The 70,928-nt window shown below is 46.4% G+C and overlaps 2 protein-coding genes and 1 long non-coding RNA gene across 7 annotated transcripts; all 3 read left to right on the top strand.

The window, feature by feature from the left end:
• Positions 1 to 15,540: 15,540 nt before the first annotated feature.
• On the top strand, positions 15,541 to 19,584 carry LOC145535909 (uncharacterized protein CXorf49 homolog). 3 transcript variants are annotated; one of them, XM_081564252.1, is made up of 6 exons: positions 15,594 to 16,984; positions 17,609 to 17,765; positions 18,303 to 18,379; positions 18,662 to 18,707; positions 19,270 to 19,315; positions 19,416 to 19,584. In XM_081564252.1, the coding sequence occupies exons 1-5, from the start codon at positions 15,695 to 15,697 to the stop codon at positions 19,308 to 19,310; spliced, it is 1,611 nt and encodes a 536-aa protein (XP_081420378.1). In that variant the 5' UTR covers positions 15,594 to 15,694; the 3' UTR covers positions 19,311 to 19,315; positions 19,416 to 19,584. The 3 variants fall into 3 exon arrangements, with proteins under 3 accessions (XP_081420376.1, XP_081420377.1, XP_081420378.1); XM_081564250.1 differs by lacking the exon at positions 19,270 to 19,315 and having other exon boundaries at positions 15,541 to 16,984; XM_081564251.1 differs by lacking the exons at positions 18,303 to 18,379; positions 18,662 to 18,707; positions 19,270 to 19,315 and having other exon boundaries at positions 15,541 to 16,984.
• A 20,305-nt stretch (positions 19,585 to 39,889) lies between these two features.
• Positions 39,890 to 43,939, top strand: LOC145535923 (uncharacterized protein CXorf49 homolog). 3 transcript variants are annotated; one of them, XM_081564265.1, is made up of 6 exons: positions 39,890 to 41,339; positions 41,964 to 42,120; positions 42,658 to 42,734; positions 43,017 to 43,062; positions 43,446 to 43,516; positions 43,625 to 43,939. In XM_081564265.1, exons 1-5 carry the CDS (start codon positions 40,050 to 40,052, stop codon positions 43,481 to 43,483), a joined length of 1,608 nt encoding a protein of 535 aa, XP_081420391.1. In that variant the 5' UTR covers positions 39,890 to 40,049; the 3' UTR covers positions 43,484 to 43,516; positions 43,625 to 43,939. The 3 variants fall into 3 exon arrangements, with proteins under 3 accessions (XP_081420391.1, XP_081420392.1, XP_081420390.1); XM_081564266.1 differs by lacking the exon at positions 43,446 to 43,516 and having other exon boundaries at positions 43,771 to 43,939; XM_081564264.1 differs by lacking the exon at positions 43,446 to 43,516.
• Positions 43,940 to 64,417: 20,478 nt separating this feature from the next.
• LOC145535968 (uncharacterized) lies at positions 64,418 to 70,488 on the top strand. The gene is made up of 3 exons (XR_014075556.1): positions 64,418 to 64,657; positions 64,976 to 65,012; positions 69,847 to 70,488. It is a non-coding gene; the product is annotated as an uncharacterized LOC145535968 (long non-coding RNA).
• The last annotated feature ends 440 nt before the right edge of the window (positions 70,489 to 70,928 follow it).

Raw genomic sequence — 70,928 nt, 5'->3', positions numbered from 1 at the left:
GCAGGTCAGGTGTGAGAAAAGAAACAGGATAACTGGCCAAACGGAAACAAAGAACCAAAAGGACTGCCCTGTATAAGTGACTTAACTGCCTCTCACTGCACTCCTCCTCATTAGGACAGATGCCCACACCCTGTCTCTCCAACTGTGTATCATTGCCTTCTCTGTCTTAACTAAACAAGCTGTTTCTCTGTGTGCTCTCCTACTTGTTGTGCTGTGTCTCTAACAATAAACTCTGTACCTCTTTTTACAGATTTTGCCTCCTTGAGAAATGCATTTTTCAAAGGGGCAAACTTAAAGCCACAGCTCACTGCTGCCTCTCTGAGATCACTTGGATTGGAAGAATCAATATTGGCAGAACGACTATACAACCCAGTGCAACCTACTGATGCTGAATCCCTATCAAATTACCGATGGTATTTTTCACAGAACTAGAACAAAAATTCTCAAAGTTTGTATGGAGACACAAAGGAATGTGAATAGCCAGAGCAATCCTGAGAGAGAAAAATGGAGCTGGAGGAATCAGGCTCCTGGGCTTCAGACTATACTACAAAGGTACAGTCATCAAAACAGTATGGTACTGGCACAAAAACAGAAATATTGATCAAAGGAACAGGATAGAAAGCCCAGAAATAAACCCATGCGCCTACGGTCAATTAATCTCTGACAACGGAGGCAAGAATATACAAAGGAGAAAAGACAGTCTCTGCAATAAGTGGTGCTGGGAGAACAGCTGCACAGAAAAGAATGAAATTAGAACATTCTCTAACATCATACACGAAAATAAATTCAAAATGGATTGAAACCTAAATGTAACACAAGACACTATGTAATTCTTAGAGGAAAACATATGCAGAACACTCTTTGACATAAATCACAGCAATATGATTTTGCATCCACCTCCTAGAGTAATGAAAATAAAAACGAAAATAAACAAGTGGGATGCAATTAAACTTAAAAGCTTTTGGACAGCAAAGGTGGCGGGGGGGTGGGGGGTGGGGCGGGGACTATAAACAAGACGTAAAGACAACCCTCAGAATGGGAGAATATATTTGAAAATGATGTGACAGACAGGGGATTACCTTCCAATATACAAGCACTTCATGAAGCTCATCATACATACATACGTATATATATATAAAATCTGCCCATTATGTTTTATAAAAAGGGGCAGAAATTGTGTTTCTCCAAGAAGACATACAGATGGCCAAAAAGCACGTGAAAAGATGCTCAACATCATTAATTATCAGATAAATGCAAATCAGAACTACAATGAGGTATCACCTCACACCTATCAGAATGGCCATCATCATAAATGTACAAACGGTAAATGCTGGAGAAAGTGTGGAGAAAAGAGAATCCTCCTTCACTGTTGATGGGAACATAAATTGGTACAACCACTATGGAGAAGAGTATGAAGTTTCCCTAAAAACTGAAAATAGAACTACCGTAAGATCCAGCAATCCCACTCCTGGGCATATATCTGGAGAAAACCATAATTTGAAAAGATGCATGCACTCAAATGTTGATTGCAGCACTCTTTACAACAGCCAAGACACGGTAGCTACCTAAATATCCAACGACGGAGAAATGGATAAGGAATATGTGGTACATATATACAATGGAATATTACTTAACCATACAAAGAATGAAATAATGCCACTTGCCGCAACATGGATGGATGTGGTGATTGTCACACTGAGTGAGGAAAGTCAGAAAGAGAAAGACAAGTGTCCCTTAGGGGTGGAACCTAAAAAACTGTACAAAGGAACTTATTTACCAAACAGAAACAGACTTTGAAAACTTATGATTACCAAAAGGGAAAGGCAGCGGTAGGGGAGGGATAAATTAGAAGTTCGGGATTAACAGATACAGCCTACTATATGTGAAATAGATAATCAACAAGGGCCTTCTCTATAGCACAGGGAACTCTACTCAACATTGTGTAATAATTTTTATGGATAAAGAATCAGAAAAGAAATGGATATATGTAGATGTATAACTGAATCACTCTGCTGTACACCTGAACCTAACACAACATTGTAAATCAACTACACGCCAGTTAAAAATAAACATTAAATTAAAAGAAATGTTTTTAAAAGTACATTATGAATAGATATTGGCACTACTTACTTTTTCTGAACATGGTTTTCTCCCATAGTCTGATGAGCTGGAATGATATATCACCTCAAATTAAATCAAGTTTGTATTCCTGGGGTGAATCTGTGTGCTGTGCTGTGCTTAGTTGCTCAGTCCTGCCCGGCACTTTGCGACCCCATGGAGGGGGGAGCCCAGCGGCTCTTCTGTCTATGGGGATTCTCCAGGCAAGAATACTGGAGTGGGTTGCCATGCCCTCCTCCCGGGGAACTTCCCCACCCAGGGATCGAACCCAGGTCTCCCGCATTGCAGGTAGGTTCTTTACCATCTGAGCCACCAGGGAAGCCCCGGGATGAACCTACTCATGGCATATGATGTATTTCCCTTTTGCATATCCTGTAGGATTCACCTTGCTAAGATTCCGTTTCTGGTTCTTGCTTTTATGCGCTGAGTGTGTGATTGACCTGTGCGTTTCCTTTCTCAAACTGTCCTTGACAGGATTTAATATCAAGGTTATTTCATTCTCAGGGAAATGAGTTTGGGAGTATCCCACCTTTTCTATTTTTCCTAAGGTTTTGTGTGAAATTGAAAATATTTATGCCTAGGATGTTTGTCAGCATTCAGTGGGGGAAGCCTGGAGGATTTCTGTGAAAGTTGCTTTGACTACTGGTGTATTTCATTATGGTTACCTGGAGCAACTCAGGGTGGCTATTCTTTCTGGAGTCAGTGTTGGTAAGTTATTTCTTTTTTTTTTTCTAAAAATTGGTCATCTTTTCCTAAGTTTTCAAACGGATTGGAATAAAGTGGCCCGTGATGTCCTCTTTGCCCCCAAATTTTATTTTCGGAAATATCTCTCTTACATGTAGCTGTTGTTGTTGTTCAAGTCACTAAGTCGTGTCCAACTCTTTGCGACCCCATGGACTGCAACACACCAGGCTGCCCTGTCCTCCCCTATCTCCTGGAGTTTGCTCAAACTCGTGTCCATTGAGTCGGTGATGGCATCCAACCATCTCCTCCTGTGTACCCCATCCCCACCCCACCTTATCCTCCTGCCCTCACTCTCTCCCAGCATCAGGGTCTTTTCCACTGAGTCCTAACCACTGGACCCCCAGGGTATTCCTTCTACAGATAGCAGTTGCAAGAAAACAGCACAGAACACCCAAAGATCCTTCACCTGGACTGACCCACTATTAATATTTTGCCACATTTGCCATAGTCTTTGTCTGTCTCTCTCTCTGTTTTGTTGAATCACTGGAGTTCCTTTAAGACGTTGTGGTGTATCTTCTCTCAATATTCCAGTATGGATCTCTAAAGAAAAAGATTAGTCTGCCTCGAAATCTTAATGCAATTATCATACTCAGGAAATTTAATTTTGAGACAATACAGTTACCTACTATATGATCCTCACTCAAAATGTCTGATCGTCCCAATATGGTTTTTCTACCTGATTTCTAAAATAAGTTTGCTTCCAAATAAAGGCCACGTGATGCATTTGGTTGTCAAGCGTCTTCAGTGTCCTGTAAACTATAACATTTCCCTAGATTTTTTTGGTCTTGCACGATAGTGACATTTTTAAAGATCCAATCCAGGTGGTTTTTAGAAATCTTCTCCAGTTGAATTTGTCTCATTGCTGCTTCCTGATTCCACTCAGGTTAAATGTTTTGGCAGGAATACCACAAAGTTGATGTCCTGTCCGTCTCCGTGCATGGCATCAGGATATTCTTTAGATTCTTCCAATTCTATTCAGATATATTTGACATACAGCACTGTATAAATTTAAAGTGTACAGCATCATGGTTTGACTTATATACATCATGAAATGAAATGATTATCACAACAAGTTTAGTGAACGCTCATCTTCTCATATAGATACAAAATTAAAGAAAAAGACAATTTTTCTTGTGAGAAGAACTCTTAGGATTTGCTCTCTTAACAACTTTCATATATAACATATGGCAGTGTCGATTGTATTTACCATGTTGTACGTTACATCCCTCGTACTTATTTATCTAATAACCGGAAGTCTGCCCCTTTTGCCCACATTTGTCCAATTCCCCTCCCCCACACCTACCCTTTGGTAAGTGCAAATCTGATCTCTTTTCCTCCGCATCTTTGTTTGTTTCCTTGTTTGTCTGTTTGCAAGCGTAATTGACCTACAACACCATGTTAGTTCCTGGGATACAACATCGTGATTTATTATTTCTATACATTTCAAAATGGTCAGCACTGTAATTCTAGTTATGATATGCCACCATACAAGGGCAGTGCGTAGTTATTGACTATATTCCGTACACTGTGCCTGTCTCTTTTTCTATCTGATTATTTTAAGTTGCTGGCCTCTTAAGTTTAAATGCATATTAACTACCCCCCATCTTTACTCCTCTCCTCACGTTTACTGTTTCTGACATCATATTTTCCATCTTTTTCTTCTGTGTATCCCTTAACTAAGGGGCTTCCCAGGTGGCTCAGCGGTAAAGCATTTGCCCGCCAATGCAGGAGTCGTGCGTTCGACCTGTGGGTCGGGAAGGTCCCCTGGAGAAAGAAATGGCAACCGAATCCAATATCCTTGCCTGGAGAATCCCATGGACAGGGGAGTCTGGCGGGCTAGGTCCATGGGGCTTCAAAGACTCGAACATGACTTAGCAACTAAACAACAGCAACACTCCCGTACCTACTCATTGCGGATACAGATGCTTTTTACTACTTTAGTTCTTTATCCTATCCACTAGCTTTGTAAGTCATTGATGTACTACCTTTACTGTATATTCGCCTTTATCAGTGAGCTTTCTCCTTTCATCATTTTCATGTTTCTAGTTGTGTCTTTTCTTTTTTGCTTGGAGAAGTCCGTTTGACATTTCCTGTAAAGCTGGTTTGGTGATGCTGAACTCTTTTAGCTTTTGCCTGTCTGTAAAACTTTTGATCTCTCCTTCAGATCGGAGTGACAGTCTTTCCAGTAGTGTCTTCTTGGTTGGAGGTTTTTCTCTTTATCGTTTTAAATATGTCGTGCCACTCCCTTCTGGCCTGCAGAGTTTCTGCCAAAAAGTCCCTTGTGTGTAACTTGTTGCTTTTCCCTTGCTGCTTTTAACATCCCCTCTTTAGCTTTATTTTTTGCCATTCTAACTACAATGTGTCTTGCTGTGGTCTTCTTTCTGTTTAGGGCTCTCTGTGTTCAGTACCTGGATGCCCATTTCTTTTGCCAGGTTAGCAAAGTGTTCAGCTGGTATGTCTTCACATATGCTCTCTGCCCCTTTCTCTCTTTCTTCTCCTGCTGGGACCCCTAGAATTCAAATGTTTCTATGCTTGACCTGGTCCCAGAGGTCTCTGAAACTGTCCTCATCTATGTTTATTCCTTCTTTTTTCCTGTTCAGCTTCAGTGATTTCCACTCTCCTGTCTTCCAGCTTCTTGATCTGTTCCTCCGTATCATCTCACCTACCGTTGAAGTATATTTTTTATTTCACGGATTGTACTCTTCATCTCTGTTTGGTTCTCCTTTAGATGTTTTATTCTTGCTACTTTTTTTAAACTTTTTTAAATTGATTTATTTTTAAATGGAGGATAATTCCTTTAAAATATTATGTTGGCTTCGGACGAACATCAACTTGAATCATCCATAGGTATACATATATCCCCTCCCTCTTGAACCTCCTTCCCAGCTCCCACCCCACCCCACCCATCTAGGTTGCCCCAGAGCACCAGGCTTGAGTCCCCTGCATCATACAGCAAATTCCCAATGGCTATCTGTTTTACATATGGTAAGGTATGTGTTTCAAAGCTACTCTCTCTATTCGTCCCACCGGCTCCTTCCCTCACTGTGTTCGCAAGACTGTTCTCTGTGTCTGCCAATAGGTTCATCAGTACCATCTATCTAGATTCCATATATATGCGTTAATATATGATAATTGTTTCTCACTTTCTGACTTACTTCACTCTGTATAATAGGCTCTAGGTTCATCCACCTCAATAGAACTGACTCAAATGTGTTCCTTTTTATGGCTGAGTAATGTTCCACTGTATATATGTACCACCACTTCTTTATCCATTCATCTGTCCATGGACATCTAAGTGGCTTCCATTTCCTAGCTGTTTCAAATAGTGCTGCAGTGAACATTGGCATACATGGGTCTTTTTGCATTATGGTATCGTCAGGGTACATGCCCAGTAGTGGGATTGTCGGGTCTTATGGTCGTTTTATTCCCAGGTTTTGTTTCAAGGACTCTCCTTACTGTTCTCCAGAGTAGCTATATCATTTACATTGCCACCAACAGTGCCAGAGGGTTTGCTTTTCTCCACATCAGTTCTAGTGTGTGTTGTTTGTAGCTATTCTGATGATGGCCATCCTGACCTGTGTGAGGTGATACCTCGTTATAGTTTTGATTTACGTTTTCTAATAATGAGTGTGGGGAGAAATGGCAATAACCTCAGATACACAGACGACACCACCCTTACGGCAGACAGTGAAGACGAACTAAAGAGCCTCTTGATGAAGGTGAAAGAGAAGAGTGAAAAAACTGGCTTAAAACTCAACATTCAAGAAACGAAGATCATGGCATCCGGTCCCATCACTTCACGGCAAATAGATGAGGAAACAACGGAACCAGTGACAGACTTTATTTTCTTGGGCTCCAAAATCACTGTCAACGGTGACCGCAGCCACAAAATTAAAAGACGCTTGCTCCTTGGAAGAAAAGCAATGACAAACCTAGACAGCGTATGAAAAAGCAGAGACGTTACTTTGCCTACAAAAGTCCTTGTACTCAAAGCTATGGCTTTTCCAGCAGTCACGTAGGGATGTGAGAGCTGGACAAGAAAAAAGGCTGAGCGCCGAAGAATTGACGCCTTTGAAGTGAAGTGCTGGAGAAGACTCTTGAGAGTCCCTTGGACAGCAAGGTCAAACCAGTCAACCCAAAAGGAAACCAATCCTGCTCATTCATTGGAAGCCCTGATGCTGAAGCTGAAGCTCCAATACTTTGGCCACCTGATGCGAAGAGCCGACTCATTGGAAAAGACCCTGATGCTGGGAAAGGCTGAAGGCAGGAGGAGAAGGGGACGACAGAGGATCAGATGTTTGGATGGCATCACTGACGCAGTGGACATGAGTTTGAGCAACCTCTGGGAGATAGTGAAGGACAGGGAAGCCTGGCGTGCTGCAGTCCATGGGTGGCAAAGAGTGGGACACGACTGAGCTACTAAACAACAATAAATTCTTTTGCATATAATCCTGCAAGCCTAAAACATACTTCTCTCCCCACTATGAATCAATATCAAACGAATACGCATAGCCTTCAGCTGACATAGGTAGGGCTAGCACCTACATTGCTGGCTATGGGGTCCTAGGTGTCCCAAAGTTCGTCTTGTCCTGCTGGTGAGTGTGGCTGTTTCTGGGGGCAGCTGGCTGACATGCCAAGGTATCTTCAGGCTGGTTTGTCCTGCCGTTGACTGGGTTTGGGGTCCAGGGTGTCCTGGGGCTAGCGCCAGCTCACTGGTGGGTGGAACTCTGTTTCTGTTCCTGGGTCTCTAACTGCAGGGCCCTGGGGGTCTCAGAGCTGGTCTCAGTTCACTCTTCGGTGGGGCCCGTTCCTGATATTGCTGGCTGTGGAATCCTGGATATTGCATAGGGGGTTTCCACACACTGCAGTGTGGGGCCAGATTCCAGAGCTGCTGGCTGAGAGCTCCAAAGTGTCCCAGACCTGGTGTCTACTTGCTGGTACACTGTGCTGGGGCTCAGTGGCTCTTGGGACTGGTGTGGGCCTGCTGGTGGGTGACCTATTTCCTGCTGTGGCAGGCTGCAGGGCTGGTTGCTGTTGTCTGCCTGCTAGTGGATGGAGCTGGTTCCTGGGTTCTCTGACTTCAGGGCTCTGGAGGAGTCCAGAGGTTGGTGTTTTGGGCCATTGGTGGATGGGTCTGGGTACAAGGAATACTAGGGCTGGTGCCTACCCACTGATGGGTAAAACTGGTCCTGGGGCTAGTGATGACCTGCTGTGGGCAGGGACTAGGTCCCACGGCCTCTGACTGCAGGACCCTGGAGTCCTGGCTTAGTGCCTTCTCACTGGTATAGGGCCAGTGTGGTGTGTCGGGGCCTCTGATTGACAGGTCCAGCTCCAGGGAGTCTTAAGACAGCAGGCTTGCTTGTGGGTGGGGCTGCGTCTCTGCCTGGCTAGTAGCTTGGCCTCTCCTAGTATTCCTGCCTACAGGCTGATGGGCAGGTCTAAGCACTGGTGCTAGTAAGCTAGAGGGAGGAGTCCAAAATGGCACTTGCTAGCACCAGTGACCACGGGGTAGAAGGAGCTCCGCAAAATGACTGCTTCCAGTGTCTATGTCCCCAGGGTGAGTCCAGTTGCCTCTTGCCTCTCTGGGAGGCTCTCCAAGATAAGTAGCTGGGTCTGACCCAGGCTCCTTTCAAACTATTGCTTCAGCCCTGGGTCCTGGAACGTGTGAGATTTTGTATGCCCCCGTTAAGAGTGGAGTCTATTTCCCACGACCCCTTGGCTCTCCTGAAATTAAGCCCTGCCGGCTTCAAATCCAGAAGTCCTGGGAGATCCTCTTCATGCGAATAAATACAATTTCATCAGCAAAATTATACAGACTACCACTACACAGAATAGGCATGAATCTTACAAACTTAACATTGATTGAAAAACCAGGAAGCAACACAGATATATTTAACAATTCCATTCGTACAGCTGTAAGTAGCTGTCAACACTAACTCATAACATTATATGTGTGTGCGTGTGTGTGTGTGTGTGTGTGTGTACTATAAAATTTTTGAGGAAAACGGAAGAAAGGATGGCACATAAGTAAGAGTGGGCCTATTCTCCTTGAAGAAGGAACGGGGCTAAGATAAGACAGGGAAACTTCAGGAGTGTTGGGGAAAGCCGACACTATCCGCTTCTATGACTTGGGGGTATACACTTGATAATCAATTATTAAACTCCACATATATATTGTGACTTTTTCTCTATCTATGTTACGTTTCAGTATAATTGGAGAAAAATATAATGCTTAGGGAAATAACATCCCAGTATAAGCATATTGTAATTATGTTCTAACCAGAAGTAGAACCAAAGTTACTTTCTTTGTTGATAACATATCTAATTGAGCTTAGTAATCTTATTTGATCTACATTAATAACTATAGTTTTGAGAACTCATACCTTTTTAACTAAAATTAATCAAGTGATGCTTACTTAATTATAATATCAATCTCAATTTTTATATATATTCCATATTTGGGTAGTACATTCTCATTCAGAATTTAATTGTAAACTTGTGCTGAAACTCAAAGAAGTCATGTATTTGGATACAATTTCTCAGAGACGTCTCCCCTCCCCATCCACTTCCTCTCAGAGGTGGAGCACCAAGAACCTGAGAAAAAGAAATGAAGGCCAAAAGTCCAGAGCAATGTGCCTGCGCTATAGTACACCTATCTGACCAGCCGAGGACAGTATTGCTTAAGGCTGTTTGTTGGGAAGGGCCAGATGCCATGCCTTTGGAGTTCCTCCTGTTCTTTGTGATTCGTCTATTAACCCCTGAGACTGAGGAGCTTATTTGTGCCAGTATGGTGGCGGTGGTGATGGTGCTGGTGGTTGGATGGGCTGCATCTCCCTTGCCCGTTTGACACTGCTGTCTTAACACCAACCTTCACCCCTGCTCCCCGCAGCAGCAGCTCTTTTCTTCCTCTTTCTCCTCAGACAGAAACTGAGATCATCGATGTGCTAGACTGGGTGTGCTCCCACCTTCCACTGACACAGAAGCAGTAGGTGGGTGTGCACAACCCTTCAAGCCCTTCCCTTGTCCTTTGTAAGGAGCAAAGTGGAAAGAATTTTCCTTGAATGTCAGCCTCCACCCCGCAGTGAGTGCCCCTACTTTTGTTTCTAGTCTTGTGGCCCAAGTGAAGGCTCCACACTGGTTTGTGGCATCGATAGGGTCGATAGGAAGAATGTCATGTTTTTTAAAAGCTCACTGATTGATGAAATGAAACAGGAGTCATTTTCTGGGGCCACCCCGCTGCCTAAAGAAAACAAAACTTTTCCCATTATAAATACGGATCCATCTTCTAATCTTGTTGTTCAGAATTCCAGCTGTTATAATGCACCTCCCTTTTAAAGGATGGACCCGAAACAGAAATTGAGGAAACATTTCTCTTGAGACTTTACCTTAAATGACTGAGCATGTAAGGGTCTTCTCGTGCTTATTAGGGATTTTTCATCTCTTTAAACTACATGTGCTTTATTGCTAATTCTTTGACACCATCAGAAGACATTTTGGAAAAAAATTGTTTTGCCCATGATTCTAGGACCCAAATGCCTCAACTGAGTTTGCCCGCATGGTTCCTGCCCCAGAATCACAGACGTACAGAATATTAGAGCTAGATAATCTCACGTAGAAATCTAACAGTTCTACTCCTGAGGGGTGTACAAATGGGGAATCTGAGAGTAGAGGGACAGTGCCATGTCAAGGCCAGCAGACAGCTCAACTATACCTCTTCAGTCCCCACTTTGCTGTTTGTTAGGACAGAAGCACCTCCATCGCCTCACACTCAGAACCCTTGTGGATGGGTGTTGAAGTTGGTACAGCTTCTTCCCAACCTCCTGACTAACTGGAAACAATGAAATCTGTCCCATTTACTGTCAGTTATAGCTAGAGCCTTGTTCACTCACTTGAGCATCCCGGGTGAAGCACTCTCCTTCACTGCATCCACAGAATCTCTAGTGTTTTGGGGTCACCGTGGATTGCTGACCTGACAGGCCTAACGCAAGGTGGAGTAAGGTAGGGCAAGCACTTGATGAGCAATCAGGAGACCTGTCTCTCGCCTAACCTGCTGAAAAGCACTTCCCCTTTCTGAACCTCTTGTTTCTCCATCTGGGAAAAGAGGAAGGTGACCTAGAACAGTGGCTCTCAACCTGGGTTCCAAGAACTTCCTGAAATTGTGTGCAAAGACTTCTTGGGAGGGTGTATGGAGCTTTCAATAGATTCTCAAAGGAGTCCTATTATGGGCTGAGTTGTGTTGCCCCTAAATTCCTATCTTCAAACCTTAATGCTCAAAGTGACTGAATTTGGAGATGGAGCCTTTAGAGAGGTAATTAGGGTTGATTGAGGGAGCTGGTAAAGAATCTGCCTGCAATACAGGTTTGATTCCTGTGTTGGGAAGTACCCCTGGAGAAGGGATACGCTACCCACTCTAGTATTCTTGGGCTTCTCTGGTGGCTAGATGGTAACGAATCCACCTGCAGTGTGGCACACCTGAGTTCCATCCCTGTGTTGGGAAGATCCCCTGGAGGAGGGCATGGCAACCCACCCCAGTATTCTTGCCTGGAAAATTCCCATGGACAGAGGAGCCTGGTGTGCCACAGTTCATGGGGTCACCAAGAGTCTGACACGACTGAGTGACCAAGCACAACACACACAGAGGTTATAAGAGTGGGGCCCTAATCCCATAGGATCTGATATCCTTAAAAGAGGAGGAGTTACCATGTCTCTCGCACTCTCTCTCTCTGTCTCCATCCACACACAGAGGAAATGTCATGTGAGGAAACAGAGAGAAGGTGGCCAACTGCAATACAAGAGGAGTGCCTACACCAGGAATTGAACTTGCTGGCACCTTGATCTTGGACTTCTAGTATCCCGGACTATGAGAAACTAAATGTCTTTTGTTTAAGCCATCCGGCCTGTGGTATTTGGTTTTGGCAACTCGAACAGACTAACGCAGGGCCCATAACCAAAAAAAAGGTTCAGAGCCATTGGACCCACTGGTTGCCAGAAACCCATCCTGGACATTCATGTTTCAATACAACGATTTTAGGCACTTGCAGATTTCTTGAGTTCTTGCTTCGAACAGTGCAGGATATCATTTATTGCAACATACTTCCTCTGCTAATAGTTGCGTAACACAGATTTGTATCTATATAAACCCAAAGGCCAGAGTTTAAATCCTGATTCCACCATCTACTAGATGTTTGACTTTGGACAAGTTATCGCATGTTTGTGCCTCGAATATAAAGTAGGGATAACATTAGTGTCTCCCTCACATGGCTGTTGTGAGAATTAAATGACATAATGCATGTAGAGGGCCTAGCACATAATCAAGTTTCAACAGATATTAATAGCTTTTGTGATGAAAATGTAAGTAGCAGTCAGGGTTTTTTGCCCTTATAAACAACACTGTTGTGAGCAAACCTCTTTATACACAGAGAATTGTTTTTAAGTCCTTAGCTGGATTAACTAAGAGGAAAAGACTAAAGTAACTGAAATCATAAATAAAAGAGGGGATATTACAACCAACGTGACAATAATAAACAGGATTTTACAAGAATATCATGACCAATTGTGGCAATAAATTGGACAACCTAGAAGAAATGGATAAATTCCTAGGAACACACAATCTACCAGAACTGAATCAAGGAGAAACAGAAAACACAATAGACCAATAATGAGATTGAATCGGTAATGACAACCCCCCAACACACACACACACAAAATCAGGATCTGATATCTTCACTGGAGAATTCCACCAAACATTTAAAGAATTAATGCCAATCTTTCTCAAATGCTTCCAAAAAATCGAAGAAGAGGGAACACTTCCAAACTCATTTTATGAGGCCAGCGTTATCCTGATATCAAAGGCACCAAAAGAAAAGAATACTAGAGGCCACATTCCCGGACGAATGCAGATGCAAAAATCCTCGACAAAATACTAGCAAAGCAATTCAACAGCACATTAGAAGGACTATGTGCCACGGTCAAAAGGGATTTATCCCTTGGTGCAAGGATAGCTTAACATACAAAAATCAATCAATGCAATAAAACACATTAACTAAATGAAGGACAAAAATCACACGATCTTCTCTATAGATGCACAAAAAATTCAACACTCCTTCATGAGAAAACACAGTCAAAGAACTAGGAGTTGAAAGAAATTACCTCGACATAATAAAGGCCACAACTAACATCATACTCAGTGGTGAAAGTCTGAAATCGCTTCTTCTAAGGTAAGGAACAAGGCAAGGAAGCCCGCTCTCACCATTATGTTAGTATTCAACAACTGGAAGTCATAGCCAGAGCTGTTAGGAAAGCAAAAGAAATAAAAGGCATCCAAGTCAGAAAGAAGTAAAATTATCTCTGTTGAAGATAGCATGCTTTTTTTACATGCAAAACTCAAAAGATAACACACACCCATACACACACACATGCACACAACTGGTAGAACTAATAAACAAATTCAAAAAAGTTGTAGGACACAAAATCCAAAACGAAAATTCAGTTGCATTACTATACACTAACAAAGAACAATTTGAAAAGGAAATTAAGAAAACAATTCCATTGACATTAGCAGCAAAAAAAGAATAAAATACTGAGGAATAAACTCAAGCAAGGAGTCAAAAGACGTGTACACAGCAAACTACAAAACATTGCTGAAAGAAACTAAGAAAGACACAAATAAATGGAAAGGCATCTGTCTGCACAGACCGGATTATAAATATTGTTAGGAAGTCCATACTATCTGAGGTGGTTAATTTTATGTGTCAGCTTGACTGGTCCACAGAGTGCGTAGGTATTAATCAAACATTATTCTGGGTGTTTGTGTAGGGTGCTTTTTCATGAGATTAACATTTAAATCAGTCAACTGGATAAAACAGATTTCCTCCTGATAATGTGGGTGGGCTTTACCTAATCAGTTGATAGTCTGAATAAAACGAAAAGGCAGCCTTTCCTCATGTAAGAGAATTCCTCCTGCGTGAAAGCCTTTGGACCTGGGACACCAGCTTCTTTTCCTGCCTTTGGACTCAAACTGAAATATCAGCTCTACTGGTTTGGTTCTTAGGCCTTCTAACCTGGGCTAGAGCTAGACCACTGGCTCTTCTGGGTCTCCAGCTAGCCAACTCACCCTCTAGATCTTGGGACTTACCAGCCTCTACAGTCAAATGAGTCAATTCTTTTACACACACACACACACACACACACACACACACACACACACACACACACACACTCCACTGAATCTGTTCTTGTAACACACTACCCAGAGTGATCTACAGATCCAATGCAAACCCTATCAAAATCCCAATAGCATGTTTTACAGAAATAGAAAAACTCGTCCTAAAATTTAAATAGAATCTAAAAAGAGATCCTAAATAGGGAAAACAATTTGGAAAAAGAAAAAGTAGAGAACTCACACTTCCTGATTTCAAAACTTTACAAAGCTACAGTAATGAAAACTGTATGTTACTGCCATATTAACAAATAGATCGGTGGAGTAAACTAGAGATCTTAGAAATAAACCCTCACTTTTAGAAGGTGAGCCAGGCCGTGGACTTCCTGATAGAGGAAAAAAATGGCTTTCCTCTCTTTTTTTTTTTTTAAGGTTGAAGATCTTTGGATCAAAGCAAGGACTCTGAAGTCAGATTGCTTGGTTTCAATTCTACCACTGATCCCCATGGGCCAAATGACCTTGGGCCAGTGGCTGAACCTCTCAGTACCTGTTTCCTCACCTGTAAGAGGCTGGTAATCATTAGTACTATAGTCCTAGGAGGGTCACAAGGAAGCATTACTATTTATGTACAGCACTTAGAAGAGTGCCGGGCACAGGGTCCCTGCTCTATAAGTTGCTTTTCATAGATTCAGCCAAATTACCTCCCAAATGGATTTCTTGCACCACCGCCACAGAGGTTTGCTCCTCAACTCACCCACTCTCGGAATGGTTAAGCACTTGGAAGCTTGTCGTCCTAGTGCGGGAAGCCCGATTCGTGGTTTTAGTTTACATCTCCAGGGTCAGCGGTGGTGAGCATCTTTGAAGGGGGGACTGGACAGTGAGACTCTCTCTTCTTTGAATTGCCTCAGAGTGGGGAAAGAGCTGGGGGAGTGAGGTCAACCCCAGACTGTCCCCCAAATCTGCCTGCCAAGAACGTTTGATGGAGCAGTTGAGGCAGAGATGTTACAGAAGAAAACGACAATCCCTTTGTCCTCTGGCCACTTAGGGAGAAGTACGCCGACCACTCATCACTGAGCGCGGGATTCCTCTGCCCATTCTCCCATTGGGTCATAAGACTTGTGGTGGAAGGGAGGCTGGCAAATGCTTTCAGCACGTGCTAGGCGCCCAGCGCCTCCATCCTGACGTTTCATCCTCACCTCCCAGGAGACCAGCGCCCTCAGTACCTTCCTGCCTCCTGCTCCACACACTTTGTACACAGTCAGGGCTCAGGGCTGTGACTCTAACCGGAAAGGGGAGGTGGGACAGGAGGAGGTGGGACGAGAGGCTTGACAGAGGTATACACGCAGCATCACTTTCAGCCACCAACTCGCCATCTGCCGCGATGGCCTTTGGGCTTGGCAGCAAACCACAGGAGGCCCTCGACCCCATTGGTTACACCTCGAGGGGGCGGGCAAAGAAGGCGCGTGCTGGTTGGCAGGAACCGGACCAATGAGGAGGCGCAGCGCTGGCATGCTGAAAGCTTCGCGAGATTTGCTGCGATCGCCTGCGCGTGCTGCTTTATGGCGCGCTCCAGACGCCGCCCGCCTCGCATGCCCTGACCGTTACCGCCGCCGCCCCCTCGACCTGGTTGATAAATCGTCGCCGCCCCAGGTCCGCGGCCACCCAGGTCGCCACATGAGCTCCTCAGATGATGAGGCGGCTGTTAGGGGAGTGGGTTTCAGCTCAGAGTGCGGGGAGCACACAAGCGGCCTTGAGGTCCGCTCCACAGCTCTGCAGGGACCCAGCCCCGGCCCTGAGCCGGGGGCAGCGCGAAACGGCGAGGGTGAGGGTGGGGATGGCTTCCTAGATCCTGAGTGCTTTGAGTCAGAGCGGGAGGTAACGGAAGCGGGAGGGCAGGTGCTGTGTGGCCGCGAAGGCCGGCCTGGTTCCCCGGCCAACGACCAGGGGGACGTCCTGCAGCTGGCTGACGAGTCAGTGGCGGCCATCCTGCAGCAGCTGGCCAACCTGGACTTGCTGGGCATCCGCAGATGCCTGTCTCCGGAGAGCTACGTGGTCGGCGAAGGGTCTCCCTTGTGGGCCCTCGAGGAGCGACCCGGCAGTCGAGGCGTGGCCGCCCAGAGGGTTGGGGAAGAGGCACAGGCTGAGGCCAGCCCTCTCGAGGTTGGCAGGCTCGAGGCGGGCCGGGCTGGGGGAAACCCTAAGAGAGGCAGTAAGAGTAGGTTGAAGGTGGCTGTGGATCGCCAGCGGCCCCCCTCAGAAAGCCCAGCCGGGCTGCTGTCCGACTCCGAGTCCTCTGATGAGTTCAGTGAGATAGAGCTGATGAGGGTGAGCATTTATGGCAAAGACGGAGGACAGGCCAAGCTCAACAGCCCCAAGGGCCCCGGGGACACACCCAAACACTCAAAAGTCCAAGGCAGGGAGAATCTCCTTAACGTGCCAGGCACTTGCCAGTCCTCGGCTCTGCGAGGATTAATCTCGGTTGTGGAAAGGCAGGTCAGGCAGGGCGATGCAGAGCAGGGGGACATCTCTCCCTCTAAGAAATTGCAGAGCATGCTCAAGGAGAAGGGGGGCAGCCTGCCCAGGTACCCGAGAGTGGCAGTAGCATCAGCTACTGCAGCTGCCACTACTGGCAGCCTACCGCGGCCCAATCCTAGGAGGAAGGGGGTCCAGGAGAAGAAATCCCTCAGGGGCGTCTCCAAACCTGCCCCGGGGAGAACCTTCCCTTCCTGGGAGCAGGGAATCTCGGCCACTCCCCTGGATCCGGTCACCTTCCCCCCAGTCTCCGGCATCCCGCTGCTTGAGAGGTCCAAGAAGTATGCCTTGGTCCCTTTGGGAGCCAAAGAATCCAAGCAAACCGGCGCTCGGAAGAAATCCATGGCTAGGCGGGCACGGGAGTTGGTGGCAACGATGGCGGTGTCCGGAGAAGACAACGACCCAAATAGAGACCCATTCCCAAAGGGCCGAGTGAGTAGGCCAGGCCCCTCCTCGCTCCCCCCTCTTCCCCCTGCCATCCTCCCCAGGACACAGGTCTTCACCCGTGCTCCCTCTGTCCATCCCTCAGGGGTGGTCATTGGGTGGCCCTCGGTCACTGGGTCATTAGGATGCCAGATTGGGGTCTTTTACTAGGGACAGACGTTAAGGTAGCACTTTGGGTGTGCTGGGCTGGGTTCTCCACCCTTGGCCTGTTTCCAGCCAGGCTGGGGCTGGAGTGGAAGGGAGAGCTGGTAGCTGAATTGATTTGAGGGGCCCCTTAAAAGCTTCACAGAGCTTCGGTGTTTAGACACATCACTTTCCTGAATCCTACTTCCTAGCTGATCCCCAAACCTTCCTTGCAGGGGCCCCAGGCTTTCTCAGTGCCACACTGTTGTCCCCAGCTCAGCTCTGCCTGCTGGCCTGGGGCTGACTTAGAGGGAATGTGCTGAAGAGATCAGCCTTTCAGTTTCCTTTCCAGTTCCCTGCCTCAGCTCGGTCTTGAATCACACGAGGTCTCACACACACAGACATAGACATATAAATGCACTGGTACGCACAGGTGCACGCACACACACACATCCTTACTCCAGGTCAGTGAGAAATCTTTGTTCTTAGCTGACCACTGACAGGGCACCGGCGTCTTGTCCACGGGTGCGTCAAGGAGGACCCAGCAGCACCAACGTCAACATCAGAGGCGGGCAGGATTCAGGAAACTCAGAGCCCGTGGCCATGAACAAGGGAGAAGTCATGCCCAGAGGGCCTGGCCCCTCAGGTGAGTGCCCTGGGTTTTGATATGGGGGCAGGGAACCAGGGGTGAGGGCAGAAACCTCTGTCTGTCTCTCTCTCTTTTCTGGGGCCTCAGCCTTGCTCTCAGGCTGCCTCTTCCATGGGAAACAGGTGTCAGCAGGGCTAGCCCTGGCCCCATCACCTTCTGTGTGGGATTTGTTTGGCAGGGGTGATCGGTGGCAGTGCCCCAACAGCTACTCTGGGCGTAGACCTGCAGGCTAATAGCATTTTCTGTGAAGTGCTGTTCGCCCACATTGCTCTCCCAGGTGCTGGCCGTGGCTGCCGCTCTGGGAGGCTCGAACCCAGAACCACAGTCTTTCGGGACCATGGTGGTAAAATGGCTGCCCCTGAGGAATAGGAGGGGCAGGCCCAGAGAGAAGGTTTGGGCTGCCTGCCGGGCAGAGCCGGGGAGGCTTGATGCTAGCAGAGGGTGGTACTACCTCACCTCACGTTAGACCCTGCTTGGCCCTTTCCACCTCACTGGGAGCCTGGGAAGCTGGATTGTGTGTCCTTTCCCTGTCAGGTGACCACGAACCAACTGACCATCCCCCAAGACCGAAAAGGCGGCAGCAGCCACCTGCAAGGCAGGGCTGTCCTCGGGTAATGCTTCTTCTGGCTCCTGGAAATGCACACCCAAACCCCATGGTGGGATCTGGGTCCAAGTTCAACTGACATGTGTGGGCACCCCCCCCGCCCCCCACCCCGTCACCATCCCACACCCCAGGGAGGGAGCCCACCTCCTTTCCTCTGAGGAAAGTCTTTCCCTTGCCAGTCTAGACACCTGGCTTTGGGATGGAGGGCCCGGGGGGAGAGGAGAGGAGGAGGAGAGGGGAGGCGGGTGTATACTAACCATTTCTCTTCCTGCTGTGTCTGCTGGCCTAGTGTCTGGTGCTACAGAGAGAAATAGACGACCTTAAGGAGCAACTTGGTATGAGGAACCAGGGACAGAGAGCAGTGGGTTCTTAGTGCAGAAGTGGGGTGGGCCCTTGGGGTGGGTGGGCTGCCGGTGCAGGAGGCCTCGTAGGGACCAGCATTCCTGTGGGGAGGAGAACCTATCACGCCTGACCCTGGAGCGGGCGGTGCATGTTCAGCTGGGCGTGTGGACAAGGAGCAAAGTGCTGTGTGGACTGCGTGCACACTCTGCCAGCCAGGCGAGTCCTAGAGAGCTCCTTCTGATAGGACTTGTAGAGATGCCTTGTTGATCTGGTGTGGCCTCGGAGGTTCTTGTTGGATTCTTTGTGAGACAATTTTTGAATGGTCTGGGCGTGGCCCCGACCTTGAGAGCTGCTGGCACATTTTGTTTCCTTTTAGGAAATGGCTCCACATTTAATTCCGGTAGTGGGGAGTGACGAGGCCCAGAGCTCTTTGCATCGGGGCTGGGGGTATGTGGGTTTCAGGTTGCAGGGCTAGGTGGTTCCCCACGGGGACAGGGGGACAGGCTTCTATGTCCGTCTGTCTAGAGCACCTGTTTATGCCTCTCCCTGTTGCAGCCTCCATGCAGTACCAGGTTGACAAGTTCCGGATCCTTTGAAATGAGTGTTACACACCCCACACCCCTTCCCACAGTCCTGGCTGCTGAGCAGGGCCGTGGGCTGGCCCTGGCTTGAGGCTCTTCCCTGACTCTGCTGTTTCACAGGTTGAGCCCAGTATCTTCCGGCAAGAGGAGCAGTTGTTACCTCCGGGGCCGGCGAGCTGTGGCCAAGCTTGTTGCCTCCTGTTCTGCCTCCACCAGGGCATCCTCTGCCCCTTGTTTTGCCCCCTGTCTGCCCCAGTTTCACAGCAGTTTTTGATTAAAAGGCTTCTCATATTCTGTGTTCTGTCCTCTCTCTGGGGGGTAGGGGTTGGGGGAATGGGGCAAGGTCTGGTGGGGAGCCACTCCGTATCAGAGCCTGTTCCACAACAGTACCTCTGGCATCCTGTGGGGGGCACTCTGGGTCAGCCTGTGCTACCATCCAGGCCGTCAGGCCAGCGGAGCGCCCCTAGTGTGTGTTCTGTGTGGGCTCTGTCTGGCCACCTTGGCACGTCCCTCCTTTTCCCTGAAGGCCCTCTTCTAGTTCTCTAAACACCCTCCTCTGGGGTTTAGGAGTTTCCATTCATTGCTGCCATTCTGCCTCCCTGTCAGAAGGAAGTCATGACCCCCTTACAGAGCTCCAGTCTTTCACCCTTCCCTCACTGCACTCATTGTCCTACTTACCCCGACCACTCTGCTTTCCTGTCAGAGCACCCTCGATCTCTCCCCTGGCTTGCCATCGATGACCTTGCCTGCATGTTTACTTAAGCAGGTGGTAACAGGCACAGGTTTGCTCATCTTCCCCCTTCCCCTGCCCTACCCTCTCAGTGGAGTCCCTACCCCACCCCACCCCCGGAGCCACCTTGCAAGCAGGAACCTGCGTACTCTCCCCGCTCTCTTCAGCACTCACCCCTGAGACTCAGGCACCAAAACTTTGGCTTCCCCTTCCTTGGGTTCAGTAAAGGGCATGAGGATGAATCTTGGACCCGCTGAACTGGGGAGCAGGATCGAAGCTCAGGGGAACACAGGGGAACACAGGAGAAAAGCTCAGGTTAGTTGCTGAGCTGGAGGTCAGGAGAGGCGTCTGGTGCCAGTCTGGGGCAGAGTGCACCCTGACAGCTAGAGATGGATGGTCCGGTCCTTGGAGCTTTCATATCCTCCCTGCCCTAACCAACTGACCAGCCTACACTCCTGCAGCCTGGATGTCTCTCTGCCCTTGAGTGGAAACGGGCCCATCAGGCTCTATGACAAGTATGGTTGGTAAGTCTGTGTTCTTACAGGGTCTCCATCAAATACCGTTCCACCAGCCCCATGACATAGATTTTCCTGCAAATGATACTTCCCGGAGTGTCCCAGCTCAGTCTCCCAGACTACTTGTTAGGGCACACAAGACTGAGTCTGAAATCCATGTTCAATTCCCGTCCCTCCCTCCCGCCCTGAAGTTTGGGGAGGACTTCCTTCTCTCAGCCAAGACCCCAGGGCTGTGCCAGCCTGAGACTCAGAGGGACACATTTGTATTGGAGTGAAATGAGGGTAGGTTCTGCCTGACTCCCTTCCTGAAAGACCACGGTTTTATTTCACAAAAGAGGGTATGATGGTAGGTAGCACATTCAAAGTTGGTGCCTGGGCATCTCTCTGGGTGAATTAAAGTCATCAGGGATAATGCCCCTTGAGGCAGAAAGGTGTGATTCGGGGAGTAATGGAAATAGAGCCTGGTCCAGATTCTGTAAGGCACTGAGTGAGCCGAAGCAAGGGTCGGATCTCCTTTATTCAAGGGGTGTTGTCACGTTCCCAAAACATAGAAGGGGGAGGATGCAGTTCACCAAACCTCAGGACAGGACATCCCAAAATGTTGGAGTCGATGGAGGAGGCACTGGATCCTACCTTGCGATTCTGTGATGTCTGCCAACTGCTGAGGGTGTGGATGAGTGAAAATGGGAAGGGTGGCTCCGGAGACTACCTGGGACGTGGCTGCCCATCTTAGAAACAGGAGATCCCCCCCCACCTGGATTACTTGTGGGGAGTTAGGGGTGACTGCACCTGAGCAATGGGGAGCCCTCGGGCCCGCCCTTCCCCCACATTTTGACCTTGACTTCCTTCCGGGGCTCATGGCATGAGGTCAGGTGGACAGAGCACGAGGGTTGGGCCAGTCACAGACCTCAAGGGTCAGCAAAGAACATGCGTGGGACTTACTCCTTCCACTCAGACCCCTCCCTGGAGCAGGAGGGCCTGATCACTTAGTTTACAGCTGATCCGGTGGTTATTGCCTGGTGGTGTAGCACATCTCGCTGTTGTCCGAGTGAGTAGATTTGGCAGAGACCTTCCCGCTGAGGTTTCTGCCCACCGAGACACGTAGGTAAGTTGTGCCTGGGGAGAAGTCAAGCACCAGCTTCAGCACCACCCTTGGGCAGAGTGGGGCACGGGACTGTGGTCACCAGGGTGAGGAAGTTGGAGAAGCTCATGGAAGTGGAGGTGCGAGGGCGTGAACACAACCCCTCGCTCACTTTTCACCAGGCTCCCTTCCCTCCTCTGGGCACACAGTTCAGACCAACTACCTCACTATAATGTTGCTGGAAACATATACATCACAGGCCTTGGCTCAGCCCCAAGCCTTCCACTTCCAGCGGGAAATCTGAGGCATAGGTTAAAGAAATACATCTGCGCCCCAGAGGGTAGGAGGAAGGCCGAAGCCCAGCCTCATTCGGTGCACCCCTGTTGCCTTTCCCCCTCATGCCCCTTCTCCAGCCTGGGAGACAGTGACAGCTGCTTTGGAGAGCCCTAGGCCCCATCCTGCCTGTCCAACACCTGGGAAGAGGCTCCCTCCCCATTACACCCCCACCCCACCAGCCCCAGCCCCAGCCCCAGCCCCAGGCCTACCTCTCTCTCTGGACTCTTGAGGGAGATTGGCACAAACAAAGAAGGTAGAGGAGGTGAGTCCTGAAGAGGGAGCCTGGGGTGGTGAGCACAGTAAACTTGCCCAAAGATGTCCAAGTCCTAATCCCTGCAGTTGGCTTGTATTTTCCTTTGCGTGATAACAGTGGGTTGTGCTTGCAGATGCAATGAAGGCTGCTACTCAGCTGACTTAACGTGGGGTAAGTTTCACCTGCATTGGCCAGGTTCGGCCGGGCACACTGGGGCTGCCAGATTTTCCACCTTGACTGTCCCTGGGTAACTATCCCAGTCCCTGGAGTGTCCCAGTGTTTGAATGACTGTGGTGTGCTTGATGCCCTTGTGCTCGTGCGATCTTGAAGGCCTGGTAAGTACTGCTCAGATGCAGATGGAGAACAGGCCTGTAGTTTCGAACCCCCCTTTTGTTCCAAGCCAATCACTTCTTCCTCCCTAGTACTCTTGAGGTATCTGCCAGCCTGACTTTTACCAGGATGATTCACTTTTTGAAAAGGATTTACTATTGCTTTTTATTAAAATAACCCTTCCAAACATAAAAGATTAATTACATTGAATTAAACAGACCATACATATACACGTTGTGGAGCGTGTGAGCCCTCAGTATCACAAATAATCATGAACCAATCAACCCATGTAACTATACTCAGGTGACATAAATGTACATTGCACGTCCAGAAGTCACCGATATGTTCTTTTCTCTGAGGAATCCAAATGGATAAATCTACATACTGCCCGATTCCATTTACTTCACATTCTTGAGGAGGCCAAACTATAGACACAGAAAACAGACTGGGGATTGCCAGGGTCTCGGGCTTGAGATTAGGGGTTAAACTACCAAAGAGAATGAAACAATTTTGTAGCTGATGAAAATGCTTTTTATGTTGATTGTAGTGGTGTTTCCATAATCGAATGTTTGTAGGCACTTAGGTTTTTATGTAAATTAATTTCAGTAAACCCATATTATTTAATAAACTGTAGAAAGTACAGTATGAGATCGCAATCAGAGAAGAAAAAGAAACAAAGGGAGTCCAAAATGGAAAAGGAAAATGAAAACTGTCACTGTTTGCATGTGACATGTTACTATACATTGGAAATCCTAAGGATGCCACCTGAAATCTTCCAGAATTCATAAATCAATTCAGTAAAGTTGAAGAGTACAAAATTATTATATAGAAATCTGTTACATTGCTATCCTGTTCATGGGGTCCAATCCCAAAGAAGGGTAATGCCAAAGAACGTTCAAACTACCATACAACTGTGCTCATTTCATATGCTAGTAAGTGAAAGTGAAAGTGTTAGTTGCTCAGTCGTGTGTGAGTCTTGGCGTCCCCATGGACTGTAACCCAACAGGCTCCTCTTTTATGGGTTTCTCCAGGCAAGAATACCTACCTAAATATCCATCGACAGAGGAATGGATAAAGAATATGTGGTACCTATATACAGCGGAATATTACTTAACCATAAAAAGAATGAAATAATGCCACTTGCAGCAACATGGATGGACGTAGTGATTGCCATACTGAGTGAAGAAAGTCAGAAAGAGAAAGACAAATGTCCCTTACACGTGGAACCTAAACAACTGTACAAATGAACTTATTAACAAAACGGAAACAGACTTTGAAAACTTATGATTACCAAAAGGGAAAGGCAGAGGTAGGGAAGGGATAAAGATCCTCATCTGGAACACCCTAATGAGAGATGTTGAAGATGACATAAACAGATGGAAAGAAAGATCATATTCTTGTGAGGCCAAGCATTTGCAACTAGCCTCTGCTTTCCATTTCCCAAGGAAGGAGGCAAGTGGGCTTGAGACCAGGTGTTTACAATCAACCTCCGGCTTGCCCTTTGAAAGAGAAAGAATAAGAGATACAGGGTAAATAGTCAGGCTTTGTCTCCTGAGGACACTTTAAGATAACAGCTCTGGCAGAGACAGAGGGGCTACTCTCCGTTTGAGTAAAAGAGCAAGAGGTCACGTGTGTCCCATTCTCAGGGCAGGAGAGACACTGCACATGGGCAGAAAGGCTCCTTGGGGGTCAAAAACAAAGGGGCCCCACCCCATAATATGTGATGCAACGTCTCCCCCATAGGTCTCTGGGCTGGCATGCATCTTGGGATAGAGTTGCTCATGCATGTTGGGGAGGGTCCTAGGGCAGGTCAGGTGTGAGAAAAGAAACAGGATAACTGGCCAAACGGAAACAAAGACCCCAAAGGACTGCCCTGTATAAGTGACTTAACTGCCTCTCACTGCACTCCTCCTCATTAGGACAGATGCCCACACCCTGTCTCTCCAAGTGTGTATCATTGCCTTCTCTGTCTTAACTAAACAAGCTGTTTCTCTGTGTGCTCTCCTACTTGTTGTGCTGTGTCTCTAACAATAAACTCTGTACCTCTTTTTACAGATTTTGCCTCCTTGAGAAATGCATTTTTCAAAGCGGCAAACTTAAAGCCACAGCTCACTGCTGCCTCTCTGAGATCACTTGGATTGGAAGAATCAATATTGGCAGAACGACTATACAACCCAGTGCAACCTACTGATGCTGAATCCCTATCAAATTACCGATGGTATTTTTCACAGAACTAGAACAAAAATTCTCAAAGTTTGTATGGAGACACAAAGGACTGTGAATAGCCAGAGCAATCCTGAGAGAGAAAAATGGAGCTGGAGGAATCAGGCTCCTGGGCTTCAGACTATACTACAAAGGTACAGTCATCAAAACAGTATGGTACTGGCACAAAAACAGAAATATTGATCAAAGGAACAGGATAGAAAGCCCAGAAATAAACCCATGCGCCTACGGTCAATTAATCTCTGACAACGGAGGCAAGAATATACAAAGGAGAAAAGACAGTCTCTGCAATAAGTGGTGCTGGGAGAACAGCTGCACAGAAAAGAATGAAATTAGAACATTCTCTAACATCATACACGAAAATAAATTCAAAATGGATTGAAACCTAAATGTAACACAAGACACTATGTAACTCTTAGAGGAAAACATATGCAGAACACTCTTTGACATAAATCACAGCAATATGATTTTGCATCCACCTCCTAGAGTAATGAAAATAAAAACGAAAATAAACAAGTGGGATGCAATTAAACTTAAAAGCTTTTGGACAGCAAAGGTGGCGGGGGGGTGGGGGGTGGGGCGGGGACTATAAACAAGACGTAAAGACAACCCTCAGAATGGGAGAATATATTTGAAAATGATGTGACAGACAGGGGATTACCTTCCAATATACAAGCACTTCATGAAGCTCATCATACATACATACATACATACGTATATATATATAAAATCTGCCCATTATGTTTTATAAAAAGGGGCAGAAATTGTGTTTCTCCAAGAAGACATACAGATGGCCAAAAAGCACGTGAAAAGATGCTCAACATCATTAATTATCAGATAAATGCAAATCAGAACTACAATGAGGTATCACCTCACACCTATCAGAATGGCCATCATCATAAATGTACAAACGGTAAATGCTGGAGAAAGTGTGGAGAAAAGAGAATCCTCCTTCACTGTTGATGGGAACATAAATTGGTACAACCACTATGGAGAAGAGTATGAAGTTTCCCTAAAAACTGAAAATAGAACTACCGTAAGATCCAGCAATCCCACTCCTGGGCATATATCTGGAGAAAACCATAATTTGAAAAGATGCATGCACTCAAATGTTGATTGCAGCACTCTTTACAACAGCCAAGACACGGTAGCTACCTAAATATCCAACGACGGAGAAATGGATAAGGAATATGTGGTACATATATACAATGGAATATTACTTAACCATACAAAGAATGAAATAATGCCACTTGCCGCAACATGGATGGATGTGGTGATTGTCACACTGAGTGAGGAAAGTCAGAAAGAGAAAGACAAGTGTCCCTTAGGGGTGGAACCTAAAAAACTGTACAAAGGAACTTATTTACCAAACAGAAACAGACTTTGAAAACTTATGATTACCAAAAGGGAAAGGCAGCGGTAGGGGAGGGATAAATTAGAAGTTCGGGATTAACAGATACAGCCTACTATATGTGAAATAGATAATCAACAAGGGCCTTCTCTATAGCACAGGGAACTCTACTCAACATTGTGTAATAATTTTTATGGATAAAGAATCAGAAAAGAAATGGATATATGTAGATGTATAACTGAAACACTCTGCTGTACACCTGCAGCTAACACAACATTGTAAATCAACTACACGCCAGTTAAAAATAAACATTAAATTAAAAGAAATGTTTTTAAAAGTACATTATGAATAGATATTGGCACTACTTACTTTTTCTGAACATGGTTTTCTCCCATAGTCTGATGAGCTGGAAGGATATATCACCTCAAATTAAATCAAGTTTGTATTCCTGGGGTGAATCTGTGTGCTGTGCTATGCTTAGTCGCTCAGTCCTGCCTGGCACTTTGCGACCCCATGGAGCGGGGAGCCCAGCGGCTCTTCTGTCTATGGGGATTCTCCAGGCAAGAATACTGGAGTGGGTTGCCATGCCCTCCTCCCGGGGAACTTCCCCACCCAGGGATCGAACCCAGGTCTCCCGCATTGCAGGTAGGTTCTTTACCATCTGAGCCACCAGGGAAGCCCCGGGATGAACCTACTCATGGCATATGATGTATTTCCCTTTTGCATATCCTGTAGGATTCACCTTGCTAAGATTCCGTTTCTGGTTCTTGCTTTTATGCGCTGAGTGTGTGATTCACCTGTTCGTTTCCTTTCTCAAACTGTCCTTGACAGGATTTAATATCAAGGTTATTTCATTCTCAGGGAAATGAGTTTGGGAGTATCCCACCTTTTCTATTTTTCCTAAGGTTTTGTGTGAAATTGAAAATATTTATGCCTAGGATGTTTGTCAGCATTCAGTGGGGGAAGCCTGGAGGATTTCTGTGAAAGTTGCTTTGACTACTGGTGTATTTCATTATGGTTACCTGGAGCAACTCAGGGTGGCTATTCTTTCTGGAGTCAGTGTTGGTAAGTTATTTCTTTTTTTTTTCTAAAAATTGGTCATCTTTTCCTAAGTTTTCAAACGGATTGGAATAAAGTGGCCCATGATGTCCTCTTTGCCCCCAAATTTTATTTTCGGAAATATCTCTCTTACATGTAGCTGTTGTTGTTGTTCAAGTCACTAAGTCGTGTCCAACTCTTTGCGACCCCATGGACTGCAACACACCAGGCTGCCCTGTCCTCCACTATCTCCTGGAGTTTGCTCAAACTCGTGTCCATTGAGTCGGTGATGGCATCCAACCATCTCCTCCTGTGTACCCCACCCCCACCCCACCTTATCCTCCTGTCCTCACTCTCTCCCAGCATCAGGGTCTTTTCCACTGAGTCCTAACCACTGGACCCCCAGGGTATTCCTTCTACAGATAGCAGTTGCAAGAAAACAGCACAGAACACCCAAAGATCCTTCACCTGGACTGACCCACTATTAATATTTTGCCACATTTGCCATAGTCTCTGTCTGTCCCTCTCTCTGTTTTGTTGAATCACTGGAGTTCCTTTAAGACGTTGTGGTGTATCTTCTCTCAATATTCCAGTATGGATCTCTAAAGAAAAAGATTAGTCTGCCTCGAAATCTTAATGCAATTATCATACTCAGGAAATTTAATTTTGAGACAATACAGTTACCTACTATATGATCCTCACTCAAAATGTCTGATCGTCCCAATATGGTTTTTCTACCTGATTTCTAAAATAAGTTTGCTTCCAAATAAAGGCCACGTGATGCATTTGGTTGTCAAGTGTCTTCAGTGTCGTGTAAACTATAACATTTCCCTAGATTTTTTTGGTCTTGCATGATAGTGACATTTTTAAAGATCCAATCCAGGTGGTTTTTAGAAATCTTCTCCAGTTGAATTTGTCTCATTGCTGCTTCCTGATTCCACTCAGGTTAAATGTTTTGGCAGGAATACCGCAAAGTTGATGTCCTGTCCGTCTCCGCGCATGGCATCAGGATATTCTTTAGATTCTTCCAATTCTATTCAGATATATTTGACATACAGCACTGTATAAATTTAAAGTGTACAGCATCATGGTTTGACTTATATACATCATGAAATGAAATGATTATCACAATAAGTTTAGTGAACGCTCATCTTCTCATATAGATACAAAATTAAAGAAAAAGACAATTTTTCTTGTGAGAAGAACTCTTAGGATTTGCTCTCTTAACAACTTTCATATATAACATACGGCAGTGTCGATTGTATTTACCATGTTGTACGTTACATCCCTCGTACTTATTTATCTAATAACCGGAAGTCTGCCCCTTTTGCCCACATTTGTCCAATTCCCCTCCCCCACACCTACCCTTTGGTAAGTGCAAATCTGATCTCTTTTCCTCCGCATCTTTGTTTGTTTCCTTGTTTGTCTGTTTGCAAGCGTAATTGACCTACAACACCATGTTAGTTCCTGGGATACAACATCGTGATTTATTATTTCTATACATTTCAAAATGGTCAGCACTGTAATTCTAGTTATGATATGCCACCATACAAGGGCAGTGCATAGTTATTGACTATATTCCGTACACTGTGCGTGTCTCTTTTTCTATCTGATTATTTTAAGTTGCTGGCCTCTTAAGTTTAAATGCATATTAACTACCCCCCATCTTTACTCCTCTCCTCACGTTTACTGTTTCTGACATCATATTTTCCATCTTTTTCTTCTGTGTATCCCTTAACTACGGGGCTTCCCAGGTGGCTCAGCCGTAAAGCATTTGCCCGCCAATGCAGGAGACGTGGGTTCGACCCGTGGGTCGGGAAGGTCCCCTGGAGAAAGAAATGGCAACCGAATCCAATATCCTTGCCTGGAGAATCCCATGGACAGGGGAGTCTGGCGGGCTAGGTCCATGGGGCTTCAAAGACTCGAACATGACTTAGCAACTAAACAACAGAAACACTCCCGTACCTACTCATTGCGGATACAGATGCTTTTTACTACTTTAGTCCTTTATCCTTCCCACTAGCTTTGTAAGTCATTGATGTACTACCTTTACTGTATATTCGCCTTTATCAGTGAGCTTTCTCCTTTCATCATTTTCATGTTTCTAGTTGTGTCTTTTCTTTTTTGCTTGGAGAAGTCCGTTTGACATTTCCTGTAAAGCTGGTTTGGTGATGCTGAACTCTTTTAGCTTTTGCCTGTCTGTAAAACTTTTGATCTCTCCTTCAGATCGGAGTGACAGTCTTTCCAGTAGTGTCTTCTTGGTTGGAGGTTTTTCTCTTTATCGTTTTAAATATGTCGTGCCACTCCCTTCTGGCCTGCAGAGTTTCTGCCAAAAAGTCCCTTGTGTGTAACTTGTTGCTTTTCCCTTGCTGCTTTTAACATCCCCTCTTTAGCTTTACTTTTTGCCATTCTAACTACAATGTGTCTTGCTGTGGTCTTCTTTCTGTTTAGGGCTCTCTGTGTTCAGTACCTGGATGCCCATTTCTTTTGCCAGGTTAGCAAAGTGTTCAGCTGATATGTCTTCACATATGCTCTCTGCCCCTTTCTCTCTTTCTTCTCCTGCTGGGACCCCTAGAATTCAAATGTTTCTATGCTTGACCTGGTCCCAGAGGTCTCTGAAACTGTCCTCATCTATGTTTGTTCCTTCTTTTTTCCTGTTCAGCTTCAGTGATTTCCACTCTCCTGTCTTCCAGCTTCTTGATCTGTTCCTCCGTATCATCTCACCTACCGTTGAAGTATATTTTTTATTTCACGGATTGTACTCTTCATCTCTGTTTGGTTCTCCTTTAGATGTTTTATTCTTGCTACTTTTTTTAAACTTTTTTAAATTGATTTATTTTTAAATGGAGGATAATTGCTTTAAAATATTATGTTGGCTTCGGACGAACATCAACTTGAATCATCCATAGGTATACATATATCCCCTCCCTCTTGAACCCCCTTCGCAGCTCCCACCCCACCCCACCCATCTAGGTTGCCCCAGAGCACCAGGCTTGAGTCCCCTGCATCATACAGCAAATTCCCAATGGCTATCTGTTTTACATATGGTAAGGTATGTGTTTCAATGCTACTCTCTCTATTCGTCCCACCGGCTCCTTCCCTCACTGTGTTCGCAAGTCTGTTCTCTGTGTCTGCCAATAGGTTCATCAGTACCATCTATCTAGATTCCATATATATGCGTTAATATATGATAATTGTTTCTCACTTTCTGACTTACTTCACTCTGTATAATAGGCTCTAGGTTCATCCACCTTAATAGAACTGACTCAAATGTGTTCCTTTTTATGGCTGAGTAATGTTCCACTGTATATATGTACCACCACTTCTTTATCCATTCATCTGTCCATGGACATCTAAGTGGCTTCCATTTCCTAGCTGTTTCAAATAGTGCTGCAGTGAACATTGGCATACATGGGTCTTTTTGCATTATGGTATCGTCAGGGTACATGCCCAGTAGTGGGATTGTCGGGTCTTATGGTCGTTTTATTCCCAGGTTTTGTTTCAAGGACTCTCCTTACTGTTCTCCAGAGTAGCTATATCATTTACATTGCCACCAACAGTGCCAGAGGGTTTGCTTTTCTCCACATCAGTTCTAGTGTGTGTTGTTTGTAGCTATTCTGATGATGGCCATCCTGACCTGTGTGAGGTGATACCTCGTTATAGTTTTGATTTACGTTTTCTAATAATGAGTGTGGGGAGAAATGGCAATAACCTCAGATACACAGACAACACCACCCTTACGGCAGAGAGTGAAGACGAACTAAAGAGCCTCTTGATGAAGGTGAAAGAGAAGAGTGAAAAAACTGGCTTAAAACTCAACATTCAAGAAACGAAGATCATGGCATCCGGTCCCATCACTTCACGGCAAATAGATGAGGAAACAAAGGAACCAGTGACAGACTTTATTTTCTTGGGCTCCAAAATCACTGTGAACGGTAACCGCAGCCACAAAATTAAAAGACGCTTGCTTCTTGGAAGAAAGGCAATGACAAACCTAGACAGCGTATTAAAAAGCGGAGACGTTACTTTGCCTACAAAAGTCCTTGTACTCAAAGCTATGGTTTTTCCAGCAATCACGTAGGGATGTGAGAGCTGGACAAGAAAAAAGGCTGAGCGCTGAAGAATTCATGCCTTTGAAGTATAGTGCTGGAGAAGACTCTTGAGAGTCCCTTGGACAGCAAGGAGGTCAAACCAGTCAACCCAAAAGGAAACCAATCCCGCTCATTCATTGGAAGCCCTGATGCTGAAGCTGAAGCTCCAATACTTTGGCCACCTGATGCGAAGAGCCAACTCATTGGAAAAGACGCTGATGCTGGGAAAGACTGAAGGCAGGAGGAGAAGGGGACGACAGAGGATCAGATGTTTGGATGGCATCACTGACGCAGTGGACATGAGTTTGTGCAACCTCTGGGAGATGGTGAAGGACAGGGAAGCCTGGCGTGCTGCAGTCCATGGGTGGCAAAGAGTGGGACAAGACTGAGCTACTAAACAACAACAAATTCTATTGCATATAATCCTGCAAGCGTAAAACATACTTCTCTCCCCACTGTGAATCAATATCAAATGAATAAGCATAGCCTTCAGCTGACATAGGTAGGGCTAGCACCTACATTGCTGGCTATGGGGTCCTAGGTGTCCCAAAGTTCGTCTTGTCCTGCTGGTGAGTGTGGCTGATTCTGGGGGCAGCTGGCTGACATGCCAAGGTATCTTCAGGCTGGTTTGTCCTGCCGTTGACTGGGTTTGGGGTCCAGGGTGTCCTGGGGCTAGCGCCAGCTCACTGGTGGGTGGAGCTCTGTTTCTGTTCCTGGGTCTCTAACTGCAGGGCCCTGGGGGTCTCAGAGCTGGTCTCAGTTCACTCTTCGGTGGGGCCCGTTCCTGATATTGCTGGCTGTGGAATCCTGGATGTCGCACAGGGGGTTTCCACACACTGCAGTGTGGGGCCAGATTCCAGAGCTGCTGGCTGAGAGCTCCAAAGTGTCCCAGACCTGGTGTCTACTTGCTGGTACACTGTGCTGGGGCTCAGTGGCTCTTGGGACTGGTGTGGGCCTGCTGGTAGGTGACCTATTTCCTGGTGTGGCAGGCTGCAGGGCTGGAGTTACTCCGGTTGCTGTTGTCTGCCTGCTGGTGGATGGAGCTGGTTCCTGGGTTCTCTGACTTCAGGGCTCTGGAGGAGTCCAGAGGTTGGTGTTTTGGGCCATTGGTGGATGGGTCTGGGTACAAGGAATACTAGGGCTGGTGCCTACCCACTGATGGGTAAAACTGGTCCTGGGGCTAGTGATGACCTGCTGTGGGCAGGGACTAGGTCCCACGGCCTCTGACTGCAGGACCCTGGAGTCCTGGCTTAGTGCCTTCTCACTGGTATAGGGCCAGTGTGGTGTGTCGGGGCCTCTGATTGACAGGTCCAGCTCCAGGGAGTCTTAAGACAGCAGGCTTGCTTGTGGGTGGGGCTGCGTCTCTGCCTGGCTAGTAGCTTGGCCTCTCCTAGTATTCCTGCCTACAGGCTGATGGGCAGGTCTAAGCACTGGTGCTAGTAAGCTAGAGGGAGGAGTCCAAAATGGCACTTGCTAGCACCAGTGACCACGGGGTAGAAGGAGCTCCGCAAAATGACTGCTTCCAGTGTCTATGTCCCCAGGGTGAGTCCAGTTGCCTCTTGCCTCTCTGGGAGGCTCTCCAAGATAAGTAGCTGGGTCTGACCCAGGCTCCTTTCAAACTATTGCTTCAGCCCTGGGTCCTGGAACGTGTGAGATTTTGTATGCCCCCGTTAAGAGTGGAGTCTATTTCCCACGACCCCTTGGCTCTCCTGAAATTAAGCCCTGCCGGCTTCAAATCCAGAAGTCCTGGGAGATCCTCTTCATGCGAATAAATACAATTTCATCAGCAAAATTATACAGACTACCACTACACAGAATAGGCATGAATCTTACAAACTTAACATTGATTGAAAAACCAGGAAGCAACACAGATATATTTAACAATTCCATTCGTACAGCTGTAAGTAGCTGTCAACACTAACTCATAACATTATATGTGTGTGTGTGTGTGTGTGTGTGTGTGTGTGTAGTATAAAATTTTTGAGGAAAACGGAAGAAAGGATGGCACATAAGTAAGAGTGGGCCTATTCTCCTTGAAGAAGGAACGGGGCTAAGATAAGACAGGGAAACTTCAGGAGTGTTGGGGAAAGCCGACACTATCCGCTTCTATGACTTGGGGGTATACACTTGATAATCAATTATTAAACTCCACATATATATTGTGACTTTTTCTCTATCTATGTTACGTTTCAGTATAATTGGAGAAAAATATAATGCTTAGGGAAATAACATCCCAGTATAAGCATATTGTAATTATGTTCTAACCAGAAGTAGAACCAAAGTTACTTTCTTTGTTGATAACATATCTAATTGAGCTTAGTAATCTTATTTCATCTACATTAATAACTATAGTTTTGAGAACTCATACCTTTTTACCTAAAATTAATCAAGTGACGCTTACTTAATTATAATATCAATCTCAATTTTTATATATATTCCATATTTGGGTAGTACATTCTCATTCAGAATTTAATTGTGAACTTGTGCTGAAACTCAAAGAAGTCATGTATTTGGATACAATTTCTCAGAGACGTCTCCCCTCCCCATCCACTTCCTCTCAGAGGTGGAGCACCAAGAACCTGAGAAAAAGAAATGAAGGCCAAAAGTCCAGAGCAATGTGCCTGCGCTATAGTACACCTATCTGACCAGCCGAGGACAGTATTGCTTAAGGCTGTTTGTTGGGAAGGGCCAGATGCCATGCCTTTGGAGTTCCTCCTGTTCTTTGTGATTCGTCTATTAACCCCTGAGACCGAGGAGCTTATTTGTGCCAGTATGGTGGCGGTGGTGATGGTGCTGGTGGTTGGATGGGCTGCATCTCCCTTGCCCGTTTGACACTGCTGTCTTAACACCAACCTTCACCCCTGCTCCCCGCAGCAGCAGCTCTTTTCTTCCTCTTTCTCCTCAGACAGAAACTGAGATCATCGATGTGCTAGACTGGGTGTGCTCCCACCTTCCACTGACACAGAAGCAGTAGGTGGGTGTGCACAACCCTTCAAGCCCTTCCCTTGTTCTTTGTAAGGAGCAAAGTGGAAAGAATTTTCCTTGAATGTCAGCCTCCACCCCGCAGTGAGTGCCCCTACTTTTGTTTCTAGTCTTGTGGCCCAAGTGAAGGCTCCACACTGGTTTGTGGCATCGATAGGGTCGATAGGAAGAATGTCATGTTTTTTAAAATCTCACTGATTGATGAAATGAAACAGGAGTCATCTTCTGGGGCCACCCCGCTGCCTAAAGATAACAAAACTTTTCCGATTATAAATACGGATCCATCTTCTAACCTTGTTGTTCAGAATTCCAGCTGTTATAATGCACCTCCCTTTTTAAGGATGGACCCGAAACAGAAATTGAGGAAACATTTCTCTTGAGACTTTACCTTAAATGACTGAGCATGTAAGGGTCTTCTCGTGCTTATTAGGGATTTTTCATCTCTTTAAACTACATGTGCTTTATTGCTAATTCTTTGACACCATCAGAAGACATTTTGGAAAAAAATTGTTTTGCCCATGATTCTAGGACCCAAATGCCTCAACTGAGTTTGCCCGCATGGTTCCTGCCCCAGAATCACAGACGTACAGAATATTAGAGCTAGATAATCTCACGTAGAAATCTAACAGTTCTACTCCTGAGGGGTGTACAAATGGGGAATCTGAGAGTACAGGGACAGTGCCATGTCAAGGCCAGCAGACAGTTCAACTATACCTCTTCAGTCCCCACTTTGCTGTTTCTTAGGACAGAAGCACCTCCATTGCCTCACACTCAGAGCCCTTGTGGATGGGTGTTGAAGTTGGTACAGCTTCTTCCCAACCTCCTGACTAACTGGAAACAATGAAATCTGTCCCATTTACTGTCAGTTATAGCTAGAGCCTTGTTCACTCACTTGAGCATCCCGGGTGAAGCACTCTCCTTCACTGCATCCACAGAATCTCTAGTGTTTTGGGGTCACCGTGGATTGCTGACCTGACAGGCCTAACGCAAGGTGGAGTAAGGTAGGGCAAGCACTTGATGAGCAATCAGGAGACCTGTCTCTCGCCTCACCTGCTGAAAAGCACTTCCCCTTTCTGAACCTCTTGTTTCTCCATCTGGGAAAAGAGGAAGGTGACCTAGAACAGTGGCTCTCAACCTGGGTTCCAAGAACTTCCTGAAATTGTGTGCAAAGACTTCTTGGGAGGGTGTATGGAGCTTTCAATAGATTCTCAAAGGAGTCCTATTATGGGCTGAGTTGTGTTGCCCCTAAATTCCTATCTTCAAACCTTAACGCTCAAAGTGACTGAATTTGGAGATGGAGCCTTTAGAGAGGTAATTAGGGTTGATTGAGGGAGCTGGTAAAGAATCTGCCTGCAATACAGGTTTGATTCCTGTGTTGGGAAGTACCCCTGGAGAAGGGATACGCTACCCACTCTAGTATTCTTGGGCTTCTCTGGTGGCTAGATGGTAACGAATCCACCTGCAGTGTGGCACACCTGAGTTCCATCCCTGTGTTGGGAAGTTCCCCTGGAGGAGGGCATGGCAACCCACCCCAGTATTCTTGCCTGGAAAATTCCCATGGACAGAGGAGCCTGGTGTGCCACAGTTCATGGGGTCACCAAGAGTCTGACACGACTGAGTGACCAAGCACAACACACACAGAGGTTATAAGAGTGGGGCCCTAATCCCATAGGATCTGATATCCTTAAAAGAGGAGGAGTTACCAGGTCTCTCGCACTCTCTCTCTCTGTCTCCATCCACACACAGAGGAAATGTCATGTGAGGAAACAGAGAGAAGGTGGCCAACTGCAATACAAGAGGAGTGCCTACACCAGGAATTGAACTTGCTGGCACCTTGATCTTGGACTTCTAGTATCCCGGACTATGAGAAACTAAATGTCTTTTGTTTAAGCCATCCGGCCTGTGGTATTTGGTTTTGGCAACTCGAACAGACTAACGCAGGGCCCATAACCAAAAAAAAGGTTCAGAGCCATTGGACCCACTGGTTGCCAGAAACCCATCCTGGACATTCATGTTTCAATACAACGATTTTAGGCACTTGCAGATTTCTTGAGTTCTTGCTTCGAACAGTGCAGAATATCATTTATTGCAACATACTTCCTCTGCTAATAGTTGCGTAACACAGATTTGTATCTATATAAACCCAAAGGCCAGAGTTTAAATCCTGATTCCACCATCTACTAGATGTTTGACTTTGGACAAGTTATCGCATGTTTGTGCCTCGAATATAAAGTAGGGATAACATTAGTGTCTCCCTCACATGGCTGTTGTGAGAATTAAATGACATAATGCATGTAGAGGGCCTAGCACATAATCAAGTTTCAACAGATATTAGTAGCTTTTGTGATGAAAATATAAGTAGCAGTCAGGGTTTTTTGCCCTTATAAACAACACTGTTGTGAGCAAACCTCTTTATACACAGAGAATTGTTTTTAAGCCCTTAGCTGGATTAACTAAGAGGAAAAGACTAAAGTAACTGAAATCATAAATAAAAGAGGGGATATTACAACCAACGTGACAATAATAAACAGGATTTTACAAGAATATCATGACCAATTGTGGCAATAAATTGGACAACCTAGAAGAAATGGATAAATTCCTAGGAACACACAATCTACCAGAACTGAATCAAGGAGAAACAGAAAACACAATAGACCAATAATGAGATTGAATCGGTAATGACAACCCCCCAACACACACACACACAAAATCAGGATCTGATATCTTCACTGGAGAATTCCACCAAACATTTAAAGAATTAATGCCAATCTTTCTCAAATGCTTCCAAAAAATCGAAGAAGAGGGAACACTTCCAAACTCATTTTATGAGGCCAGCGTTATCCTGATATCAAAGGCACCAAAAGAAAAGAATACTAGAGGCCACATTCCCGGACGAATGCAGATGCAAAAATCCTCGACAAAATACTAGCAAAGCAATTCAACAGCACATTAGAAGGACTATGTGCCACGGTCAAAAGGGATTTATCCCTTGGTGCAAGGATAGCTTAACATACAAAAATCAATCAATGCAATAAAACACATTAGCTAAATGAAGGACAAAAATCACACGATCTTCTCTATAGATGCACAAAAAATTCAACACTCCTTCATGAGAAAACACAGTCAAAGAACTAGGAGTTGAAAGAAATTACCTCGACATAATAAAGGCCACAACTAACATCATACTCAGTGGTGAAAGTCTGAAATCGCTTCTTCTAAGGTAAGGAACAAGGCAAGGAAGCCCGCTCTCACCATTATGTTAGTATTCAACAACTGGAAGTCATAGCCAGAGCTGTTAGGAAAGCAAAAGAAATAAAAGGCATCCAAGTCAGAAAGAAGTAAAATTATCTCTGTTGAAGATAGCATGCTTTTTTACATGCAAAACTCAAAAGATAACACACACCCATACACACACACATGCACACAACTGGTAGAACTAATAAACAAATTCAAAAAAGTTGTAGGACACAAAATCCAAAACGAAAATTCAGTTGCATTACTATACACTAACAAAGAACAATTTGAAAAGGAAATTAAGAAAACAATTCCATTGACATTAGCAGCAAAAAAAGAATAAAATACTGAGGAATAAACTCAAGCAAGGAGTCAAAAGATGTGTACACAGCAAACTACAAAACATTGCTGAAAGAAACTAAAAAAGACACAAATAAATGGAAAGGCATCTGTCTGCACAGACCGGATTATAAATATTGTTAGGAAGTCCATACTATCTGAGGTGGTTAATTTTATGTGTCAGCTTGACTGGTCCACAGAGTGCGTAGGTATTAATCAAACATTATTCTGGGTGTTTCTGTAGGGTGCTTTTTCATGAGATTAACATTTAAATCAGTCAACTGGATAAAACAGATTTCCTCCTGATAATGTGGGTGGGCTTTACCTAATCAGTTGATAGTCTGAATAAAACGAAAAGGCAGCCTTTCCTCATGTAAGAGAATTCCTCCTGCGTGAAAGCCTTTGGACCTGGGACACCAGCTTCTTTTCCTGCCTTTGGACTCAAACTGAAATATCAGCTCTACTGGTTTGGTTCTTAGGCCTTCTAACCTGGGCTAGAGCTAGACCACTGGCTCTTCTGGGTCTCCAGCTAGCCAACTCACCCTCTAGATCTTGGGACTTACCAGCCTCTACAGTCAAATGAGTCAATTCTTTTACACACACACACACACACACACACACACACACACACACACACTCCACTGAATCTGTTCTTGTAACACACTACCCAGAGTGATCTACAGATCCAATGCAAACCCTATCAAAATCCCAATAGCATGTTTTACAGAAATAGAAAAACTCGTCCTAAAATTTAAATAGAATCTAAAAAGAGATCCTAAATAGGGAAAACAATTTGGAAAAAGAAAAAGTAGAGAACTCACACTTCCTGATTTCAAAACTTTACAAAGCTACATTAATGAAAACTGTATGTTAGTGCCATATTAACAAATAGATCGGTGGAGTAAACTAGAGATCTTAGAAATAAACCCTCACTTTTAGAAGGTGAGCCAGGCCGTGGACTTCCTGATAGAGGAAAAAAATGGCTTTCCTCTCTTTTTTTTTTTTTAAGGTTGAAGATCGTTGGATCAAAGCAAGGACTCTGAAGTCAGATTGCTTGGTTTCAATTCTACCACTGATCCCCATGGGCCAAATGACCTTGGGCCAGTGGCTGAACCTCTCAGTACCTGTTTCCTCACCTGTAAGAGGCTGGTAATCATTAGTACTATAGTCCTAGGAGGGTCACAAGGAAGCATTACTATTTATGTACAGCACTTAGAAGAGTGCCGGGCACAGGGTCCCTGCTCTATAAGTTGCTTTTCATAGATTCAGCCAAATTACCTCCCAAATGGATTTCTTGCACCACCGCCACAGAGGTTTGCTCCTCAACTCACCCACTCTCGGAATGGTTAAGCACTTGGAAGCTTGTCGTCCTAGTGCGGGAAGCCCGATTCGTGGTTTTAGTTTACATCTCCAGGGTCAGCGGTGGTGAGCATCTTTGAAGGGGGGACTGGACAGTGAGACTCTCTCTTCTTTGAATTGCCTCAGAGTGGGGAAAGAGCTGGGGGAGTGAGGTCAACCCCAGACTGTCCCCCAAATCTGCCTGCCAAGAACGTTTGATGGAGCAGTTGAGGCAGAGATGTTACAGAAGAAAACGACAATCCGTTTGTCCTCTGGCCACTTAGGGAGAAGTACGCCGACCACTCATCACTGAGCGCGGGATTCCTCTGCCCATTCTCCCATTGGGTCATAAGACTTGTGGTGGAAGGGAGGCTGGCAAATGCTTTCAGCACGTGCTAGGCGCCCAGCGCCTCCATCCTGACGTTTCATCCTCACCTCCCAGGAGACCAGCGCCCTCAGTACCTTCCTGCCTCCTGCTCCACACACTTTGTACACAGTCAGGGCTCAGGGCTGTGACTCTAACCGGAAAGGGGAGGTGGGACAGGAGGAGGTGGGACGAGAGGCTTGACAGAGGTATACACGCAGCATCACCTTCAGCCACCAACTCGCCATCTGCCGCGATGGCCTTTGGGCTTGGCAGCAAACCACAGGAGGCCCTCGACCCCATTGGTTACACCTCGAGGGGGCGGGCAAAGAAGGCGCGTGCTGGTTGGCAGGAACCGGACCAATGAGGAGGCGCAGCGCTGGCAAGCTGAAAGCTTCGCGAGATTTGCTGCGATCGCCTGCGCGTGCTGCTTTATGGCGCGCTCCAGACGCCGCCCGCCTCGCATGCCCTGACCGTTACCGCCGCCGCCCCCTCGACCTGGTTGATAAATCGTCGCCGCCCCAGGTCCGCGGCCACCCAGGTCGCCACATGAGCTCCTCAGATGATGAGGCGGCTGTTAGGGGAGTGGGTTTCAGCTCAGAGTGCGGGGAGCACACAAGCGGCCTTGAGGTCCGCTCCACAGCTCTGCAGGGACCCAGCCCCGGCCCTGAGCCGGGGGCAGCGCGAAACGGCGAGGGTGAGGGTGGGGATGGCTTCCTAGATCCTGAGTGCTTTGAGTCAGAGCGGGAGGTAACGGAAGCGGGAGGGCAGGTGCTGTGTGGCCGCGAAGGCCGGCCTGGTTCCCCGGCCAACGACCAGGGGGACGTCCTGCAGCTGGCTGACGAGTCAGTGGCGGCCATCCTGCAGCAGCTGGCCAACCTGGACTTGCTGGGCATCTGCAGATGCCTGTCTCCGGAGAGCTACGTGGTCGGCGAAGGGTCTCCCTTGTGGGCCCTCGAGGAGCGACCCGGCAGTCGAGGCGTGGCCGCCCAGAGGGTTGGGGAAGAGGCACAGGCTGAGGCCAGCCCTCTCGAGGTTGGCAGGCTCGAGGCAGGCCGGGCTGGGGGAAACCCTAAGAGAGGCAGTAAGAGTAGGTTGAAGGTGGCTGTGGATCGCCAGCGGCCCCCCTCAGAAAGCCCAGCCGGGCTGCTGTCCGACTCCGAGTCCTCTGATGAGTTCAGTGAGATAGAGCTGATGAGGGTGAGCATTTATGGCAAAGACGGAGGGCAGGCCAAGCTCAACAGCCCCAAGGGCCCCGGGGACACACCCAAACACTCAAAAGTCCAAGGCAGGGAGAATCTCCTTAACGTGCCAGGCACTTGCCAGTCCTCGGCTCTGCGAGGATTAATCTCGGTTGTGGAAAGGCAGGTCAGGCAGGGCGATGCAGAGCAGGGGGACATCTCTCCCTCTAAGAAATTGCAGAGCATGCTCAAGGAGAAGGGGGGCAGCCTGCCCAGGTACCCGAGAGTAGCAGTAGCATCAGCTACTGCAGCTGCCACTACTGGCAGCCTACCGCGGCCCAATCCTAGGAGGAAGGGGGTCCAGGAGAAGAAATCCCTCAGGGGCGTCTCCAAACCTGCCCCGGGGAGAACCTTCCCTTCCTGGGAGCAGGGAATCTCGGCCACTCCCCTGGATCCGGTCACCTTCCCCCCAGTCTCCGGCATCCCGCTGCTTGAGAGGTCCAAGAAGTATGCCTTGGTCCCTTTGGGAGCCAAAGAATCCAAGCAAACCGGCGCTCGGAAGAAATCCATGGCTAGGCGGGCACGGGAGTTGGTGGCAACGATGGCGGTGTCCGGAGAAGACAACGACCCAAATAGAGACCCATTCCCAAAGAGCCGAGTGAGTAGGCCAGGCCCCTCCTCGCTGCCCCCTCTTCCCCCTGCCATCCTCCCCAGGACACAGGTCTTCACCCGTGCTCCCTCTGTCCATCCCTCAGGGGTGGTCATTGGGTGGCCCTCGGTCACTGGGTCATTAGGATGCCAGATTGGGGTCTTTTACTAGGGACAGACGTTAAGGTAGCACTTTGGGTGTGCTGGGCTGGGTTCTCCACCCTTGGCCTGTTTCCAGCCAGGCTGGGGCTGGAGTGGAAGGGAGAGCTGGTAGCTGAATTGATTTGAGGGGCCCCTTAAAAGCTTCACAGAGCTTCGGTGTTTAGACACATCACTTTCCTGAATCCTACTTCCTAGCTGATCCCCAAACCTTCCTTGCAGGGGCCCCAGGCTTTCTCAGTGCCACACTGTTGTCCCCAGCTCAGCTCTGCCTGCTGGCCTGGGGCTGACTTAGAGGGAATGTGCTGAAGAGATCAGCCTTTCAGTTTCCTTTCCAGTTCCCTGCCTCAGCTCGGTCTTGAATCACACGAGGTCTCACACACACAGACATAGACATATAAATGCACTGGTACGCACAGGTGCACGCACACACACACATCCTTACTCCAGGTCAGTGAGAAATCTTTGTTCTTAGCTGACCACTGACAGGGCACCAGCGTCTTGTCCACGGGTGCGTCAAGGAGGACCCAGCAGCACCAACGTCAACATCAGAGGCGGGCAGGATTCAGGAAACTCAGAGCCCGTGGCCATGAACAAGGGAGAAGTCATGCCCAGAGGGCCTGGCCCCTCAGGTGAGTGTCCTGGGTTTTGATATGGGGGCAGGGAACCAGGGGTGAGGGCAGAAACCTCTGTCTGTCTCTCTCTCTTTTCTGGGGCCTCAGCCTTGCTCTCAGGCTGCCTCTTCCATGGGAAACAGGTGTCAGCAGGGCTAGCCCTGGCCCCATCACCTTCTGTGTGGGATTTGTTTGGCAGGGGTGATCGGTGGCAGTGCCCCAACAGCTACTCTGGGCGTAGACCTGCAGGCTAATAGCATTTTCTGTGAAGTGCTGTTCGCCCACATTGCTCTCCCAGGTGCTGGCCGTGGCTGCCGCTCTGGGAGGCTCGAACCCAGAACCACAGTCTTTCGGGACCATGGTGGTAAAATGGCTGCCCCTGAGGAATAGGAGGGGCAGGCCCAGAGAGAAGGTTTGGGCTGCCTGCCGGGCAGAGCCGGGGAGGCTTGATGCTAGCAGAGGGTGGTACTACCTCACCTCACGTTAGACCCTGCTTGGCCCTTTCCACCTCACTGGGAGCCTGGGAAGCTGGATTGTGTGTCCTTTCCCTGTCAGGTGACCACGAACCAACTGACCATCCCCCAAGACCGAAAAGGCGGCAGCAGCCACCTGCAAGGCAGGGCTGTCCTCGGGTAATGCTTCTTCTGGCTCCTGGAAATGCACACCCAAACCCCATGGTGGGATCTGGGTCCAAGTTCAACTGACATGTGTGGGCACCCCCCCCGCCCCCCACCCCGTCCCCATCCCACACCCCAGGGAGGGAGCCCACCTCCTTTCCTCTGAGGAAAGTCTTTCCCTTGCCAGTCTAGACACCTGGCTTTGGGATGGAGGGCCCGGGGGGAGAGGAGAGGAGGAGGAGAGGGGAGGCGGGTGTATACTAACCATTTCTCTTCCTGCTGTGTCTGCTGGCCTAGTGTCTGGTGCTACAGAGAGAAATAGACGACCTTAAGGAGCAACTTGGTATGAGGAACCAGGGACAGAGAGCAGTGGGTTCTTAGTGCAGAAGTGGGGTGGGCCCTTGGGGTGGGTGGGCTGCCGGTGCAGGAGGCCTCGTAGGGACCAGCATTCCTGTGGGGAGGAGAACCTATCACGCCTGACCCTGGAGCGGGCGGTGCATGTTCAGCTGGGCGTGTGGACAAGGAGCAAAGTGCTGTGTGGACTGCGTGCACACTCTGCCAGCCAGGCGAGTCCTAGAGAGCTCCTTCTGATAGGACTTGTAGAGATGCCTTGTTGATCTGGTGTGGCCTCGGAGGTTCTTGTTGGATTCTTTGTGAGACAATTTTTGAATGGTCTGGGCGTGGCCCCGACCTTGAGAGCTGCTGGCACATTTTGTTTCCTTTTAGGAAATGGCTCCACATTTAATTCCGGTAGTGGGGAGTGACGAGGCCCAGAGCTCTTTGCATCGGGGCTGGGGGTATGTGGGTTTCAGGTTGCAGGGCTAGGTGGTTCCCCACGGGGACAGGGGGACAGGCTTCTATGTCCGTCTGTCTAGAGCACCTGTTTATGCCTCTCCCTGTTGCAGCCTCCATGCAGTACCAGGTTGACAAGTTCCGGATCCTTTGAAATGAGTGTTACACACCCCACACCCCTTCCCACAGTCCTGGCTGCTGAGCAGGGCCGTGGGCTGGCCCTGGCTTGAGGTTCTTCCCTGACTCTGCTGTTTCACAGGTTGAGCCCAGTATCTTCCGGCAAGAGGAGCAGTTGTTACCTCCGGGGCCGGCGAGCTGTGGCCAAGCTTGTTGCCTCCTGTTCTGCCTCCACCAGGGCATCCTCTGCCCCTTGTTTTGCCCCCTGTCTGCCCCAGTTTCACAGCAGTTTTTGATTAAAAGGCTTCTCATATTCTGTGTTCTGTCCTCTCTCTGGGGGGTAGGGGTTGGGGGAATGGGGCAAGGTCTGGTGGGGAGCCACTCCGTATCAGAGCCTGTTCCACAACAGTACCTCTGGCATCCTGTGGGGGGCACTCTGGGTCAGCCTGTGCTACCATCCAGGCCGTCAGGCCAGCGGAGCGCCCCTAGTGTGTGTTCTGTGTGGGCTCTGTCTGGCCACCTTGGCACGTCCCTCCTTTTCCCTGAAGGCCCTCTTCTAGTTCTCTAAACACCCTCCTCTGGGGTTTAGGAGTTTCCATTCATTGCTGCCATTCTGCCTCCCTGTCAGAAGGAAGTCATGACCCCCTTACAGAGCTCCAGTCTTTCACCCTTCCCTCACTGCACTCATTGTCCTGCTTACCCTGACCACTCTGCTTTCCTGTCAGAGCACCCTCGATCTCTCCCCTGGCTTGCCATCGATGACCTTGCCTGCATGTTTACTTAAGCAGGTGGTAACAGGCACAGGTTTGCTCATCTTCCCCCTTCCCCTGCCCTACCCTCTCAGTGGAGTCCCTACCCCACCCCACCCCCGGAGCCACCTTGCAAGCAGGAACCTGCGTACTCTCCCCGCTCTCTTCAGCACTCACCCCTGAGACTCAGGCACCAAAACTTTGGCTTCCCCTTCCTTGGGTTCAGTAAAGGGCATGAGGATGAATCTTGGACCCGCTGAACTGGGGAGCAGGATCGAAGCTCAGGGGAACACAGGGGAACACAGGAGAAAAGCTCAGGTTAGTTGCTGAGCTGGTGGTCAGGAGAGGCGTCTGGTGCCAGTCTGGGGCAGAGTGCACCCTGACAGCTAGAGATGGATGGTCCGGTCCTTGGAGCTTTCATATCCTCCCTGCCCTAACCAACTGACCAGCCTACACTCCTGCAGCCTGGATGTCTCTCTGCCCTTGAGTGGAAACGGGCCCATCAGGCTCTATGACAAGTATGGTTGGTAAGTCTGTGTTCTTACAGGGTCTCCATCAAATACCATTCCACCAGCCCCATGACATAGATTTTCCTGCAAATGATACTTCCCGGAGTGTCCCAGCTCAGTCTCCCAGACTACTTGTTAGGGCACACAAGACTGAGTCTGAAATCCATGTTCAATTCCCGTCCCTCCCTCCCGCCCTGAAGTTTGGGGAGGACTTCCTTCTCTCAGCCAAGACCCCAGGGCTGTGCCAGCCTGAGACTCAGAGGGACACATTTGTATTGGAGTGAAATGAGGGTAGGTTCTGCCTGACTCCCTTCCTGAAAGACCACGGTTTTATTTCACAAAAGAGGGTATGATGGTAGGTAGCACATTCAAAGTTGGTGCCTGGGCATCTCTCTGGGTGAATTAAAGTCATCAGGGATAATGCCCCTTGAGGCAGAAAGGTGTGATTCGGGGAGTAATGGAAATAGAGCCTGGTCCAGATTCTGTAAGGCACTGAGTGAGCCGAAGCAAGGGTCGGATCTCCTTTATTCAAGGGGTGTTGTCACGTTCCCAAAACATAGAAGGGGGAGGATGCAGTTCACCAAACCTCAGGACAGGACATCCCAAAATGTTGGAGTCGCTGGAGGAGGCACTGGATCCTACCTTGCGATTCTGTGATGTCTGCCAACTGCTGAGGGTGTGGATGAGTGAAAATGGGAAGGGTGGCTCCGGAGACTACCTGGGACGTGGCTGCCCATCTTAGAAACAGGAGATCCCCCCCCCACCTGGATTACTTGTGGGGAGTTAGGGGTGACTGCACCTGAGCAATGGGGAGCCCTCGGGCCCGCCCTTCCCCCACATTTTGACCTTGACTTCCTTCCGGGGCTCATGGCATGAGGTCAGGTGGACAGAGCACGAGGGTTGGGCCAGTCACAGACCTCAAGGGTCAGCAAAGAACATGCGTGGGACTTACTCCTTCCACTCAGACCCCTCCCTGGAGCAGGAGGGCCTGATCACTTAGTTTACAGCTGATCCGGTGGTTATTGCCTGGTGGTGTAGCACATCTCGCTGTTGTCCGAGTGAGTAGATTTGGCAGAGACCTTCCCGCTGAGGTTTCTGCCCACCGAGACACGTAGGTAAGTTGTGCCTGGGGAGAAGTCAAGCACCAGCATCAGCACCACCCTTGGGCAGAGTGGGGCACGGGACTGTGGTCACCAGGGTGAGGAAGTTGGAGAAGCTCATGGAAGTGGAGGTGCGAGGGCGTGAACACAACCCCTCGCTCACTTTTCACCAGGTTCCCTTCCCTCCTCTGGGCACACAGTTCAGACCAACTACCTCACTATAATGTTGCTGGAAACATATACATCACAGGCCTTGGCTCAGCCCCAAGCCTTCCACTTCCAGCGGGAAATCTGAGGCATAGGTTAAAGAAATACATCTGCGCCCCAGAGGGTAGGAGGAAGGCCGAAGCCCAGCCTCATTCGGTGCACCCCTGTTGCCTTTCCCCCTCATGCCCCTTCTCCAGCCTGGGAGACAGTGACAGCTGCTTTGGAGAGCCCTAGGCCCCATCCTGCCTGTCCAACACCTGGGAAGAGGCTCCCTCCCCATTACACCCCCACCCCACCAGCCCCAGCCCCAGCCCCAGGCCTACCTCTCTCTCTGGACTCTTGAGGGAGATTGGCACAAACAAAGAAGGTAGAGGAGGTGAGTCCTGAAGAGGGAGCCTGGGGTGGTGAGCACAGTAAACTTGCCCAAAGATGTCCAAGTCCTAATCCCTGTAGTTGGCTTGTATTTTCCTTTGCGTGATAACAGTGGGTTATGCTTGCAGATGCAATGAAGGCTGCTACTCAGCTGACTTAATGTGGGGTAAGTTTCACCTGCATTGGCCAGGTTCGGCCGGGCACACTGGGGCTGCCAGATTTTCCACCTTGACTGTCCCTGGGTAACTATCCCAGTCCCTGGAGTGTCCCAGTGTTTGAATGACTGTGGTGTGCTTGATGCCCTTGTGCTCGTGCGATCTTGAAGGCCTGGTAAGTACTGCTCAGATGCAGATGGAGAACAGGCCTGTAGTTTCGAACCCCCCTTTTGTTCCAAGCCAATCACTTCTTCCTCCCTAGTCCTCTTGAGGTATCTGCCAGCCTGACTTTTACCAGGATGATTCACTTTTTGAAAAGGATTTACTATTGCTTTTTATTAAAATAACCCTTCCAAACATAAAAGATTAATTACATTGAATTAAACAGACCATACATATACACGTTGTGGAGCGTGTGAGCCCTCAGTATCACAAATAATCATGAACCAATCAACCCATGTAACTATACTCAGGTGACATAAATGTACATTGCACGTCCAGAAGTCACCGATATGTTCTTTTCTCTGAGGAATCCAAATGGATAAATCTACATACTGCCCGATTCCATTTACTTCACATTCTTGAGGAGGCCAAACTATAGACACAGAAAACAGACTGGGGATTGCCAGGGTCTCGGGCTTGAGATTAGGGGTTAAACTACCAAAGAGAATGAAACAATTTTGTAGCTGATGAAAATGCTTTTTATGTTGATTGTAGTGGTGTTTCCATAATCGAATGTTTGTAGGCACTTAGATTTTTATGTAAATTAATCTCAGTAAACCCATATTATTTAATAAACTGTAGAAAGTACAGTATGAGATCGCAATCAGAGAAGAAAAAGAAACAAAGGGAGTCCAAAATGGAAAAGGAAAATGAAAACTGTCACTGTTTGCATGTGACATGTTACTATACATTGGAAATCCTAAGGATGCCACCTGAAATCTTCCAGAATTCATAAATCAATTCAGTAAAGTTGAAGAGTACAAAATTATTATATAGAAATCTGTTACATTGCTATCCTGTTCATGGGGTCCAATCCCAAAGAAGGGTAATGCCAAAGAACGTTCAAACTACCATACAACTGTGCTCATTTCATATGCTAGTAAGTGAAAGTGAAAGTGTTAGTTGCTCAGTCGTGTGTGAGTCTTGGCGTCCCCATGGACTGTAACCCAACAGGCTCCTCTTTTATGGGTTTCTCCAGGCAAGAATACCTACCTAAATATCCATCGACAGAGGAATGGATAAAGAATATGTGGTACCTATATACAGCGGAATATTACTTAACCATAAAAAGAATGAAATAATGCCACTTGCAGCAACATGGATGGACGTAGTGATTGCCATACTGAGTGAAGAAAGTCAGAAAGAGAAAGACAAATGTCCCTTACACGTGGAACCTAAACAACTGTACAAATGAACTTATTAACAAAACGGAAACAGACTTTGAAAACTTATGATTACCAAAAGGGAAAGGCAGAGGTAGGGAAGGGATAAAGATCCTCATCTGGAACACCCTAATGAGAGATGTTGAAGATGACATAAACAGATGGAAAGAAAGATCATATTCTTGTGAGGCCAAGCATTTGCAACTAGCCTCTGCTTTCCATTTCCCAAGGAAGGAGGCAAGTGGGCTTGAGTCCAGGTATTTACAATCAACCTCCGGCTTGCCCTTTGAAAGAGAAAGAATAAGAGATACAGGGTAAATAGTCAGGCTTTGTCTCCTGAGGACACTTTAAGATAACAGCTCTGGCAGAGACAGAGGGGCTACTCTCCGTTTGAGTAAAAGAGCAAGAGGTCACGTGTGTCCCATTCTCAGGGCAGGAGAGACACTGCACATGGGCAGAAAGGCTCCTTGGGGGTCAAAAACAAAGGGGCCCCACCCCATAATATGTGATGCAACGTCTCCCCCATAGGTCTCTGGGCTGGCATGCATCTTGGGATAGAGTTGCTCATGCATGTTGGGGAGGGTCCTAGGGCAGGTCAGGTGTGAGAAAAGAAACAGGATAACTGGCCAAACGGAAACAAAGACCCAAAAGGACTGCCCTGTATAAGTGACTTAACTGCCTCTCACTGCACTCCTCCTCATTAGGACAGATGCCCACACCCTGTCTCTCCAAGTGTGTATCATTGCCTTCTCTGTCTTAACTAAACAAGCTGTTTCTCTGTGTGCTCTCCTACTTGTTGTGCTGTGTCTCTAACAATAAACTCTGTACCTCTTTTTACAGATTTTGCCTCCTTGAGAAATGCATTTTTCAAAGGGGCAAACTTAAAGCCACAGCTCACTGCTGCCTCTCTGAGATCACTTGGATTGGAAGAATCAATATTGGCAGAACGACTATACAACCCAGTGCAACCTACCGATGCTGAATCCCTATCAAATTACCGATGGTATTTTTCACAGAACTAGAACAAAAATTCTCAAAGTTTGTATGGAGACACAAAGGACTGTGAATAGCCAGAGCAATCCTGAGAGAGAAAAATGGAGCTGGAGGAATCAGGCTCCTGGGCTTCAGACTATACTACAAAGGTACAGTCATCAAAACAGTATGGTACTGGCACAAAAACAGAAATATTGATCAAAGGAACAGGATAGAAAGCCCAGAAATAAACCCATGCGCCTACGGTCAATTAATCTCTGACAACGGAGGCAAGAATATACAAAGGAGAAAAGACAGTCTCTGCAATAAGTGGTGCTGGGAGAACAGCTGCACAGAAAAGAATGAAATTAGAACATTCTCTAACATCATACACGAAAATAAATTCAAAATGGATTGAAACCTAAATGTAACACAAGACACTATGTAACTCTTAGAGGAAAACATATGCAGAACACTCTTTGACATAAATCACAGCAATATGATTTTGCATCCACCTCCTAGAGTAATGAAAATAAAAACGAAAATAAACAAGTGGGATGCAATTAAACTTAAAAGCTTTTGGACAGCAAAGGTGGCGGGGGGGTTGGGGGGTGGGGCGGGGACTATAAACAAGACGTAAAGACAACCCTCAGAATGGGAGAATATATTTGAAAATGATGTGACAGACAGGGGATTACCTTCCAATATACAAGCACTTCATGAAGCTCATCATACATACATACATACATACGTATATATATATAAAATCTGCCCATTATGTTTTATAAAAAGGGGCAGAAATTGTGTTTCTCCAAGAAGACATACAGATGGCCAAAAAGCACGTGAAAAGATGCTCAACATCATTAATTATCAGATAAATGCAAATCAGAACTACAATGAGGTATCACCTCATACCTATCAGAATGGCCATCATCATAAATGTACAAACGGTAAATGCTGGAGAAAGTGTGGAGAAAAGAGAATCCTCCTTCACTGTTGATGGGAACATAAATTGGTACAACCACTATGGAGAAGAGTATGAAGTTTCCCTAAAAACTGAAAATAGAACTACCGTAAGATCCAGCAATCCCACTCCTGGGCATATATCTGGAGAAAACCATAATTTGAAAAGATGCATGCACTCAAATGTTGATTGCAGCACTCTTTACAACAGCCAAGACACGGTAGCTACCTAAATATCCAACGACGGAGAAATGGATAAGGAATATGTGGTACATATATACAATGGAATATTACTTAACCATACAAAGAATGAAATAATGCCACTTGCCGCAACATGGATGGATGTGGTGATTGTCACACTGAGTGAGGAAAGTCAGAAAGAGAAAGACAAGTGTCCCTTAGGGGTGGAACCTAAAAAACTGTACAAAGGAACTTATTTACCAAACAGAAACAGACTTTGAAAACTTATGATTACCAAAAGGGAAAGGCAGCGGTAGGGGAGGGATAAATTAGAAGTTCGGGATTAACAGATACAGCCTACTATATGTGAAATAGATAATCAACAAGGGCCTTCTCTATAGCACAGGGAACTCTACTCAACATTGTGTAATAATTTTTATGGATAAAGAATCAGAAAAGAAATGGATATATGTAGATGTATAACTGAATCACTCTGCTGTACACCTGAACCTAACACAACATTGTAAATCAACTACACGCCAGTTAAAAATAAACATTAAATTAAAAGAAATATTTTTAAAAGTACATTATGAATAGATATTGACACCACTTACTTTTTCTGAACATGGTTTTCTCCCATAGTCTGATGAGCTGGAATGATATATCACCTCAAATTAAATCAAGTTTGTATTCCTGGGGTGAATCTGTGTGCTGTGCTGTGCTTAGTTGCTCAGTCCTGCCCGGCACTTTGCGACCCCATGGAGGGGGGAGCCCAGCGGCTCTTCTGTCTATGGGGATTCTCCAGGCAAGAATACTGGAGTGGGTTGCCATGCCCTCCTCCCGGGGATCTTCCCCACCCAGGGATCGAACCCAGGTCTCCCGCATTGCAGGTAGGTTCTTTACCATCTGAGCCACCAGGGAAGCCCCGGGATGAACCTACTCATGGCATATGATGTATTTCCCTTTTGCATATCCTGTAGGATTCACCTTGCTAAGATTCCGTTTCTGGTTCTTGCTTTTATGCGCTGAGTGTGTGATTGACCTGTGCGTTTCCTTTCTCAAACTGTCCTTGACAGGATTGAATATCAAGGTTATTTCATTCTCAGGGAAATGAGTTTGGGAGTATCCCACCTTTTCTATTTTTCCTAAGGTTTTGTGTGAAATTGAGAATATTTATGCCTAGGATGTTTGTCAGCATTCAGTGGGGGAAGCCTGGAGGATTTCTGTGAAAGTTGCTTTGACTACTGGTATATTTCATTATGGTTACCTGGAGCAACTCAGGTTGGCTATTCTTTCTGGAGTCAGTGTTGGTAAGTTACTTTTTTTTTTCTAAAAATTGGTCATCTTTTCCTAAGTGTTCAAACGGATTGGAATAAAGTGGCCCATGATGTCCTCTTTGCCCCCAAATTTTATTTTCGGAAATATCTCTCTTACATGTAGCTGTTGTTGTTGTTCAAGTCACTAAGTCGTGTCCAACTCTTTGCGACCCCATGGACTGCAACACACCAGGCTGCCCTGTCCTCCACTATCTCCTGGAGTTTGCTCAAACTCGTGTCCATTGAGTCGGTGATGGCATCCAACCATCTCCTCCTGTGTACCCCACCCCCACCCCACCTTATCCTCCTGCCCTCACTCTCTCCCAGCATCAGGGTCTTTTCCACTGAGTCCTAACCACTGGACCCCCAGGGTATTCCTTCTACAGATAGCAGTTGCAAGAAAACAGCACAGAACACCCAAAGATCCTTCACCTGGACTGACCCACTATTAATATTTTGCCACATTTGCCATAGTCTTTGTCTGTCTCTCTCTCTGTTTTGTTGAATCACTGGAGTTCCTTTAAGACGTTGCGGTGTATCTTCTCTCAATATTCCAGTATGGATCTCTAAAGAAAAAGATTAGTCCGCCTCGAAATCTTAATGCAATTATCATACTCAGGAAATTTAATTTTGAGACAATACAGTTACCTACTATATGATCCTCACTCAAAATGTCTGATCGTCCCAATATGGTTTTTCTACCTGATTTCTAAAATAAGTTTGCTTCCAAATAAAGGCCACGTGATGCATTTGGTTGTCAAGCGTCTTCAGTGTCCTGTAAACTATAACATTTCCCTAGATTTTTTTGGTCTTGCACGATAGTGACATTTTTAAAGATCCAATCCAGGTGGTTTTTAGAAATCTTCTCCAGTTGAATTTGTCTCATTGCTGCTTCCTGATTCCACTCAGGTTAAATGTTTTGGCAGGAATACCGCAAAGTTGACGTCCTGTCCGTCTCCGCGCATGGCATCAGGATATTCTTTAGATTCTTTCAATTCTATTCAGATAGATTTGACATACAGCACTGTATAAATTTAAAGTGTACAGCATCATGGTTTCACTTATATACATCATGAAATGAAATGATTATCACAATAAGTTTAGTGAACGCTCATCTTCTCATATAGATACACGATTAAAGAAAAAGACAATTTTTCTTGTGAGAAGAACTCTTAGGATTTGCTCTCTTAACAACTTTCATATATAACATACGGCAGTGTCGATTGTATTTACCATGTTGTACGTTACATCCCTCGTACTTATTTATCTAATAACCGGAAGTCTGCCCCTTTTGCCCACCTTTGTCCAATTCCCCTCCCCCACACCTACCCTTTGGTAAGTGCAAATCTGATCTCTTTTCCTCCGCATCTTTGTTTGTTTCCTTGTTTGTCTGTTTGCAAGCATAATTGACCTACAACACCATGTTAGTTCCTGGGATACAACATCGTGATTTATTATTTCTATACATTTCAAAATGGTCAGCACTGTAATTCTAGTTATGATATGCCACCATACAAGGGCAGTGCGTAGTTATTGACTATATTCCGTACACTGTGCGTGTCTCTTTTTCTATCTGATTATTTTAAGTTGCTGGCCTCTTAAGTTTAAATGCATATTAACTACCCCCCATCTTTACTCCTCTCCTCACGTTTACTGTTTCTGACATCATATTTTCCATCTTTTTCTTCTGTGTATCCCTTAACTAAGGGGCTTCCCAGGTGGCTCAGCGGTAAAGCATTTGCCCGCCAATGCAGGAGACGTGGGTTCGACCCGTGGGTCGGGAAGGTCCCCTGGAGAAAGAAATGGCAACCGAATCCAATATCCTTGCCTGGAGAATCCCATGGACAGGGGAGTCTGGCGGGCTAGGTCCATGGGGCTTCAAAGACTCGAACATGACTTAGCAACTAAACAACAGCAACACTCCCGTACCTACTCATTGCGGATACAGATGCTTTTTACTACTTTAGTCCTTTATCCTTCCCACTAGCTTTGTAAGTCATTGATGTACTACCTTTACTGTATATTCGCCTTTATCAGTGAGCTTTCTCCTTTCATCATTTTCATGTTTCTAGTTGTGTCTTTTCTTTTTTGCTTGGAGAAGTCCGTTTGACATTTCCTGTAAAGCTGGTTTGGTGATGCTGAACTCTTTTAGCTTTTGCCTGTCTGTAAAACTTTTGATCTCTCCTTCAGATCGGAGTGACAGTCTTTCCAGTAGTGTCTTCTTGGTTGGAGGTTTTTCTCTTTATCGTTTTAAATATGTCGTGCCACTCCCTTCTGGCCTGCAGAGTTTCTGCCAAAAAGTCCCTTGTGTGTAACTTGTTGCTTTTCCCTTGCTGCTTTTAACATCCCCTCTTTAGCTTTATTTTTTGCCATTCTAACTACAATGTGTCTTGCTGTGGTCTTCTTTCTGTTTAGGGCTCTCTGTGTTCAGTACCTGGATGCTCATTTCTTTTGCCAGGTTAGCAAAGTGTTCAGCTGGTATGTCTTCACATATGCTCTCTGCCCCTTTCTCTCTTTCTTCTCCTGCTGGGACCCCTAGAATTCAAATGTTTCTATGCTTGACCTGGTCCCAGAGGTCTCTGAAACTGTCCTCATCTATGTTTATTCCTTCTTTTTTCCTGTTCAGCTTCAGTGATTTCCACTCTCCTGTCTTCCAGCTTCTTGATCTGTTCCTCCGTATCATCTCACCTACCGTTGAAGTATATTTTTTATTTCACGGATTGTACTCTTCATCTCTGTTTGGTTCTCCTTTAGATGTTTTATTCTTGCTACTTTTTTAAAACTTTTTAAAATTGATTTATTTTTAAATGGAGGATAATTGCTTTAAAATATTATGTTGGCTTCGGACGAACATCAACTTGAATCATCCATAGGTATACATATATCCCCTCCCTCTTGAACCTCCTTCCCAGCTCCCACCCCACCCCACCCATCTAGGTTGCCCCAGAGCACCAGGCTTGAGTCCCCTGCATCATACAGCAAATTCCCAATGGCTATCTGTTTTACATATGGTAAGGTATGTGTTTCAATGCTACTCTCTCTATTCGTCCCACCGGCTCCTTCCCTCACTGTGTTCGCAAGTCTGTTCTCTGTGTCTGCCAATAGGTTCATCAGTACCATCTATCTAGATTCCATATATATGCGTTAATATATGATAATTGTTTCTCAATTTCTGACTTACTTCACTCTGTATACTAGGCTCTAGGTTCATCCACCTCAATAGAACTGACTCAAATGTGTTCCTTTTTATGGCTGAGTAATGTTCCACTGTATATATGTACCACCACTTCTTTATCCATTCATCTGTCCACGGACATCTAAGTGGCTTCCATTTCCTAGCTGTTTCAAATAGTGCTGCAGTGAACATTGGCATACATGGGTCTTTTTGCATTATGGTATCGTCAGGGTAGATGCCCAGTAGTGGGATTGTCGGGTCTTATGGTCGTTTTATTCCCAGGTTTTGTTTCAAGGACTCTCCTTACTGTTCTCCAGAGTAGCTATATCATTTACATTGCCACCAACAGTGCCAGAGGGTTTGCTTTTCTCCACATCAGTTCTAGTGTGTGTTGTTTGTAGCTATTCTGATGATGGCCATCCTGACCTGTGTGAGGTGATACCTCGTTATAGTTTTGATTTACGTTTTCTAATAATGAGTGTGGGGAGAAATGGCAATAACCTCAGATACACAGACGACACCACCCTTACGGCAGAGAGTGAAGAGGAACTAAAGAGCCTCTTGATGAAGGTGAAACAGAAGAGTGAAAAAACTGGCTTAAAACTCAACATTCAAGAAACGAAGATCATGGCATCCGGTCCCATCACTTCACGGCAAATAGATGAGGAAACAACGGAACCAGTGACAGACTTTATTTTCTTGGGCTCCAAAATCACTGTGAACGGTAACTGCAGCCACAAAATTAAAAGACGCTTGCTTCTTGGAAGAAAGGCAATGACAAACCTAGACAGCGTATTAAAAAGCGGAGACGTTACTTTGCCTACAAAAGTCCTTGTACTCAAAGCTATGGTTTTTCCAGCAATCACGTAGGGATGTGAGAGCTGGACAAGAAAAAAGGCTGAGCGCCGAAGAATTCATGCCTTTGAAGTATAGTGCTGGAGAAGACTCTTGAGAGTCCCTTGGACAGCAAGGGGGTCAAACCAGTCAACCCAAAAGGAAACCAATCCCGCTCATTCATTGGAAGCCCTGATGCTGAAGCTGAAGCTCCAATACTTTGGCCACCTGATGCGAAGAGCCGACTCATTGGAAAAGACGCTGATGCTGGGAAAGACTGAAGGCAGGAGGAGAAGGGGACGACAGAGGATCAGATGTTTGGATGGCATCACTGACGCAGTGGACATGAGTTTGAGCAACCTCTGGGAGATGGTGAAGGACAGGGAAGCCTGGCGTGCTGCAGTCCATGGGTGGCAAAGAGTGGGACAAGACTGAGCTACTAAACAACAACAAATTCTATTGCATATAATCCTGCAAGCCTAAAACATACTTCTCTCCCCACTGTGAATCAATATCAAATGAATAAGCATAGCCTTCAGCTGACATAGGTAGGGCTAGCACCTACATTGCTGGCTATGGGGTCCTAGGTGTCCCAAAGTTCGTCTTGTCCTGCTGGTGAGTGTGGCTGATTCTGGGGGCAGCTGGCTGACATGCCAAGGTATCTTCAGGCTGGTTTGTCCTGCCGTTGACTGGGTTTGGGGTCCAGGGTGTCCTGGGGCTAGCGCCAGCTCACTGGTGGGTGGAGCTCTGTTTCTGTTCCTGGGTCTCTAACTGCAGGGCCCTGGGGGTCTCAGAGCTGGTCTCAGTTCACTCTTCGGTGGGGCCCGTTCCTGATATTGCTGGCTGTGGAATCCTGGATGTCGCACAGGGGGTTTCCACACACTGCAGTGTGGGGCCAGATTCCAGAGCTGCTGGCTGAGAGCTCCAAAGTGTCCCAGACCTGGTGTCTACTTGCTGGTACACTGTGCTGGGGCTCAGTGGCTCTTGGGACTGGTGTGGGCCTGCTGGTAGGTGACCTATTTCCTGGTGTGGCAGGCTGCAGGGCTGGAGTTACTCCGGTTGCTGTTGTCTGCCTGCTGGTGGATGGAGCTGGTTCCTGGGTTCTCTGACTTCAGGGCTCTGGAGGAGTCCAGAGGTTGGTGTTTTGGGCCATTGGTGGATGGGTCTGGGTACAAGGAATACTAGGGCTGGTGCCTACCCACTGATGGGTAAAACTGGTCCTGGGGCTAGTGATGACCTGCTGTGGGCAGGGACTAGGTCCCACGGCCTCTGACTGCAGGACCCTGGAGTCCTGGCTTAGTGCCTTCTCACTGGTATAGGGCCAGTGTGGTGTGTCGGGGCCTCTGATTGACAGGTCCAGCTCCAGGGAGTCTTAAGACAGCAGGCTTGCTTGTGGGTGGGGCTGCGTCTCTGCCTGGCTAGTAGCTTGGCCTCTCCTAGTATTCCTGCCTACAGGCTGATGGGCAGGTCTAAGCACTGGTGCTAGTAAGCTAGAGGGAGGAGTCCAAAATGGCACTTGCTAGCACCAGTGACCACGGGGTAGAAGGAGCTCCGCAAAATGACTGCTACCAGTGTCTATGTCCCCAGGGTGAGTCCAGTTGCCTCTTGCCTCTCTGGGAGGCTCTCCAAGATAAGTAGCTGGGTCTGACCCAGGCTCCTTTCAAACTATTGCTTCAGCCCTGGGTCCTGGAACGTGTGAGATTTTGTATGCCCCCGTTAAGAGTGGAGTCTATTTCCCACGACCCCTTGGCTCTCCTGAAATTAAGCCCTGCCGGCTTCAAATCCAGAAGTCCTGGGAGATCCTCTTCATGCGAATAAATACAATTTCATCAGCAAAATTATACAGACTACCACTACACAGAATAGGCATGAATCTTACAAACTTAACATTGATTGAAAAACCAGGAAGCAACACAGATATATTTAACAATTCCATTCGTACAGCTGTAAGTAGCTGTCAACACTAACTCATAACATTATATGTGTGTGTGTGTGTGTGTGTGTGTCTGTGTGTACTATAAAATTTTTGAGGAAAACGGAAGAAAGGATGGCACATAAGTAAGAGTGGGCCTATTCTCCTTGAAGAAGGAACGGGGCTAAGATAAGACAGGGAAACTTCAGGAGTGTTGGGGAAAGCCGACACTATCCGCTTCTATGACTTGGGGGTATACACTTGATAATCAATTATTAAACTCCACATATATATTGTGACTTTTTCTCTATCTATGTTACGTTTCAGTATAATTGGAGAAAAATATAATGCTTAGGGAAATAACATCCCAGTATAAGCATATTGTAATTATGTTCTAACCAGAAGTAGAACCAAAGTTACTTTCTTTGTTGATAACATATCTAATTGAGCTTAGTAATCTTATTTCATCTACATTAATAACTATAGTTTTGAGAACTCATACCTTTTTACCTAAAATTAATCAAGTGATGCTTACTTAATTATAATATCAATCTCAATTTTTATATATATTCCATAATTGGGTAGTACATTCTCATTCAGAATTTAATTGTGAACTTGTGCTGAAACTCAAAGATGTCATGTATTTGGATACAATTTCTCAGAGACGTCTCCCCTCCCCATCCACTTCCTCTCAGAGGTGGAGCACCAAGAACCTGAGAAAAAGAAATGAAGGCCAAAAGTCCAGAGCAATGTGCCTGCGCTATAGTACACCTATTTGACCAGCTGAGGACAGTATTGCTTAAGGCTGTTTGTTGGGAAGGGCCAGATGCCATGCCTTTGGAGTTCCTCCTGTTCTTTGTGATTCGTCTATTAACCCCTGAGACTGAGGAGCTTATTTGTGCCAGTATGGTGGCGGTGGTGATGGTGCTGGTGGTTGGATGGGCTGCATCTCCCTTGCCCGTTTGACACTGCTGTCTTAACACCAACCTTCACCCCTGCTCCCCGCAGCAGCAGCTCTTTTCTTCCTCTTTCTCCTCAGACAGAAACTGAGATCATCGATGTGCTAGACTGGGTGTGCTCCCACCTTCCACTGACACAGAAGCAGTAGATGGGTGTGCACAACCCTTCAAGCCCTTCCCTTGTTCTTTGTAAGGAGCAAAGCGGAAAGAATTTTCCTTGAATGTCAGCCTCCACCCCGCAGTGAGTGCCCCTACTTTTGTTTCTAGTCTTGTGGCCCAAGTGAAGGCTCCACACTGGTTTGTGGCATCGATAGGGTCGATAGGAAGAATGTCATGTTTTTTAAAAGCTCACTGATTGATGAAATGAAACAGGAGTCATTTTCTGGGGCCACCCCGCTGCCTAAAGAAAACAAAACTTTTCCCATTATAAATACGGATCCATCTTCTAACCTTGTTGTTCAGAATTCCAGCTGTTATAATGCACCTCCCTTTTTAAGGATGGACCCGAAACAGAAATTGAGGAAACATTTCTCTTGAGACTTTACCTTAAATGACTGAGCATGTAAGGGTCTTCTCGTGCTTATTAGGGATTTTTCATCTCTTTAAACTACATGTGCTTTATTGCTAATTCTTTGACACCATCAGAAGACATTTTGGAAAAAAACTGTTTTGCCCATGATTCTAGGACCCAAATGCCTCAACTGAGTTTGCCCGCATGGTTCCTGCCCCAGAATCACAGACGTACAGAATATTAGAGCTAGATAATCTCATGTAGAAATCTAACAGTTCTACTCCTGAGGGGTGTACAAATGGGGAATCTGAGAGTAGAGGGACAGTGCCATGTCAAGGCCAGCAGACAGTTCAACTATACCTCTTCAGTCCCCACTTTGCTGTTTGTTAGGACAGAAGCACCTCCATCGCCTCACACTCAGAACCCTTGTGGATGGGTGTTGAAGTTGGTACAGCTTCTTCCCAACCTCCTGACTAACTGGAAACAATGAAATCTGTCCCATTTACTGTCAGTTATAGCTAGAGCCTTGTTCACTCACTTGAGCATCCCGGGTGAAGCACTCTCCTTCACTGCATCCACAGAATCTCTAGTGTTTTGGGGTCACCGTGGATTGCTGACCTGACAGGCCTAACGCAAGGTGGAGTAAGGTAGGGCAAGCACTTGATGAGCAATCAGGAGACCTGTCTCTCGCCTAACCTGCTGAAAAGCACTTCCCCTTTCTGAACCTCTTGTTTCTCCATCTGGGAAAAGAGGAAGGTGACCTAGAACAGTGGCTCTCAACCTGGGTTCCAAGAACTTCCTGAAATTGTGTGCAAACACTTCTTGGGAGGGTGTATGGAGCTTTCAATAGATTCTCAAAGGAGTCCTATTATGGGCTGAGTTGTGTTGCCCCTAAATTCCTATCTTCAAACCTTAATGCTCAAAGTGAATGAATTTGGAGATGGAGCCTTTAGAGAGGTAATTAGGGTTGATTGAGGGAGCTGGTAAAGAATCTGCCTGCAATACAGGTTTGATTCCTGTGTTGGGAAGTACCCCTGGAGAAGGGATACGCTACCCACTCTAGTATTCTTGGGCTTCTCTGGTGGCTAGATGGTAACGAATCCACCTGCAGTGTGGCACACCTGAGTTCCATCCCTGTGTTGGGAAGTTCCCCTGGAGGAGGGCATGGCAACCCACCCCAGTATTCTTGCCTGGAAAATTCCCATGGACAGAGGAGCCTGGTGTGCCACAGTTCATGGGGTCACCAAGAGTCTGACACGACTGAGTGACCAAGCACAACACACACAGAGGTTATAAGAGTGGGGCCCTAATCCCATAGGATCTGATATCCTTAAAAGAGGAGGAGTTACCATGTCTCTCGCACTCTCTCTCTCTGTCTCCATCCACACACAGAGGAAATGTCATGTGAGGAAACAGAGAGAAGGTGGCCAACTGCAATACAAGAGGAGTGCCTACACCAGGAATTGAACTTGCTGGCACCTTGATCTTGGACTTCTAGTATCCCGAACTATGAGAAACTAAATGTCTTTTGTTTAAGCCATCCGGCCTGTGGTATTTGGTTTTGGCAACTCGAACAGACTAACGCAGGGCCCATAACCAAAAAAAAGGTTCAGAGCCATTGGACCCACTGGTTGCCAGAAACCCATCCTGGACATTCATGTTTCAATACAACGATTTTAGGCACTTGCAGATTTCTTGAGTTCTTGCTTCGAACAGTGCAGGATATCATTTATTGCAACATACTTCCTCTGCTAATAGTTGCGTAACACAGATTTGTATCTATATAAACCCAAAGGCCAGAGTTTAAATCCTGATTCCACCATCTACTAGATGTTTGACTTTGGACAAGTTATCGCATGTTTGTGCCTCGAATATAAAGTAGGGATAACATTAGTGTCTCCCTCACATGGCTGTTGTGAGAATTAAATGACATAATGCATGTAGAGGGCCTAGCACATAATCAAGTTTCAACAGATATTAGTAGCTTTTGTGATGAAAATGTAAGTAGCAGTCAGGGTTTTTTGCCCTTATAAACAACACTGTTGTGAGCAAACCTCTTTACACACAGAGAATTGTTTTTAAGTCCTTAGCTGGATTAACTAAGAGGAAAAGACTAAAGTAACTGAAATCATAAATAAAAGAGGGGATATTACAACCAACGTGACAATAATAAACAGGATTTTACAAGAATATCATGAACAATTGTGGCAATAAATTGGACAACCTAGAAGAAATGGATAAATTCCTAGGAACACACAATCTACCAGAACTGAATCAAGGAGAAACAGAAAACACAATAGACCAATAATGAGATTGAATCGGTAATGACAACCCCCCAACACACACACACACAAAATCAGGATCTGATATCTTCACTGGAGAATTCCACCAAACATTTAAAGAATTAATACCAATCTTTTTAAAATGCTTCCAAAAAATCGAAGAAGAGGGAACACTTCCAACTCATTTTATGAGGCCAGCGTTATCCTCATATCTAAGGCACCAAAAGAAAAGAATACTAGAGGCCACATTCCCGGACGAATGCAGATGCAAAAATCCTCAACAAAATACTAGCAAAACAATTCAACAGCACATTAGAAGGACTATGTGCCACGGTTAAAAGGGATTTATCCCTTGGTGCAAGGATAGTTTAACATACAAAAATTAATCAATGCAATAAAACACATTAACTAAATGAAGGACAAAGATAACACGATCTTCTCTATAGATGCACAAAAAATTCAACACTCCTTCATGAGAAAACACAGTCGAAGAACTAGGAGTTGAAAGAAATTACCTCGACATAATAAAGGCCACAACTAACATCATACTCAGTGGTGAAAGTCTGAAATCGCTTCTTCTAAGGTAAGGAACAAGGCAAGGAAGCCCGCTCTCACCATTATGTTAGTATTCAACAACTGGAAGTCATAGCCAGAGCTGTTAGGAAAGCAAAAGAAATAAAAGGCATCCAAGTCAGAAAGAAGTAAAATTATCTCTGTTGAAGATAGCATGCTTTTTTACATGCAAAACTCAAAAGATAACACACACCCATACACACACACATGCACACAACTGGTAGAACTAATAAACAAATTCAAAAAAGTTGTAGGACACAAAATCCAAAAGGAAAGTTCAGTTTTATTACTATACACTAACAAAGAACAATTTGAAAAGGAAATTAAGAAAACAATTCCATTGACATTAGCAGCAAAAAAAGAATAAAATACTGAGGAATAAACTCAAGCAAGGAGTCAAAAGACATGTACACAGCAAACTACAAAACATTGCTGAAAGAAACTAAAAAAGACACAAATAAATGGAAAGGCATCTGTCTGCACAGACCGGATTATAAATATTGTTAGGAAGTCCATACTATCTGAGGTGGTTAATTTTATGTGTCAGCTTGACTGGTCCACAGAGTGCGTAGGTATTAATCAAACATTATTCTGGGTGTTTCTGTAGGGTGCTTTTTCATGAGATTAACATTTAAATCAGTAACTGGATAAAACAGATTTCCTCCTGATAATGTGGGTGGGCTTTACCTAATCAGTTGATAGTCTGAATAAAACGAAAAGGCAACCTTTCCTCATGTAAGAGAATTCCTCCTGCGTGAAAGCCTTTGGACCTGGGACATCAGCTTCTTTTCCTGCCTTTGGACTTAAACTGAAATATCAGCTCTACTGGTTTGGTTCTTAGGCCTTCTAACCTGGGCTAGAGCTAGACCACTGGCTCTTCTGGGTCTCCAGCCAGCCAACTCACCCTCTAGATCTTGGGACTTACCAGCCTCTACAGTCAAATGAGTCAATTCTTTCACACACACACACACACACACACACACACACACACACTCCACTGAATCCGTTCTTGTCTGACACTACCCAGAGTGATCTACAGATCCAATGCAAACCCTATCAAAATCCCAATAGCATGTTTTACAGAAATAGAAAAACTCGTCCTAAAATTTAAATAGAGTCTAAAAAGAGATCCTAAATAGGGAAAACAATTTGGAAAAAGAAAAAGTAGAGAACTCACACTTCCTGATTTCAAAACTTTACAAAGCTACAGTAATGAAAACTGTATGTTAGTGCCATATTAACAAATACATCGGTGGAGTAAACTAGAGATCTTAGAAATAAACCCTCACTTTTAGAAGATGTGCCAGGCCGTGGACTTCCTGATAGAGGAAAAAAATGGCTTTCCTCTTTTTTTTTTTAAGGTTTAAGATCTTTGGATCAAAGCAAGGACTCTGAAGTCAGATTGCTTGCTTTCAATTCTACCACTGATCCCCATGGGCCAAATGACCTTGGGCCAGTGGCTGAACCTCTCAGTACCTGTTTCCTCACCTGTAAGAGGCTGGTAATCATTAGTACTATAGTCCTAGGAGGGTCACAAGGAAGCATTACTATTTATGTACAGCACTTAGAAGAGTGCCGGGCACGGGGTCCCTGCTCTATAAGTTGCTTTTCATAGATTCAGCCAAATTACCTCCCAAATGGATTTCTTGCACCACCGCCACAGAGGTTTGCTCCTCAACTCACCCACTCTCGGAATGGTTAAGCACTTGGAAGCTTGTCGTCCTAGTGCGGGAAGCCCGATTCGTGGTTTTAGTTTACATCTCCAGGGTCAGCGGTGGTGAGCATCTTTGAAGGGGGGACTGGACAGTGAGACTCTCTCTTCTTTGAATTGCCTCAGAGTGGGGAAAGAGCTGGGGGAGTGAGGTCAACCCCAGACTGTCCCCCAAATCTGCCTGCCAAGAACGTTTGATGGAGCAGTTGAGGCAGAGATGTTACAGAAGAAAACGACAATCCCTTTGTCAACTGGCCACTTAGGGAGAAGTACGCCGACCACTCATCACTGAGCGCGGGATTCCACTGCCCATTCTCCCATTGGGTCATAAGACTTGTGGTGGAAGGGAGGCTGGCAAATGCTTTCAGCACGTGCTAGGCGCCCAGCGCCTACATTCTGAAGTTTCATCCTCACCTACCAGGAGACCTGCGCCCTCAGTACCTTCCTGCCTCCTGCTCCACCCACTTTGTACACAGTAAGGGCTCAGGGCTGTGACTGGAACCGGAAAGGGGAGGTGGGACAGGAGGAGGTGGGACGAGAGGCTTGACAGAGGTATACACGCAGCATCACCTTCAGCCACCAACTCGCCATCTGCCGGGACGGCCTTTGGGCTTGGCAGGAAACCACAGGAGGCCCTCGACCCCATTGGTTACACCTCGAGGGGGCGGGCAAACAAGGCGCGTGCTAGTTGGCAGGAACCGGACCAATGAGGAGGCGCAGCGCTGGCAAGCTGAAAGCTTCGCGAGATTTGCTGTGATTGCCTGACCGTGCTGCTTTACGGCGCGCTGCAGATGCCGCCCCCCTCGCATGCCCTGAACGTTACCGCCGCCGCCCCCTCGACATGGTTGATAAATCGTCGCCGCCCCAGGTCCGCGGCGACCCAGGTCGCGACATGAGCTCCTCAGATGATGAGGCGGCTATTAGGGGAGTGGGTTTCAGCTTAGAGGGCGGGGAGCACACAAGCGGCCTTGAGGTCCGCTCCACAGCTCTGCAGGGACCCAGGCCCGGCCCTGAGCCGGGGGCAGCGCGAAACGGCGAGGGTGAGGGTGGGGATGGCTTCCTAGATCCTGAGTGCTTCGAGTCAGAGCGGGAGGTAACAGAAGCGGGAGGGCAGGTGCTGTGTGGCCGCCTAAAAGCAAGAACCAGAAACGGAATCTTAGCAAGGTGAATCCTACAGGATATGCAAAAGGGAAATACATCATATGCCATGAGTAGGTTCATCCCGGGGCTTCCCTGGTGACTCAGATGGTAAAGAACCTACCTGCAATGCGGGAGACCTGGGTTCGATCCCGGGAGGAGGGCATGGCAACCAACTCCAGTATTCTTGCCTGGAGAATCCCCATAGACAGAAGAGCCGCTGGGCTCCCCCCTCCATGGGGTCGCAAAGTGCCGGGCAGGACTCAGCGACTAAGCACAGCACAGCACACAGATTCACCCCAGGAATACAAACTTGATTTAATTTGAGGTGATATATCATTCCAGCTCATCAGACTATGGGAGAAAACCACGTTCAGAAAAAGTAAGTAGTGTCAATATCTATTCATAATGTACTTTTAAAAACATTTCTTTTAATTTAATGTTTATTTTTAACTGGCGTGTAGTTGATTTACAATGTTGTGTTAGGTTCAGGTGTACAGCAGAGTGATTCAGTTATACATCTACATATATCCATTTCTTTTCTGATTCTTTATCCATAAAAATTATTACACAATGTTGAGTAGAGTTCCCTGTGCTATACAGAAAGCCCTTGTTGATTATCTATTTCACATATAGTAGGCTGTATCTGTTAATCCCGAACTTCTAATTCATCCCTCCCCTACCGCTTCCTTTCCCTTTTGGTACTCATAAGTTTTCAAAGTCTGTTTCTGTTTTGTAAATAAGTTCCTTTGTACAGTTTTTTAGGTTCCACCCCTAAGGGACATTTGTCTTTCTCTTTCTGACTTTCCTCACTCAGTATGACAATCACCACATCCATCCATGCTGCGGCAAGTGGCATTATTTCATTCTTTGTATGGTTAAGTAATATTCCATTGTATATATGTACCACATATTCCTTATCCATTTCTCCGTCGTTGGATATTTAGGTAGCTACCGTGTCTTGGCTGTTGTAAAGAGTGCTGCAATCAACATTTGAGTGCATGCATCTTTTCAAATTATGGTTTTCTCCAGATACATGCCCAGGAGTGGGATTGCTGGATCTTACGGTAGTTCTATTTTCAGTTTTTAGGGAAACTTCATACTCTTCTCCATAATGGTTGTACCAATTTATGTTCCCATCAACAGTGAAGGAGGATTCTCTTTTCTCCACACTTTCTCCAGCATTTACCGTTTGTACATTTATGATGATGGCCATTCTGATAGGTGTGAGGTGATACCTCATTGTAGTTGTGATTTGCATTTATCTGATAATTAATGATGTTGAGCATCTTTTCACGTGCTTTTTGGCCATCTGTATGTCTTCTTGGAGAAACACAATTTCTGCCCCTTTTTATAAAACATAATGGGCAGATTTTATATATATATACGTATGTATGTATGTATGTATGTATGTATGTATGATGAGCTTCATGAAGTGCTTGTATATTGGAAGGTAATCCCCTGTCTGTCACATCATTTTCAAATGTATTCTCCCATTCTGAGGGTTGTCTTTTCGTCTTGTTTATAGTCCCCGCCCCACCCCCCACCCCCCCCGCCACCTTTGCTGTCCAAAAGCTTTTAAGTTTAATTGCATCCCACTTGTTTATTTTCGTTTTTATTTTCATTACTCTAGGAGGTGGATACAAAATCATATTGCTGTGATTTATGTCAAAGAGTGTTCTGCATATGTTTTCCTCTAAGAGTTACATAGTGTCTTGTGTTACATTTAGGTTGCAATCCATTTTGAATTTATGTTTGTGTATGATGTTAGAGAATGTTCTAATTTCATTCTTTTCTGTGCAGCTGTTCTCCCAGCACCACTTATTGCAGAGACTGTCTTTTCTCCTTTGTATATTCTTGCCTCCGTTGTCAGAGATTAATTGACCGTAGGCGCATGGGTTTATTTCTGGGCTTTCTATCCTGTTCCTTTGATCAATATTTCTGTTTTTGTGCCAGTACCATACTGTTTTGAAGACTGTACCTTTGTAGTATAGTCTGAAGCCCAGGAGCCTGATTCCTCCAGCTCCATTTTTCTCTCTCAGGATTGCTCTGGCTATTCACAGTCCTTTGTGTCTCCATACAAACTTTGAGAATTTTTGTTCTAGTTCTGTGAAAAATACCATCGGTAATTTGATAGGGATTCAGCATCAGTAGGTTGCACTGGGTTGTATAGTCGTTCTGCCAATATTGATTCTTCCAATCCAAGTGATCTCAGAGAGGCAGCAGTGAGCTGTGGCTTTAAGTTTGCCCCTTTGAAAAATGCATTTCTCAAGGAGGCAAAATCTGTAAAAAGAGGTACAGAGTTTATTGTTAGAGACACAGCACAACAAGTAGGAGAGCACACAGAGAAACAGCTTGTTTAGTTAAGACAGAGAAGGCAATGATACACACTTGGAGAGACAGGGTGTGGGCATCTGTCCTAATGAGGAGGAGTGCAGTGAGAGGCAGTTAAGTCACTTATATAGGGCAGTCCTTTTGGGTCTTTGTTTCCGTTTGGCCAGTTATCCTGTTTCTTTTCTCACACCTGACCTGCCCTAGGACCCTCCCCAACATGCATGAGCAACTCTATCCCAAGATGCATGCCAGCCCAGAGACCTATGGGGGAGACGTTGCATCACATATTATGGGGTGGGGCCCCTTTGTTTTTGACCCCCAAGGAGCCTTTCTGCCCATGTGCAGTGTCTCTCCTGCCCTGAGAATGGGACACACGTGACCTCTTGCTCTTTTACTCAAACGGAGAGTAGCCCCTCTGTCTCTGCCAGAGCTGTTATCTTAAAGTGTCCTCAGGAGACAAAGCCTGACTATTTACCCTGTATCTCTTATTCTTCCTCTTTCAAAGGGCAAGCCGGAGGTTGATTGTAAATACCTGGACTCAAGCCCACTTGCCTCCTTCCTTGGGAAATGGAAAGCAGAGGCTAGTTGCAAATGCTTGGCCTCACAAGAATATGATCTTTCTTTCCATCTGTTTATGTCATCTTCAACATCTCTCATTAGGGTGTTCCAGATGAGGATCTTTATCCCTTCCCTACCTCTGCCTTTCCCTTTTGGTAATCATAAGTTTTCAAAGTCTGTTTCCGTTTTGTTAATAAGTTCATTTGTACAGTTGTTTAGGTTCCACGTGTAAGGGACATTTGTCTTTCTCTTTCTGACTTTCTTCACTCAGTATGGCAATCACTACGTCCATCCATGTTGCTGCAAGTGGCATTATTTCATTCTTTTTATGGTTAAGTAATATTCCGCTGTATATAGGTACCACATATTCTTTATCCATTCCTCTGTCGATGGATATTTAGGTAGGTATTCTTGCCTGGAGAAACCCATAAAAGAGGAGCCTGTTGGGTTACAGTCCATGGGGACGCCAAGACTCACACACGACTGAGCAACTAACACTTTCACTTTCACTTACTAGCATATGAAATGAGCACAGTTGTATGGTAGTTTGAACGTTCTTTGGCATTACCCTTCTTTGGGATTGGACCCCATGAACAGGATAGCAATGTAACAGATTTCTATATAATAATTTTGTACTCTTCAACTTTACTGAATGGATTTATGAATTCTGGAAGATTTCAGGTGGCATCCTTAGGATTTCCAATGTATAGTAACATGTCACATGCAAACAGTGACAGTTTTCATTTTCCTTTTCCATTTTGGACTCCCTTTGTTTCTTTTTCTTCTCTGATTGCGGTATCATACTGTACTTTCTACAGTTTATTAAATAATATGGGTTTACTGAAATTAATTTACATAAAAACCTAAGTGCCTATAAACATTCGATTATGGAAACACCACTACAATCAACATAAAAAGCATTTTCATCAGCTACAAAATTGTTTCATTCTCTTTGGTAGTTTAACCCCTAATCTCAAGCCCGAGACCCTGGCAATCCCCAGTCTGTTTTCTGTGTCTATAGCTTGGCCTCCTCAAGAATGTGAAGTAAATGGAATCGGGCAGTATGTAGATTTATCCATTTGGATTCCTCAGAGAAAAGAACATATCGGTGACTTCTGGACGTGCAATGTACATTTATGTCACCTGAGTATAGTTACATGGGTTGATTGGTTCATGATTATTTGTGATACTGAGGGCTCACACGCTCCACAACGTGTATATGTATGGTCTGTTTAATTCAATGTAATTAATCTTTTATGTTTGGAAGGGTTATTTTAATAAAAAGCAATAGTAAATCCTTTTCAAAAAGTGAATCATCCTGGTAAAAGTCAGGCTGGCAGATACCTCAAGAGTACTAGGGAGGAAGAAGTGATTGGCTTGGAACAAAAGGGGGGTTCGAAACTACAGGCCTGTTCTCCATCTGCATCTGAGCAGTACTTACCAGGCCTTCAAGATCGCACGAGCACAAGGGCATCAAGCACACCACAGTTATTCAAACACTGGGACACTCCAGGGACTGGGATAGTTACCGAGGGACAGTCAAGGTGGAAAATCTGGCAGCCCCAGTGTGCCCGGCCGAACCTGGCCAATGCAGGTGAAACTTACCCCACATTAAGTCAGCTGAGTAGCAGCCTTCATTGCATCTGCAAGCATAACCCACTGTTATCACGCAAAGGAAAATACAAGCCAACTGCAGGGATTAGGACTTGGACATCTTTGGGCAAGTTTACTGTGCTCACCACCCCAGGCTCCCTCTTCAGGACTCACCTCCTCTACCTTCTTTGTTTGTGCCAATCTCCCTCAAGAGTCCAGAGAGAGAGGTAGGCCTGGGGCTGGGGCTGGGGCTGGTGGGGTGGGGGTGTAATGGGGAGGGAGCCTCTTCCCAGGTGTTGGACAGGCAGGACGGGGCCTAGGGCTCTCCAAAGCAGCTGTCACTGTCTCCCAGGCTGGAGAAGGGGCATGAGGGGGAAAGGCAACAGGGGTGCACCGAATGAGGCTGGGCTTCGGCCTTCCTCCTACCCTCTGGGGCGCAGATGTATTTCTTTAACCTATGCCTCAGATTTCCCGCTGGAAGTGGAAGGCTTGGGGCTGAGCCAAGGCCTGTGATGTATATGTTTCCAGCAACATTATAGTGAGGTAGTTGGTCTGAACTGTGTGCCCAGAGGAGGGAAGGGAGCCTGGTGAAAAGTGAGCGAGGGGTTGTGTTCACGCCCTCGCACCTCCACTTCCATGAGCTTCTCCAACTTCCTCACCCTGGTGACCACAGTCCCGTGCCCCACTCTGCCCAAGGGTGGTGCTGATGCTGGTGCTTGACTTCTCCCCAGGCACAACTTACCTACGTGTCTCGGTGGGCAGAAACCTCAGCGGGAAGGTCTCTGCCAAATCTACTCACTCGGACAACAGCGAGATGTGCTACACCACCAGGCAATAACCACCGGATCAGCTGTAAACTAAGTGATCAGGCCCTCCTGCTCCAGGGAGGGGTCTGAGTGGAAGGAGTAAGTCCCACGCATGTTCTTTGCTGACCCTTGAGGTCTGTGACTGGCCCAACCCTCGTGCTCTGTCCACCTGACCTCATGCCATGAGCCCCGGAAGGAAGTCAAGGTCAAAATGTGGGGGAAGGGCGGGCCCGAGGGCTCCCCATTGCTCAGGTGCAGTCACCCCTAACTCCCCACAAGTAATCCAGTTGGGGGGGGGGATCTCCTGTTTCTAAGATGGGCAGCCACGTCCCAGGTAGTCTCCGGAGCCACCCTTCCCATTTTCACTCATCCACACCCTCAGCAGTTGGCAGACATCACAGAATCGCAAGGTAGGATCCAGTGCCTCCTCCAGCGACTCCAACATTTTGGGATGTCCTGTCCTGAGGTTTGGTGAACTGCATCCTCCCCCTTCTATGTTTTGGGAACGTGACAACACCCCTTGAATAAAGGAGATCCGACCCTTGCTTCGGCTCACTCAGTGCCTTACAGAATCTGGACCAGGCTCTATTTCCATTACTCCCCGAATCACACCTTTCTGCCTCAAGGGGCATTATCCCTGATGACTTTAATTCACCCAGAGAGATGCCCAGGCACCAACTTTGAATGTGCTACCTACCATCATACCCTCTTTTGTGAAATAAAACCGTGGTCTTTCAGGAAGGGAGTCAGGCAGAACCTACCCTCATTTCACTCCAATACAAATGTGTCCCTCTGAGTCTCAGGCTGGCACAGCCCTGGGGTCTTGGCTGAGAGAAGGAAGTCCTCCCCAAACTTCAGGGCGGGAGGGAGGGACGGGAATTGAACATGGATTTCAGACTCAGTCTTGTGTGCCCTAACAAGTAGTCTGGGAGACTGAGCTGGGACACTCCGGGAAGTATCATTTGCAGGAAAATCTATGTCATGGGGCTGGTGGAACGGTATTTGAT

Source organism: Giraffa tippelskirchi, chromosome X, assembly GCF_054371585.1.
Source record: "Giraffa tippelskirchi isolate mGirTip1 chromosome X, T2T-mGirTip1v1.2.pri, whole genome shotgun sequence".
In the NCBI taxonomy this organism is placed as follows: domain Eukaryota; kingdom Metazoa; phylum Chordata; class Mammalia; order Artiodactyla; family Giraffidae; genus Giraffa; species Giraffa tippelskirchi.
This window is presented reverse-complemented; position numbering and strand designations above follow the sequence as displayed.

Coding starts and splice junctions, on each gene's coding strand:
- LOC145535909 (XM_081564252.1), top strand. CDS start 15,695: ATGAGCTCCTCAGATGATGAGGCGGCTGTTAGGGGAGTGGGTTTCAGC. Junction 18,380..18,661: donor CAAGGCAGGGCTGTCCTCGG/GTAATGCTTCTT, acceptor CTGCTGGCCTAG/TGTCTGGTGCTACAGAGAGA. Junction 18,708..19,269: donor CGACCTTAAGGAGCAACTTG/GTATGAGGAACC, acceptor TCCCTGTTGCAG/CCTCCATGCAGTACCAGGTT.
- LOC145535923 (XM_081564264.1), top strand. CDS start 40,050: ATGAGCTCCTCAGATGATGAGGCGGCTGTTAGGGGAGTGGGTTTCAGC. Junction 41,340..41,963: donor ACCCATTCCCAAAGAGCCGA/GTGAGTAGGCCA, acceptor CTTTGTTCTTAG/CTGACCACTGACAGGGCACC. Junction 43,063..43,624: donor CGACCTTAAGGAGCAACTTG/GTATGAGGAACC, acceptor TCCCTGTTGCAG/CCTCCATGCAGTACCAGGTT.